This window comes from Dermacentor albipictus, chromosome 1 (assembly GCF_038994185.2).
Source record: "Dermacentor albipictus isolate Rhodes 1998 colony chromosome 1, USDA_Dalb.pri_finalv2, whole genome shotgun sequence".
Lineage (NCBI taxonomy): Eukaryota > Metazoa > Arthropoda > Arachnida > Ixodida > Ixodidae > Dermacentor > Dermacentor albipictus.
Genome location: NC_091821.1, coordinates 247711689 through 247783777, shown reverse-complemented (window position 1 = coordinate 247783777; position 72089 = coordinate 247711689). Strand labels below are relative to the sequence as shown.

Here is a 72089-nt window from a genome sequence, read left to right as displayed (position 1 = left end):
ACCTCGTGCGTAAATTAGAACTGAATCCGCCGTATGCTCTCCAGCGTAGTCGATTGAAACGAGACTATATACTGTGCCTACATTCTGTATATACATACCTCATGTAATGAGATGCGCGACGTGAAGGAATTTGTTTGGCACCGTGCACGCTATGAGGCGTTGCATAAAAACCCGGAAAGGGGATGCCATTCACCACGCAAACTCAACAGCGTGTGTTATTGGGAGTGCCTAAAGCGAACGGAAGAGGAGTTTTACGCTTCCGAGCTGGCAAGCCTCCGCGACGCTGAATTACTCTTGATGGATCGCCAATTGTGTCCGTATCAGAATCACTGGGGCGAAGCAGCTGCCGCTAAATTTTGTTAGACTAAGCACCTCCCGCAGTAATACACCCACCACTATCAGGTGATTAGCGTGAGAACGCCAACGCAACAAGCGTTAAAACGTGTACCTGCACGCGGGCACCATTGCCGTTGTCGTCGTCAGTTAACAAAAAAACGTGACGCCTATTTTGTTTCAGCGGCGCAGCCGTAAATGCAAAGCGAAGAACACAGTAATTTGATCGAGCATTCAGCTGCGTGGCTGATGCGCGGGAAGCAGCCAAAGGACATTCTTGGGTGCGCAAGACACTTTGTGCGGCCGGGGCATAGCAAATGCCACAAGCGAAGCACTCCGCAAAAGCATACGAAACTAACGATGGGTAATCTCCAAAATTCGATCGTGAAGAGAGAATCCTAACATCGAAAATATAGTGAAGCTTGCATTGCCCCAAAAAGAGCGCAGCGAAAGTAAGCCGTCTGACTCATTCGTCAACCTGATGTTTGTGAAGCGTGCGCAGCCTGTGCCCGCAAGGCTGTTTCGGGCACAAGTCTGCGCGCAGAAGTCCCGTGATGTTACCAACGCTTCAACGAGTCTACTGCTATTCGCGTTTCTCATCTGCGAATGACCGTTTTCTTTTTGTTTCATTTTTCATTATGTTTCTCTCTCTCTCTCTCTCTCTCTCTCTCTATATATATATATATATATATATATATATATATATATATATATATATATATATATATATATATATAAAGAACTTAATTGAGTGGTGCTACAAGGTAAACAGAACAAGTATTTAATTTCAACAGTTTCGATCGGTGGACCGATCTTCATCAGCATTTACAAAAAATTGGGATTTACAAAAATCTGGATTTTTTTTTTTTTTTGCAAATCCTGATGATGATCGGTCCACCGATCGAAAATGTTGAAATTAAATACTTGTGCTGTTTACCTTGTAGCAAGCACCACTCAAGTTCTTTACGTTTGAAAGGTAGCCTGAAGAATTCTTCTTTGTATATATATATATATATATATATATATATATATATATATATATATATATATATATATATATATATATATATATATATATATATATATATACTTTTTTTTTCTTTCGTACTGGCAAAGTTTTGTACACACATCGGTCTCTGGCCCTGGCAAGCTGCTCTGGCGCCCCTCGTCTTTTCACGCCGCGGCTTCTGTGCTGCGAAGTGCCAACTGCAGCGGATGGTGCGACTCTCACTTTCACGTCGCGCATTGCTGCACGTTTTTCTCTCGCCCCCACAGAGGGCGAGAGAGGACAAGAGGCCCCCGCAGGGCGCCGAACAAGAAGACCGCTCTGCCCACGCGCCGTACTGCAGCCATCGCGGGATCCCGGGGCCCTGTCGGTCCTCGGGCTGTCGCCAGCGCTGCACGACTCTCGGGTGCGCCAGCCGCCCAATTTAGAGCGGCGAGGGTGAGGACCTCTCCGGCCCAGGTTCCGACGTCAGGATCCGCATTCGGCCCAAGACGGTCCCGGTGACGCAGGAACCCACAGGAAATACCATCAAAAGAGCGCCAACGACTACAATGTGGGTTAAGGGGCTTCTTCACCCGCGTCACTCGGTCGCTGTACCAGCCCGTCAGTGCTTGCTTTCTTTCTTTCTTTCTTTCTTTCTTTCTTTCTTTCTTTGTCTTTTCCCTCCTAACCACTCTTGTCTCCCTCGTCTTGCCTATGCGTGCCCAACGTCGTCTAGGCGCGCCGGCAGCCACGAAACTGAATAGAAAAAAGAAAGGCGGCACGGAACGATATCTCTCTCCTCGAGCCTCGCGCTGCTGCAGCCGCGTGGTCGCGTTGTTGTTCTCCGCGCAATCGTTCGGGAGCTCGCTTGTACTGCGCCCGACTCCGTCCCGCGGCGTCTCCATTGGCCCGCAGTCGCGCCCGGGACACGCTTATCGTGTTGGCCCCAGTGGCTTGGCGCGCGCACGGGGTCAGCTGGCCGCGAGCCGACGCGTTAACGTGCGTGCCTGCGCGTACGGAGGCACGCGTGTCGCGTGATCGCGCGGCGAATTCTCGAGCGCGTTGGCGGACAAATAACCCCGGGCGGCGGCGGCGGCCGGGGCAGAGAAAGCGTCAGTGAAAGCACGAGTCAAAATAGAAAGAAAACAAGCGCGACCCGCTGTCGCCAAACAGAGCCCGCCGCAGCTGTTTTTATTTCTTTCCCGTCGATACGCGGGGTACCTCCGTCGATGTGCGGCCGAGGCGGCGCCCGTTCCTGTCCTCAAGGACGCGACGGCTCCTTGATGGAGGTCGAGGAAAAAACCGCCCCTGACATGTATGCGGAAACGCGCGCGCAACGACACTACTGCGCCTTACGCTGATGCGATGTATTGCTTTTTGTTTTTTGTTTTTGTTTTTGTTGGTTCACTTTCTCTCGCTTTCGTTCTCTCTGTCACCGCGCGTCAAAGCGTCTCCGCAGAAAACCAGGCTGCTCGTTCATTGTTAGGACCTCACCCACCTCCAAAATTAAAGAGACCGCTCGATTGCTCGATCACAAGCTTACACGCTCGTCTAGGAAAGGTCCATAGAATTTCCGTTGTTTACGAACTGCTGGCCGCGCGTAATTTTGCCTATTGCCGCAACGCCCGCGATTGCGACGTCGTCTCACTTGTTGGCGCCAGCGCTCGACCGAGGTGCCCGGACCGTCAATCGGATCGGTCGCCAGCGCAGAGAACGACACGGACAGCTTCGGCAACTTTCTTTCAAGGACACTGATCCTTGGGACACGTAAAAATATTCGTCGAGAATACGTGTCGGACAGGCGTGTCTGACTTGCTTTGGTCTGCGAAGTCTCATGGTACCGGGACTCGACTTAGCAAATAACCAATCAGCGAATGCGACGAGAATAGTTCTTCTCGCAAGGTATCGCTCGGTTGTCTCTGTTTTATCGTCGATCATGATTTCTTTTTTATTTCAGCTTTAAAAATTATTCAACGGCTATTAAATACGCTAGTCAACCAGAACCAATTCCTTCCAAGAGCGTATACAAGTAGGCAATCGAGGTACTCTTGAGAGGGAGCCGTTGAAAAGACGACAACCATGAATGAGTGTGGCAATGGTGGTGTGTTTTCGTTTCGACAATAAAGAGACAAATTGCGAAAGCTACTGGGAAGAAACACTTGACGGAACAGTTATGGACGTCATGCACTTCCGAGAGAAATGAGCTGTTGATAGCGATCCTAATAAGTTTACCATGGATTTTTCTTCCGACACAAGCCGCAGGCGCGATTATTCCCCGCTTCACTACGGCAGCCGTTAAAAGACTTAATTTAAACTCGGTTTTCTGCGTCCTTTCGTCTTTTCTCTTACACTGCCGCCGAGAACGGCGGCCGTCGTCAGTATTGTGTTGTCATCACGTCGCTTTAACCTCGCCATTGGGTGCAGAAAGAAAAAAAAGAAAGCGTCCTCCACCACAGTATTCCTCGCGCTGCAGATAATCCAAGTACAAGAGAACCGACTTGTATAATACAGCACGGCATGTTGAACCACAAAGCAGTGCCAGTGATGACATATATCTGTTCTGCGCAATCAATTCAAGAAAAAATATGTCTGTACGTTATATAATGGCCGCCATAGGTATAAAAAAATAATCCATGGTATCTAACACGTGTTAATCAAATGTTACGTGTTAATCACGTGTTAAAACCCGTGTTAATCAATGTGGAATAGCGCATGACGGTGTCATTATTTATACCCATTATGCGTTAAAGACGGAAAGTTAGGAAAACGCGCAGTGCGTTTCCAAATAAGCACTTGACGCTTAAAACTAAGCTTCGCTCGCCGCAGCCACTCGGTTCGGAACTCGCGTCTCTACGGCGATGCGCACTTCCGGGAGCGGGGCGTGCTTTCCGCGGCGCTGTCGCGCAACATTCGCGCTCGGTGATTATGCGCAAGGTGCTGCGCCGCACACAGACTCTGTGAGCGGCGGCGGTTGTGCGCGGATTTCGGAGGTCACAGCAGGCGGTATACTTGCCTGTAGAATGCGGCATTGTACGAGAAGTACGTGTCGGACAAGCAAGACCGCAACAAGGCGCACAGCTCAGTGATGTCCAACCGCGTGCGATCCTGCAGTATCGGGTCGTTGAGAAGCAAGCGTCTGGAGGTTTCGACGCCAAGTTCAACCGGAACGCTGCATGGTGAAGAGGGAGCACACGTCGAATGACACGAGTACTTCATCTTCATCCACAGTGATACCTTTCACCTTGTTGATGAAGTCACTTGTGTTCCGGAGGTGAGTTTCCGTCTTGCCTGCGAGGGGAGCCAAGATGCCGTGAAGATACCTTGAGAGGCGGAACAGGGGCGACGTTGTGAAATCGACTATGGGCCCGAGAGGCGTCCCACTCTTGTGGATTTTCGGAAAGCGTCGTTTTCGGTACCGCAATGGGAGCATCTGTTTCAGTCACGACTGCAAACCTGACGAGGCCTTGGAGTCATTTCAGCCTAGACCCAAGGTTTTCTTGAGGCACGTGCACGATTGCATCTGTGTCATATACAAGAAGAGCATGCAACGTTTCCTCGACTGCCTAAATGGCGTCGAGCCTTCCATCAAGTTTACTGCGGAAGAAAAAAAAGACGGTTGTCTCCTTCTCTTGGACGCACTGGTCAAGCATGCTCTCAACGGCCTCGCATTCAGCGTGTACCGAAATCCAACGCACTCGGATAGATACCTTGGTTTCGACTCGGTTCATCCGGCAACCCACAAACGCTCAGTGTGGTTCGTTCGTTAGTTGAACGGGCCATCCGCACTTGTTCTGATGCAAGCAGCCCGCAAGAGGAACTTCGGATCATTGAAGAAGACCTAACGAAGAACGGCTACCCCAAGCATTTTATTCGGAAGACAACTAAGGGCCGATTTACGCTCGAGCCGCCCATCGCCGCAAGCCGCACCGCACGCGTGCGCTCGCGCGAAAGATTGCACGTATCAAACACTTGTGCACAAATTTCGGTTTACAATGTGTAAGGTGTACACTGTGCACACACTGTAAATGGTAATTTGCGCACAAGTGCTGGATAAGTGCAATTTTTTCGCGCGACCGCAAGCGTGTGGTGCGGCTTGCGGCGATGGGCGGCTCGAGCGTAAATCGGCCCTAAGTTCCTGATGAATAATCAGCAGACTGACAGACAAGCCATGGCCGCTTCAGCATCGAGACAAGCGCGCTACTGTCCCGCATATTCGAGGTGTTAGCGAAGCCCTAGCTCGTGTTTTTAAGAAACTCGGTGTAGGAATCGCGCATGTGCCAGCAAGCAAGCTTGCAGGTGACTTGATGAACATGAAGAATCATCTCCCTCGGGCACGTTTTCCTGGCGTGGTATACAAGGCTCCATGCGCCGATTACGAATCGGTGTATATTGGCGAAAGCGGAAATTTCTGCAGGCGTCTCAAAGAGCACAAAGAATGATGTCGCCAAAAGCCACACAGTGACAAATGCGCTCGCAGAGCATGCCGAGAAGACGGGTCACGAGATAAACTGGGACAACGCGCATATCGTAGCCCCAGAGAAAAACTTGACAACGAGGCTCGATCTCGAATCGCTAATAATTCAAACGATAAATAACACAATCAATAGACCATCTGGTACTCTAAACCACGTGTACTCCCGAACTTTGCGTGATGTGCTGAACGTTACTTAGAAACCTTGTGCTTAGCCGACATTGCATTGTGAACAAGGGATTCGTACGGATCCCGAAACGTCATTTTACTTTCATTTTGACCTTGGTAAGTGACCTCCTTCACTTTCTAACAAGAGTTGAAATAATACGCGCACATAATATGACAGTCAAAAGTGAGTTTCAGCACAGAATACAAAAGTGCATAACACGTAACATACAAGTGCTAATAATTACAAATAATGAAAGAAAGTTGTAGTTACATTGTGTGTCCATTCAGCGTGATATCTAGTACTTGTTATGGATGCCCGTATCTTCGTCAAAATGTTCGAGTGCATTCAATGCTTTTGGCTGTGTTATTTTCGATGGTCATGGGCCCTGCAATGTCGCGAGAGAAAAGTCTATGAGCATCAATGGAGTGCAGCGCTTGTTCTAGCTGCCGTCTTTGCGTCGCGTGTCTGGGGCACACGAGGAGCAGATGGCGAACATCCTCATCGTCGTTGCGCAGGAGCAAGCCGGGGAAGAAGCCCGTTTTATTCGATATGGAAGATGCTTGGTGTACGCTGTCCCAAGGCGCAGACGATCAATTGGTACTTTTCGAAAGTTCTACATCCAGCCGGTATTTGAGCTGAAGGTCCACTTCGCAAAGAATTGATTCCTTAGTATTTTCATTGAACCATGTTGACATACACAAGTCCTTCTTTAGCACTTTTAATATGAGTTGCGTGTGCATGGGTCATACAGAGATGAGTTGAATTTCTGCACCTTTATGGGCCGATTTTGCCAGCGAGCGCACTAATTCTTTGCCTACAATACTAGCACTTCCCGGCACCGACTGTAATATCACTTCATCTTTTCTTTCAGTAGCCCGAGTTAAACTATTCAGTATATTGCGTATGTTATTCGTGCCTGTGGTTGATTGTCATCAATACGTTCAAGACATGCTAAAGCCGCGGTAAGGAGTGCATACAAATTGCGCACCTTTTTGGTGTCTCATCTGCTTTGATAAAATAAGAGGCTTGGAGAATTGCCACCAGTTCCGCTATTGTTGGTGACGACGTGCTCGTGCTCGTGCATGCAAACCATCACAATGTAAATGTGTAATAAAACCCTCGTTTCCCATCTCTTGGACGTCGCCCCAGAACTCTGGATCGCCCGGCACCTGGCACATCATCAGCCACAAAACCGTAACGGGCGCTCGGACAGTGAGACGCAACAACTGGCTGACAGCGGTGGGATACGCTACTCTGGGTCCCAACAGCGCCCGTTGCTGCGGCGAGCGCCGGCATCGGCGTAACCGAGCGAACGGGCGCAGCGGATGAAAGAGCGAACGCAGAGCGCAGCGGGGGATGAAGAAAGCGGCGGGAACGAAGAGAACGCGATGAGGAAACCGGAGGATGAGGGTGCAGCGAAAGCATGAGGTGGAAAGCGGAGGAGGAAGGCATGGCGAAAGCGTGATAAGAAATGCGTCGAACCGCGTGAAATGCGCTCTGCGGCGACGAGATGGCGCCAGAGTAGCGCGCACGTCTAGGGCGGGGTTTCTGCGCCGCCACCTTCAGCGACGTCACACGTCACGTGTGCGGCAGTTTAAATTTTTGTTCTATTTTTGCTGTTTGTTTGAGTAAGTTTTCCTGGTAACATTGTTGAAAGCACCTCGACTTTTCCCGCGATGCCCGCGACTCTTCGTCCCTGGATCGGACGCTTCGGAAACAGACAAGCACGTTTTTGTGTGTGTGTGTGCTTACCCTCGGATGAGGCGAGGCACCAACTTTCAATTACCCCGCCACGATAGCCGAAACAGGCGCCCATTCCTAGAAGGCACTTGCATGAAGTCATTTGGTGTAGAACGATCGCACTGCTTTATTTTATTATTGTTATTCTTGTGCGCGGCCGCTAAACAGCTTCGGTCTGTATTCATATTGTTGTTGCATGGTTAAGTGCATCCTCTGTAGTGCCCAAATTTAATTATTCTACCCGTTGCAACGTGTACTCAATTGGTTCATCGTCCGTGCAGACTCGGCAGATCTCTGTTCCAGTAATTGATTTTCGAATGTTAACCCAGCCGGAGCGCTAAAAAACAAAAGTTGATAAAACGATTATATGTCGTCGATGTACCCGTCAAGACAGAACCATGCATTCGCTTAAATTAGAATGTGAAGTTCCTTCGTTTCTATAGCAAGAAGATTATAAGCGATAAGCGAATAAATGTACACCACTGTACACGGCATCATTAACACTACCTGTGCCCAAATTATTCGCGCCGTCCGCACAAGCATGGCACAACGTGTCACGCGCAACTAGTGCGAGCGTTGAACCTCTAAAACACCAACGTTCACGGCCTTCAGGCTTGCCTACTTTCATTAGCGATCGAGGTCAATCCGAATCAAACGTTTAGATCATATTTGGGATAAGGATGGTCAAAGTCAAAAATGCGATTGAAAATGAATGTGCAGCAGCGCTCGGTCCGAATTTAGTTGTATCTGGATCGGCGTAGTCCGCGATCAAAAGTGCCCCCTTGACAGCGGTACGAATCACCTTTACCAATTAGTGCACTCGCCCGACTTTCTTCGTGACGAACGAACCGCGAATTGCACGTTGGCAGCAGCCAGTGAACGTTCTAGCTGTTTCAGCTCGTAGTACGATTTTAAGCAGCCAGACCAAATGTCATCGTCTTGTTTTAAGTCCTGCAAGTGCCTTGTAAGAACGGGTGCCGGAACATAAACAGTATCGCTCGCTGTAGACACGCCAATGCCATTCGCACTAATAAACAAACAGATCGCACGTGGATCGAGCAACGCAAACGAGCCTGCGAGCGAAGACGCGCCCGGGTAAAACACTCGTCGCAAGCCAAGCAAACTGGGGAGAAAAAAAAAGAAAACTAGCGCGCACGTAACGTGTGACGTCGCTGACGGTGGCGGCGCAGAAGCTCCGCCCTAGACGGGCGAGTTGTGCAAAACAACGTCTCCCCTGTGAATCGAGCCCACGCGTCAGCCACGCGCTCCTTCTCGCGACCTCCCGCTTAGCGAGGCAGTCGCGCCATGCTTGACTTCGCTTGCAACGCGCCGCACGAGACTGATTATCCCCACCAGCGAATATATCGCGAAATGAAAACACGTGTAGAGCAGCGCTCAAATTTCGCATTAGGGGCATCGTAATCGTCGGTGAATTTTTAATCCATTGGTTACCGGTGATCGGCTATAACACATGACTTTTCCATCTCCAGCACGCAGTGTTGCTGCTGCTGCTGATGTTGTTGTTGTTCCACTACAGTCCTCGGTGTAAGTGGTAGGAGAAATAGCAGTAGGGTGAAGGGTTTGGAGACATAAATAGGCGATAAAGTGCCTCAACCCTAGAAAATCCAAGAGGGAGGTTAAGAGGAAGCACTGCACTGGGCCAACTCCGATTTTTCTAGTCAAATATACGTAAAAGCCAGAAGTGCTTTTATAAGGCAACCGCGGGACTGACTTGAATGAAATTTGTTGTGTTTAAAGAGAGAAAGTTACATTCTATAGTGACTGCAGGAAGCAAGCTTTTGATTTAGGGCCTATATTTTTTTACGATAATTCTAAAAAAAATTGAAGCACCAAAAGTGTACACTCGTAACTCTGCACCGAAAACAGGCATCGCAGTTCTTTAAACTGCATTTGTTAGAGCATATAAAGCGAACAAATTTCATTAATGAATTTATAGCTTACGTGAAACCGCTACAATATTTACGATGGTTTCGCAAAAGTTCCGCTCACAGATTAGAGACAAAATTTCCGTGTGGCGTATAACACATCAATTTTGTTCGCTTTAGATGTCCTAATAATAGGCGCAATTTACAGAAGAATTCCATCTTTATTTATTACTGGGTTGCATAATTGAAAACCTGGTACTTGAGGTTTTTTTTTTTTTCATTTCGCAATTTTAAACAATTTTTGTAATAGAATGACAGCCTAAATTTAAAAATATATACTTTTCACAGGCACTAGATTTTAACTTTCTCTTTAAAATGCAACAAACATCATCAAGATAGGTGCAGTGGTTGCCGATAAAACCGATTTCTCTGATATCGCATTGGAGTCTCGATACGATCGGCTGGACACATCGTCAAGGCCTCAGAGTTGCCCCGGGAGTGCCACAAGCGGTGGCGAGTGTCAATGTGCTCCATGAGCGCCGGATGCCACCGCTTCGTTTTCTCGCCTTTCAACGACTGCTTGCGCACTTAATGTCGAATTCCAATGGCAGATTCGGAACACTTCCAGAATGACATTTTCTGCTCTTTTTTGGAGCAAGACTGCTCCAATGGCAGATCGGGAGTACCAGACGAGTATTCCAATGGCAGATTGAGAGAACTAGCGGAGGTAGCGGAGGTGGGCTCACTCCGCGGTCGGAGCCACAAATGTTGCTCTGCCAAAATCTGCGGAGCAGACCGGAACTCGCCGCTCATGCACTTCCTGCTTCGTCCCGGCTTACCTCTAGACACGCCAATATCAAAGCACATAATGGATGTCGCTATATCGCGTTGTGCGCGTTTTCTCGCGCTGCTTAAGAACGACAGCTTTGAATACGACAGTTCAAGTTCGAATAGCTTAGGGATGCATGTGACTGCGACGCTAAAGCCACCGTTTCAGAGCAGGCCTTCGAAATCACGATTTGCCATTCTTGCCAGGAGACCAAAAGTAGTCGCCTACCTCGGAGACGTCGTCCGCTGCTACTCACTAAGCAGCTGTGTGGTACGGATATAGTGGCTTGAGGATAGTCGACTGTAAGTATGCCAGCACAGCATCCTATAGGAAGCTATGATACAAGTTACTCGATGTGATGTTGGGACAGTATACTACATACGAGAACCAAACATAGGTATAAACATTCAGGAGATATCTGTCGAGTGCTTACTTTTGATTCTATGCGTCGAGGTTTTGGCCAAGAGACCATGCAGTTTACTGGTAGCTTTACCGGGATATTTGAAGGAATAGCTGTACGAAAAGTGTCTGCGCGCTTTTGTGCGCGCCAGTCGAAGTGCCAAAAAACACATATAAGCGCTGATACGCCTCACGCCATCTCACCCCTGATGGAGCCACGGTCGGGTTCCGAAACATCGGGTTTCTAAAAAAAAATGTTGGTTGGAGTTCTCCTTCTCTTTAATTGAGAACCAAACATTAGTCACCGCGATTGGCGTGACTGGCCCCGCTCACCATTGACGATATCGGAAGGCTATAGCTGCTAGTGTCGGTTGTGTTACATCCATCACCAGGAAGATCGTGGAAACGAAGGTTGTTGCGATACGGTCTACTAGGCTACAAATTACTACAACCATAGCGTAACTACAGTGACTGAAGCGTAGACATGGCGACAAGCGACCGGCAAGAATAGCTCCGACTATGGAGTCCGCCGTCTCACTCGGCACACCTCTACCGCGAAGCCGTGCCCCGCCACGTGCTGTCTGCTAGGCGGTTTCGCTTCGTACCGATGTTCGAATTCCACAGTTCCCTGTAGCTCCCTGGAATCCCGGCACTCGACACTTCGCGCACCGGTGCCGTCATCATATGCGCCCCATATAGCTTCGTCTCTTGTTCACATCTGGGCATATCCGCTTGCGCCGTCCCCTTATACATTTCATTAGGCTTTTCTTACTCCGCATTTTCTCTTGTCCCTCGACATGCTATCTTCGAGAGTGTGCTCGTTCCTTCACAGACGCCGACAGCCGTATGTGCAAAGCCGCCGCGCGGAAGTCGCCAATTTGTAAACGCTCTTTTTTTTTTTTCTGAATACATCTTGCTTCTAAGTTTACGTGTACCCTGCCTTTTAGAAAATAAATCTTCCGTTGCTGGTCGGCGCTTGCGTTGTCGCCTGTCTCTACTTCCCTGTAGTGTCGTGCGCGCCACACGATGCATCACGGAGGAGCCGCAGCTGGCAGGAGGGGATGGCAGGCGATACTTCTAAAGGATTTCCACCGACACGCAAGAGACGCTGCCTATAGCTGTATATCCGGTTGCCTGGTGCACACGAGCGCCTCCTTGCTCTGGCGGCAGCGGTTGCGTTCCTGTTGCGGATTTGGAGGCGCCGCTCTACGCCGTATAGTGACGTGCTCGCTCGCGGAGACGGTCGCCCACTCCGACTCTGCCATTGGAATTCCGAGCGCGGGTCGAGCGCTCCTGCATTCGCCTTCGGCGACGTACGGAGCGGCTTGCTTTCATGGCGCGCAATACTCCTCTTGGCCTTTCCAAGTGAAGGCAGCGACCTGAGCCACCACGGTCACACGGAAACCTGGACTGCCAGCTGACAGTCCGTCGGATACGCAACAAACGCGATACACCTGTAGCCGAGGTACATTCGTTGGCACTTGAACAGTTGGAAAGAACTTATGACCAATATCTGAAAGAGTTCACCGACGGTTTGGTTGATACGGAGCGCGGAGCTAGCGCAGCAGCGTTTGTGATTCCGACCCTCAACGTGTCCTGGGCTTCATTTGTTTTTAATCAGCTGAAGTGACTCGCATTTTAGGTCATAGGGATATTTCTCCTCACACAATCACCTGGTTTGCGGCTCACCTCGGACAACATCTGGCCTCCATGGCCAACCTGAACGAGATCGCCCACGTCCGAGCACGCGAACTAACTCACCGCGCTGGGCAGCCGGGGGGATCTTCGGACTCCAATCTGGCGGTCTTCAGGGACGTTCTCCTCACTTTTAATGAGATCATCAAACATTATTAGTTCGGCAGGAGGGTCTTTCCCCTTCCTCATGAGAAGCTCTCTAGAGCACAGGCATCTACCCTCCGCATGCTTCATACCAGGTCATACCCTAGTCTTTATTCCCACATCCATTTCATCGAAGGCCTTGAATCAACATGCCTAGATTGTGGCGCCGCTTGTACGTTAGATCACATGCTCTGGCAGTGCACCTCATTACAGCGTCTTCAACGCACGACCGAAGACGAATGGAGCTCCATGCTCAGGAGCTCAGGCCTTCTACATCAACTCAGGACCGCCCAGAGGGCCCACGACGTGGCGGTGAGGCTCGGCCTACACGTCCCGACGTGGGAGCGGCCCGCTGCTCTACCGCCTTGCGCGGTAGCGTACCTCAGGACCTTAATAAAGTTCTCTGTCAGTCTGTATGGCTGGCTATAAACCCGTTATTGCGCATGAGTAGGAACGGGTCACCCCACTTTTATTTAATTTTCTTTCCAACGATTATGGGGAAAAGGAGCTTAACAAGGGGCTCCCCGACTTGACTGCGTCGCCTCCTCGACAGTATGAGAGAGTGGCCATTGAAGCAGCCTTAAGGAAACAGAGGTGTTGTCGGTCACCACGAGCTGTAGTGCTGCCTGACAGCAAGCCCGCTTTGCAGTACTCGCCGTAACAAGGGCTTGTTTCGGAGTAGTGCACGCAAAGTTCACTGCACCGTCTCAAAGAACTGCGAAGACTCGGATTCACGATAAAATTTCAATGACTTCAGTCGCACATTGGCGTAGCGGGAAATGTGTTGACTGATAGACTTATTCGGAATGGCTTAGAATTTAGGTCAACAAAGAAGGGTTCTAGAGACCCTAAAGGTCTTCTAAAACAAGCCGTGGCCAGTGATTTTCATTCTTTATGGTCGCCATCTCATCAGCCCTGCGTAACAAAGTGGCTGAGCAAGGTCAGAGGCCTCCCCGCTGTATCCCCTCCGCACGGGGTCATCGTGTACTGCACGGCATGGCTGTACAAGATCGGGCTCGCCGCGTTGCCGTTATGCGCGACTAGTAAGACTCTACTTATTTGAGTGCACTGGATTTGTTACTGAGCGCAAATGCTTGTGGCAGACCCATTTCAGGGCGCTGTGTCGCGGGGCCGGTGTGGCACCATGCGTGGCATATATCTCACAGGCTGCGGGTTTGTGTTCTGTTCTGCCTCGCTGTACGCGTCGTCTTGTTCACACGGCTCGCGCTGCGCTTCTGAACGGTGACTGACGACTGCCCCGCCCCCCTCCATTAGAGCGTCTCTCAGAGTCCGCGATTTGCATTGGGGTTTTAAGCTCGCTAATATAACATCACTGTGTGCGAAAATACGGTGGCGGTGCGACGCATGCACACCATGCTCCTTCTTTTTCCTCAAAAACTCGAGCAATTCACGCCAAAGAAGAAATAACAAAAAGCGACCACAGAAACGAATAAACATCCGGCCCTTACACGCATGGTTCATGCATTTCATACTATACCGGCGCGACGGTAGGATGATGGAAAGAAGCGTAAAGGCTGCATGCGGCCACATCTGTGGGAAGGATGAGCTCAATGGCATCTCGGCTGTCGGCACGTGCCGTCGCCGCTTATCTACCTCGCATCTATATTTTCCCCAGTTCGCTGAGGAGCAAAAGTACGAAAGAAAAAAACATTGTTCCCCGCGTTTTGCGAACAGTTCGTGTTATTTACTCTGTAACGTAGATACTGGAGCCCAAGTGGCTCTTTTGCTGTTATCTTTCGTTCGGTCGAGAGAGCGATCCGCGGCGGTGGCGAGTGGCGCCTGGAATAAATAAACGCTTGGAGCGTACGTTTCGCTTCGTGATTGCCATGTGCACAGCACCATGCAATATTTACTCCCCGTCTAGTCGCCAGCGTGCCCAGGCTTTCTCTTTTCGACGCTACATGCGTAGAAGAAACAGCTGCGAAACGGGTTCCCAAAGGCGAACTTGGTAAGTTCATCACACTCAGTTGATGGCTCTCTATCTCGGCAAGCATCCGGAGTGAGCCATTTATGTTACATTTCGATGCTTACAACGGAGTCACAGGCGTTGAGGACCCGTAGTAGAAAGAGAGCCCGCTCGCGTCTACTTTCCTATCGGGGATAGCGAGCAGCCTATACTGCCAAAAGAGTGGAAATGGAGCAGAGAAGGAAGCACGTGACTGCCAAGGGACACTATAACGACAAAAATAAGTTCAACCGTATTAGTAATGAAGGGTAGAGATTTGGGCATGTTGGCAGATCGTGTTTATAATAAGAACAGCGCGAGAGACAGGGAGAAAGGAAGTAAGCAAGCTTTCCTTCTTCAATACAAACAGAAAAAAGAAGCCACTCGGTTACTGTCACCGCGATAGGACAGCATGGTCGGCACGTCACACTGACGTGCCGGCGCGGAGGTTATCGTGCGACATTCAAGAAATGCAACTGTGGCCTTCATTTTCTCTTCTATTATAGTCAATCTACTACCGCGCAAATAACGAAAACAGAGTTTTGAAAGAATGCCTGTCAGTACAGACTGATTTAGTATTTGTCTTTAGTGTCCCATTTAGGCATCGCTTGCGTGGCACGTATAGCCATAGCGCGCGCGTAGTTGGCACCTTGCGGCAGCGGTAAGACAAAAAGGAAGAAACGTTCTCTCAGAATGGGCGAAGCTTCTACAGCACGCTAAAGGTGCGTTCGCCCGACCGTATTTTTTTTTTTTTCTTCTCCGTAGGATACCCGCCTTCCTTCAAGTGACAACGCGCCGCTCGGCAATCGCGCCGGCGACGGAAGAGTGCCTCCGTCTGGCCGCATCTCAATTTTCCGCCTCGCGGGACCCGAGCTAGCCTCGGCTGGCCCGGCCACCCGACCTCCCACCGGCGTCGCGTCCTTCCTGCACGTTTCGCATCCTCGTTCTCCAACCCCTGCCGCACGGTTAAGTGACCGCACGCTGCGCGCGACAGTCGGCGGCCGCTTCTTTGTATTCCACTCGGACGTTCGCTCGGCCCGGGATCTTCGACGCGGCGCTGCCCTCCTCCTCCTCGCCGCAACAGCTCGCCGCGCCTTCGCGCGTCGCACCTCCGCTTCGCACGCGCGCGCCGCCGCTCTCTCCTCCGATAACGCGCTGCAACCGCTGCTGCCGTGCGAGTCACGAGACGCGTCGGTACCACGTCGGGACCGCTCAGCGGAGTTGCGCCAACGGGGCAGCTCACCGAGGCCAGCTCTGGACGACTGCGCTCCAAGCACTCGGCGGGGGCACGCGAAACCGTCGGCTAATAACGTGCGAGTGAAACGTTTTCCCTCGGCGTGCCAGGAAAGCGGCGTCGCAACGACTTGTTGTCACGCGTGCTCATTCTGTCGCGCCGCGCTCCGTTATGTGTGCGCACCTTATCTTAGTGCGGGCACGGGCACGCACGAGTATTGAGCGGTAAAACTGCACTTTTCCCGTATGTATACCGCGACGATGGCCGTACAACGCGCATGTACACGTGCGATGGGGTACGCGGGCTGCCTGTGCCGCGCTGATATGGCCGCGGTGGCATGCCGGCGTCCCGGTCGGCAGCTGGAACCGTTACGATCACACCGTCCGCTGCCCGTCTTAGCTTTTTCCGCTGGTTGATTCCACGAGAGATCGACACGGGTCAAAAAATTCATATTTTAGATTCCATTGAATGTTTTATATTTTATGCGCATATCCCTCGGTAGCACGAAAATGAACGTGGCTTCTTTGCCAAATTAATATTTTAGGAGGAAAAAAAAATTGCGAAATTCTTCAGTGTGGAGGCGCCTATTTCATGCACAGGGCATTCTCGCAAATTCACAGCAATGTGAAATACAATATATTACAGCTACAAAGAATATATTTTTGTCTGTAAAACGTAGACATAGAGAAGGCTCAGCCAGCACTGTTTGAGGCTTCCGCGCATAACGGAAGTGTTTTATAATGCCTGCTTAATTTGCTACAATTTTCATAAGTTTCTATATTTACGATTTTTTATCAACTAAACCAGTTCATGTAGCACCTTGAAATTCGGTGGACTGTGAGCCCTTAACCTATTCAACAATTGAGCTGAATATTGTTGCTGTATCGCAAATTACCATTCTTGCAATTTGCCTCAAATGTGAAGTTTTGACGGAAATGAACGCCATTTAAAAATCAAAATAAAGAAAGAACATCTTAAATTTTTCTCGATATCTCGTAAACAGATGTTCACAGGCACTTGAAAATGAATATTAAAAAACTGCTGCATTATTTTGTTTGTAATGACAATATAGGTGGTAGAAATGAGAGCTTCTCGAGAATGTAGCCAGATGCTAAGGGACATCGGGGGTAAAAAGAACGTGCATAAGGCTCTGACTTGCTTAAACTTGACCATGATTGCGACAGAAAGGCAGTTTTGGTAGTTTTAGGCAGCTGGCATCTGGAACTATCTACCAGCTAACCCTGCCCTAACCAACACCATCACCGCTACCACCACCGCATCTTAGGTTATACATATAATGCCGTTTATATAATAACCAGCACGACATTTTTAGAGGCATTTACCTGCCGTACATTCTGTTACCTGTGTGCATTCACATAGAGTTAACCGTTAATTCTGTAGCACACAAAGAAATACAACCCTTCATTAACAAAAGGAACAAAACATCTACGCTGCAAGCTGCGCACACATGCTGTTAAATAAAATGCGCCATGTAAAGGTTATGTTGATGCTTCTTTATTCCCATTAAAGCGAATGAGTATTGTACTAAACGCACTTTTATGCATAAGTATTAACCATAATGCCAAATAGCTGCCTTTCTGTCGTAATCACGGTCAAGTTTAGGCAAGTCAGCGCCCCATGCACGTTCTTTTTGCCCCGGTGTCCCTTTTTCTTAGCACCTTGCTGCATTTTCGCGACGCTCTCATTTCTACCACCTATATTGTAATTACAAACAAAATAATGCTGCATGTTTTTTTTAATGTTCCTTTTTAAGTGCCTGTGAACAGCTGCTTACGAGATATCGAGAAAAATTTAAGATGTCTTTTTTATCTTAATTTTTAAATGGCCTTCATTTTCGTCAATACTTCACACTTCAGGAGAATTGTAAAAATGGTAATTTGTGATACAGCAACAATATTCAGCTCAATTGTTGAATAGGTTAAGGTCTCACAGTCCACTAAATTTCAAAATGCTACATGAACTGGTTTAGTTAATAAAAAATCGTAAATATAGAAACTTTTGAAAAATGAAGCATATTAAGCAGTTATTCTAAAACACTTCCGTCTTGCGCGGAAGCATCAAACAGTGCTAGCTGAGCCTTCTCTACGTCTACGTTTTACAGACAAAAATATATTGTATTTCACATTGTTGTGAATTTGCGAGAATGCCATGTGCATGAAATAGGCGCCTCCACACTGAAGAATTTGGCTATATTTTTCCTCCTAAAACACTCGTTTGGCAAAAAAGCCACGCTCATTTTTTTGTGCTACCGAGTGATATGCGCATAAAATATAAAATATTCAATGGAATCTAAAATATGATTTTTTTTTTTACCTCTGTTGATCTCTCGTGGAATGACCCCACTATAACGCCACCACACAATCGTCGGCATGGCTTCTTCCCGACTTCCATGCGCACATATGCATGCTTAACCCATTTAAAAAAATAATAATTAAAATTCATGCGTAGACAGGGTCAGAACCAAGACTCACCACCCCCTATGTATCTCCCCCCTCGAACCCCTTTACACGCTGTCCGATTGGTAAACGAGACCCGTTTTAGACGCTTGTAAACACGCACGTCTGTGTTCGCCTCGTCGGCCCATTTGTGCAGAAGGCTTTGAGATAAATGGGCTCCCGTGACTACCTTTAAGAGGCGAGTCCCATGGTCCAAGGCCCTCGGTTCCCTTTCTCCTCGTTAGCGAGGCCTCGAATGCGGCAGCAATGATGTCTTCAGGTAGCATGTGCGGGTTTAGTAACCAGTTGCCTACGCCCAAAAACATCACGTGCACGTGACGCCTTCGACAAAAAAAGGATGTTCCACATCCAACGTCAAGGCCGTGAGGTGTGGCGCTGGCGAACACTCCCAGGCTTAGTTCTAGTAGATAAACGTAAATGCCCCAGAAAAAGGATACGAAAACGGCGCTGCGGTAGCTCACTTGGTGAGTGCATCGCACGCGTAATGCGAAGACGTGGGTTCGTGCGTCACCTGCGGCCAGTTCTTTTTTTTCATCCACTTTCGTTTCCACTAATTCATCATTTGTTTATTTCAATTCATAAGTGCATGTAATTTGCCCTATGCTGTCCTTAGGTGTCTTTGTTTGTTGGCTTCTGATAGTATTCCCGTTAAAAGAAATGCGTGCAATATTCCTTTTAGTCGGTACAAGGACTTTCCAGTCAGCTTACGAAGGACTTGTTTCTCGAGATGGGAATCCAGCACTTTCTCAACTCGGCGCACGCCGAGTTTGCAGAAACGACGTAACAGGTCCGAACCCTACAGCGACGCACTCACCCCAACACGCGCGCACGCCGCGTCGTTATATGGGATCGCGAGCACCGGTCCCACATCAATTTACTGATACCTGCTCAGATTGGCATGCGACTCCATATGCGGCGAAGCGGCCGTTGCGAAAGTTGTGCTGCTCCGCCAATAACAGCCCGACCAAAGAAACAAAGCCAGACAGCACATGCGCCATTGTTCCTTATCGACGAGGTCTCGCTCGCCCGCCACCCAGGGACCGCACTGCAGCTCGGGCGACGTCGCCATTTCGGTCGGTTCTGACACCACGCGCCTCGAGTATCGAAACGGTAACAAGCACAACACGCGGCCCTATATATAGACGAGACAAGGCCCCCGATGGCAGGACACGCACGATTCCCGGTATTTTTGACGAAGCGAGAGATAATCTATCTGTTCATTTTAGCGAAAACTTTCTGCCGGCCGAGTTACAGTGTAACATTTCGCCGGGCATATACATTGAGAATACACGAAAGAGAACGCTTTCACAGCGTGTTGCCCATTGAGAGACCCGTCTTGCACTTTCGAACGCTTCAACGTGAAGTTGGCACACTTTCGTTTTATTTTCTTTTTTTTTTTCATTAGCGTGCGTGCGTTAAAGCACGACAATAGAAAGGAACGCTTGAGCCGCAGGACATGACCTATACTCACAGGACAGGGACTTTTGATAAGACCCCGTCTTGGGGCTGTCGCTTTAGTTCTAGTCTCTTGCGCTTTAAGAGACTCGCAAAGAATTTCACTCAACTGCCCGCTTCATCATCTTGCTGTCGCATCCATCACGAGAGACTTCGTGAATATATTCCCAGGTTGCGAGTACAAACGTCGACTTCCGCCAGTTGGTTCTTTTTTTTTTCTTAACGCGTGTACAATGTCTTACGTTATCGGAAGTCCCCTAGCTTCACGGAAATGTCCTCCCCATGTGCCGACAAGAAGCCGTATTAGAGCGGTTACGTCACGAACGCAGGCGAAAACTGTACGCAGTGCAACGAACTGCACAGAACTCGTGCACAGACACATGCACTCACGCGCTCAGACACGCGGAAATTACCTGTGAAACAGTGCGAACTTTCGCCGTCCTTTCGCTCGAGCATGCAGCGCAAAGAGCGGCTCCCTCTCCTAAGTACACGGTTGCACGCCGGCCGTTACCCAGAACTGCGTTTCAAATCGCATACGGCCTTCGGAAAATTTCAGGCGCTTCCCTTCACGTTGGCCACTTTACTTCAAGCGTCCTAAAGTGACACTAAAGATAACCGCTAAATCAGCCTATACTAATAATGTAGCTTTCCAAAGCCATAGTTTCGTTAATTCGTTGCAATAGAATGATTATTAGAAGAGAAAATAAAGGTCAACGTTCAATCTTTAATTTGGCGCCGAAATCCCAGCGCCGGTAGGTCAGTGTGACTTTCGGTCTAGGTCGCCTCAGGGTGTGGGAAGTTGGGGGGTACGACGAGCTACATCTTATATGCGCACGGTATGATAGCAGCTGTGCGAACGTTTAATGAATACGAAAACAGACAGACGACGTTGAAGTAACGCCACGCTGGATCGGGTAGGACAGCATCGCGCGTAGCTTGCGGACGCGAAAAATAACCGCCAAGCATGCATGCGTATATAGTTCGTAAACCGTCGGCCCGTATCTGTGAATGAAAATATTTAGGTCGCAAAAAGAAATATGCGAGTCACATTCCGTGACGTCACGGCGAGGTTTTGCGGGAACATCGAGGTGGCGTCGCTGCCCGTCCTATCTTCTCGCGTCCTTGCTGGCTTCACCAAGCTTCCTTTCGAGGCGAGAGCGACCTCACTTCTACTTGCGAGGCGTATTACAGCTGAAGTTAAAATTAATCTCTACAGTGTCGTCCCTTTAATTGCTGCACATATGCCAGCCGACCACATCCGGAAACAAAGTATGCGCAGAAATAGTCGCGGATAAACCGGCACGACAGGCCATTCTTTTTAGCAGCCTCCCTCCCCCCCGTTCTCTTCACTATCGCTGACACGCGCCTGACGCGTGCGACCAAAAAGAATGGTTGGCGGCCGAGGCAGCAAGACGAGTGCGGCTGCGCGAGACAAAGGAAGGCGCTTGCCCCGCTACGCACGGAGCTACGCGTCGCAGAAAACAACGACCGCTTGACGTGCAGCCGTGTCAAGGGCCGATTCAGCGGCTCCCGTCTTCCTCGCGCAAAAGAGCAACGCGGAGTTACTCGACTTCCCGGAAACCAGGACGGCGAAAAGAGCCAGTGTGCGCGGATTTATCACCTCCGTTCGCTCGCCTTTCCGCGGCTCTTACTTGGGCCGTAAACAAAGTCAAAGCTGCAAGTTTTTCATCGATTGCCTATACGTAACGCTCATTATCAGGTGAACGCGAGCGCGAGATTGATCGCATACTCGACACTGCCTCGAGAGCTTCCTTATCAGTCCTCCCAACTTAGGTCATTCGTCCCTTGGCTTCTTTGGAGAGATCGACAGAAGAGCGCGGCACTCTGTACGTAAACATTTTCTGCCCGGACGCAACACGTGCACATTCAATACAAGTTTAACTTGCTCCGTTTCTTGCCGTACACTTTTTTCGTCTGGGAGCGCTGAAAGAGTGCGCTATCACGCGCTCGTTATTGTACTTCGCGGCCTGTACAAGAAGCTCCATCAGTGGTACTTATAGTTGCAAAAACTTCAGTCGGCTATTTTTAAATACAACTTTCGTAGTGTCAGCTTCCTGCTGAAGCCAATATTTAAGAAGTTAGGCAATTAGTTTATAGTAAGTGATTGACTCTGCGAAACAAAAACAATACCGCAGACTAGGTCGCTCGATCCGCAACACCACTGAGTTGGCTTCAGCCCCCTAGCACACTCCGTCGTTTTTAAAACATACGCTTTTAGCTGAGACATCCTCTATAGTACTCCAGTGCATTCTCCCGCGTGCACGCAGTGCTCACTCTCTCCCTCTTTCTATTCCCCTTTTCAGCTTACCCCCAGTGTAGGATAGCAAACAGGACGCTCGTCCGGTTAAACTCCCTGCCCTCTCCCAGCTTTATTTTCTCTCTATTTTGTGGTCACTGTGAAACATTGTGGCCTTCTGCATGTGGGTGTTCAACATTTGCAACAGCAAACACGGCATATATGGCTAAGTGCTCATATTCTTCTGTCTCAGTGCTCGGAGACTGTATCGGTATAATTGAACAGCAGCTATCTACATAACGTCAACAACTTAGTAGAGCATTAGTATACCTAATGATATAGCTAGTAGTCTGCGATTTATTTTCTAAATGAAAGACATGATGTTCAATTAGTTGCTCCCCGGCACACTTGAGATGTTATTAATTAAACAATACACTTGAAATGTTTATTGTTTCAAATTTTGGAACATACTAGCGCACCCATACTAGTGAGCTGCGAACGAGCATGATTTCAATGAAAGAGCGACATTTCTTGCAAGCAACTACTTGCACAGGCGACGAACAGAAAAGGTCCTAAGCGTCTCGACAGAGGTTAGGACCTTCGTCTTGCGTTCGTCTAACGTTTAGCCACACATCACGCACGCTGGACTTTTTTATGGTTGGAAACCTGTTCGAAATTGTGGGACAACAAATCATATGGAAATTGTCACAATTTAAAACGAGTCACAGAAGCCAATTAGAAAGAAACTGCTGCGAATGGGCCAACTGCATTTGTTTTATCCTGTTTAAAAACTCAACCTTCAGTTTGGAACACGCAGCGAGTCTCAAAACGACCAAGTTCCCAAAAAGATTGCTGCTATTGTGGTACATCAAAAAAAGAAAATTGAATGCAAAAGTACGCCGCATATAAACCTGCTTGTGAGACGAGGCATCCTCTCCAGCCGTGGCTGAGTTCAGATGTCCATTTATCAGGGCCAATACTCACGCACCATCTTTTACGTCTCTCTTTCTATCTGTGTGCTTCTCTTCTTTATCTCCCTCTCACCCCATACACCCTTGCCCAGCACAGGGTAGCAAATTGGATATTTGTCTTCCGGTTAACCTCCTCGCGTTTCGCATCTCATTTATCTCTCTTTCTTTCTTTCTCTCTTATGATTGTGGATAGCAAAATAATAGCATTGGAATATATTTGTTACATTATCCCGGAGATGCCCAATTCCGATCAATGCTGCTATAAATTTGTTCGCCTAACACCCTAACCTCACGAGCACTATATGATCTAACCGGGTGAGAGAACGGGCGTACGTTAACGAGAAGCTACAGATATTAGCCTTGCAGATGGCCTAGCACCCTATATAATCCATATGTTGGATGAGAAGTGATAAGATATATACCGTGTTTACCGCGAAGAATTATGCACTCCTAATGACGCTTGCTACGGTACCAAGGAGTGTACCCTTTTTTCTACCAGCTGCCCAATGAATTCGCTACTCCAAGGACTATATTCAAACCTACACCCCGACATCGTCGGCCCACAAAGCTGTGAAGACATTTTTGCCTTTCTTGAGGATGACTGGCCTATGTGAACGGCCTTTGACTCGCTCAGGCCCTCCGCGCGCGTGCGCGAGCTCACCGCGGCTTTCCTCCCCCTCCCTTCCCTCCATCTCATCTTTTTATTCCCTCTTTCCCATCCCCCAGAATAGGGTAGCCAACCAGACGCATTTCTGGTTAACATCCTTGTCTTCTCTTTTATTTTCTCCTCCTCCTCCTCCTCCTCCTCCTTCCCTCCGACATGCGCCGTCAGCTGCCAGACGTTGTTGAACAACGGTGCGCACTGTAGAGGCCATCGATGATGCGTTTGCAGGACACAAGCCACAAGCAGGCCCTCTATCTCACATTGAGTCCGCGTGTACGTTGCTCTGTGCGTGCTTATGTGTGTGTGTGTTAACTCTTTATCATGCACATCTGTAACCCCCAACGAACCCTAAATAGCTATAAGTTAACCTCTCCAGTCATCACTAAATAACATCCCTTTTTATTGGCGATGCTATATACTTCTCTAGTATCCGACCGGCACAGAGCTCTGTGTGAGGGCGCTTCACGAGTTGGAACAGTGTTGCGTAGCATTGCGTTCGGCGAGCCATCCGATGCAAGAGAGACTTTTTCAGCGCCGCGCGTGTCAACAAGGCGCCAGCTTGTTCGCGCGAAGACCGACGCCCGAAAGAAGTGCGCGCCCTGTCTCCACAGCGCACACGTTAGGTTCCATTGTGGGAACGCTTTCGCCGCCTGGACGTCCGTCTCCGCGCGTTATAACCCGCGCGGGCGGGGCTAACCACCGGACACGTCGCATCTCGTTCTCGCACACTGCACAAACGAATCAAAGCACGCGAAAGACGCGGGAGGCAGCTGGACGCCGGCTTGTGGAGCAGCGCGGACAAGGTGCCGCATTCTGCGCTTCTTTATTTGTCGAGAAAAAAAAAACAGAAACGTGCGGGCGCTAACTGCTGGCTCCTCTCTATCTCAGTGCACCTCTGCACTTGCGGCCACACAAGAAAGGACTCAAAGCAGTCGTTGACCCGCGTGGTTCGCTTTGCACAGTGAGATCACTCTGTACGCGTATATTTAATGCACGTGCGCTGTCGGGCCAGACGGCTACGCGCCATCAAGGCGAGGCACAGCAGTGGGCAAGAGGGTCAACGAAGACGTCGCACGAGCGTTTGCCGACTGCAGGCGTTGGCTGTTGTACCTAAAACGTAGAGTGAAACAATCGCTTTTGTTTCGCCCGCCGGAGAACGCCTGAAGCGAGCTTGGAGCATTTGGTATACTCGTGTGAGTTGTCAGCCAACGAAAAAGAACAAAATTGGCGCTTATCCGCAGGCTTTGTCCGCTTATTTCGCCCCGCCGTAGCAAGGTCGATATATGCTCTAGTATGCGGGGTGATCATTTTTAGGCTTTATGGAATCTTTAAAAATCGCCTGTTGCACATGCCATAATTCTAGTCCTTGAAGCTGGATTGTTCAGAGAGGCGGACATTTCCTGCACGAAAAATCGAAGCACACAACAAAATATCGTTAATTAACTTCCTAATTTATTACTTTACGGCAAATATTGAAATTTACGAACTGTAGCTGGTGAGATTTTCAGACGTATTCATGAATTTCCAGAATGACACCAATTTGGAGATACGCGCCGTCAAACTCTCCGTAAAATTACACTGTTGGCCCACTTACTTTCTTTTAACAGGACGCTCTTTCATGCATTGAAGCACAAGAGTAACTGGAACGCCCATGTATTTCGTCTCACACTTAGAAAAATAATATCTCGAAACTGGTATAATCGTGGAAATTCATTTCAAGTGGACGCGTCTAGCAAACTCACAGGCTAGAATTCGTAAATTGCAATATGTGTCGTAAAATAATTAAATAAGAATTTAATTTGTCGTTTTTTTCTTTTTTCCAAATTCGCTGAATATGTGTTTCGACTTATCGTGCTATTAATGTTCGCCCCTTCGAATACTCCAGCTCAATGATAAGAATTATGATATCTGTCACAGGCAACCTTGAAAAATTCCGTAAAACTTCAAAGTGATCGTCCTACAAAACTCGTATTTGTAGTACGATGACTAGTCGGCGTATTTCTATCGACAAAAAAGCTACTGTATCACCTCAGATGAAAGCCATGCGCACGCTGATTCGAAATCTGAACATATATCCGCAGAACTGCGGACAGGCATGAAAAAACGCCCGTTCAGTTTGACAGGTCTAACAATAGTCGTAACTTTGCTATCATCATCAGCAGTACTACCACCACCGTTATTTAAAGTTAACAAACGTGTGTAGTGCCTCTCCCACACGCACTCAGTGCTTAGTCTCTCCCTTTTTCCTCTTTCTATTCCCCTTTCCCCCACCCCAAGTGTAGGGTAGCGAACCGGGTGCTCGCCTGGTTGACCTCCCTGCCTTTCCTATCCTTGCTCTCTCTCTCTCTCTCTCTCTCTCTCTCTCTCTCTCTCTCTCTCTCTCTCTCACTGCGGCGCTAATGGAGAATCGAATGAATGAAAGCTGCACAGTCTTTCGCACACAGTTTTCGCTTAATTCTGCTGTATTTACGTATACAGTATGTCAAGAGGGTTGTGGGGGGCTATGGGGCGGGGTGGGGAGGGGGGGGGATGCGAAGGCTGTAGCGGAGGGCCTAGCGTTTTCCAATATTGGTAGCCGCCTCTAACGTAAGATAGTTGACACGAAATATTCTTCGAATTTAAATACACACACGTTTGGAACGACGACAGCCTGGCGAGCAGCCGCCAAGCATTTTTCGATAGCTTGCAGGGGAACGAACAAAGAACGGAGTGCGTTTTTTTTTTCCTTTTTTGCGTCACGGGCACTAACTACATTGATTGCACTCCGACTTGTTTTAACAATGGCATGAGACCAGTGACATCCTTAGGACAGCAGCCTGGGAATAGCAAGTGAACCTGTGAAAAGAAAGACACCTCCGGCTATATACGGTACAGTGAAAGCAGTAGACGGTTAAACGGTGCAGTAACACTTCTAGGCTCTACTCGCCGCGCGAAGTGAAAATTCATCCCCTTGATGGTGCCCATTTCATAGATGACTCCGCGTAAACTGAAATATGGACACTTCTCGAAACTCTGGAATGCGACCAGTAAGTGCCAAGTAACTCCGCTAGGGAAACAAGCAACGCTGGTTTCACGCTTATTGTAGGTTGTATATTCTGCAGTGTTGACCACTTTTACGGCTCACCTAAGGCTGCTGTGTAACTACGTGTAGCATATTCCATGCTATAGTCATCCAGGGCAATGAAGCGGCATGTGGTATCGAAAAGGTTCTGAAGATTGCTACGTGAGCAGTACAGAAAACGAGCGTCGTCTGCTGCAGCGATGACCAACAAGAGCTCCACTTTTTCGCTAAGCAGCAGTCAGGGCTGGAGTCTCTTGTGAAATCCTGAGCTTCTGTCCTTCATGACCACAGTTTCGACTGGTATGGTATTCTTTCAGAACTGCACTACAATATATTTTGTGCGAGACGGCTGATTATTATCAGAAGAAATGAAGGCCAAACAGCGCTTTTTTTTTTGTAATTTGCGCCCAAACTGAGGCGCCGATGATGCCTGATTGACGCCACGGATGTCACCGTATTTTCGCGTCTTTGGCCATTTCCTCAGCCGCTCATCAGAGCGTCAAATCTTCTCTACGCCACGGTACATATGAGCGGATGATATATGAAACCAGAGAGTAACCACCACGCTCAGGAAACAGGGCAAGATGTCATCTTTTGGTGGCTTCCGTGTCATTATGGCATTGTCGGTAACGACCTCGTTGACAAGACTATGGGCTGCCCACGGAGGCGCCCATAGTATTTCAGTTTCACTGGCAATCACTGACGCTGCTAATGAACTTCGTTTGCTTTCTCGCACAACGACACAGGCTTTTTGGAGCTCTCCGAGCGTATCTAATTTCCACCTACATACTCTGAACCCTTTGTTACGGCTCCAAGTGCCAACTAGCCTTTCCCTTGGGGATGCAACCCTGCTCTACCGCCTATGGCATGGTGTGGCATTATTTACGGACACGTATTATTTCCGTCTTGGAATGTCCCATGTACACTAACGTGCGACACCTGTGCTTCTGAAGAAACCATCGAACACCTGTTGTTCACTTGCCCTCAATACGACGTCCAGCGTAGATCTTTACAGGCCGCACTATAAGCCGACTGGACTCTAGCAGAACACTTTCTGAAACAAAAATTATTGGACCCTGGCCACATACGTCGATGGCGCAGGAAAGTATTCGGGCGCTACTGCAGTTTTCTGAGGAACACCCGGCCTGCAGCGACCGACGGTAGTACTGCCGTGTGTCCTGCTGTTGCGCGCGCACTCCTCTTTCTCTCCCTATTTCTATTCCCCCTTTTCCTTGGCCGCAGTGCAGGGTAGCAAACCGGACGTTCGTCCGGTAGACCTCCCTGGCTTTCCACTCTTTGTTTTTTCTCTCTATCTCTCGCTCTCTCTATTGGCCGTTTCTGGGCAGTAAAAGTCGTTAAAATTTACTCGAATGAGTCCTTTGTCCCTTTACAATGCAGTGTAATGCTTCTTTATCAATAAAGTTAGCGCTAAACACACGCTGTAAAAATCCGCGACCTCACATGCGGGGGAACTTCAAGGTGCCATCGCCACCGGTATTTCGTTTTTTCATTCTTTCTGCTTATCGAGCGTCTGCCCATGCCGAGACTGAACTTTTGTGTAATGCACGCGTGTATTTCGCGAATTCGTCTTAGCTTGTAGTGTTCGTTGAAAGAAGAACCGCCCCGGCGGCCCAGTCGCTATGGCGTTGCGCCGCTGAGCTCGAGGTCGCGTGCTGGGTGCCGGCCGCGTTCTACTGATGAAGGCGAAATGCAAAGACGCTCATGTATACTTTGATCTAGGTGCACGTCACGGCATACCGCAGGTGGTCGAAATTATTCTGGAGACCTCCGCTATACGGCGTGCCCCAAAATTATATCGTGGTTTTGGCATGTGAAACCTCAGAATCTAATTTTAAATTAAAGAGGAGAAGGATGTTGAAAAGTCCGTGGGTTCAGTGAGCTTGGTTTGATAGTAGGTAATCTTCCCGTTTCCGACAAGAGTGAACGTACCAGTCGAGGCCAACCGAAAAGTTGACCGTTTCAAAAGGCTGACGAAGGCGACCGTATGCTTCAAATTGCCATATTTCGGAATGAAAAAACACCCTGAGCAGGAGCAAGCCCCTCCCCTCTCTCTCTCTCAAAAAAAAAAAAGATCACAAGCGTCAAGCGATTGAAGAGCCCGACTTCATTCACTATATGCGCATCTGGTCACCCCTATCTCACCAAGGCCGAGAAATGGCAGATAATATAGGCAGGAAAGCGCGCCGTCCCAAACAACGGCCTCGCGTAAATATGGGACTCGGCTCTTGAAGTGTTTCCCGGCGCTCCCTGCCGACTCCACGCCCGTCAAGCACTCGAGTTATAAAAGGTAGCAGTTTCGCCCGAAAAGCGAGGCATCGATTGCGACAGCAAATTAGTGCACGGCTATACGAAGTAAGGATGGTAGCTACCAGTACTCGGCGCACTTTGTACACATCGCAGATCGCTTATAAGATATGGGTGCCCACGCGGCGTATACGCTGCAGCCGCCGCGGTAGTGGCAGGCCAAGTCCCAGTTTGACCTTGGATGAGCTTGAAGGGGATCCTGACGGAACGAGGCGCTTTCTGGGTTTGTACCTGGAGTAGTAGAGCTATCGCTCTAAAAAAAAAAAAAAACGACTCCGGAGCGTACATGCGACGCCGCCGAGGTCCACTAGTGTGGCGCCGGCGATATCAGGTGGCCTCACCTCGATGCGCGTTCCAAGCAAGCGCGCATCGGACACCGTCTGATTACAGCATTCGGCCTCTCCACGGCAATGCTTCTACGCCCCGGGGGCACCAAATAAATAGAGCGCTATCACCGGTGCCTATACGCGGCGATAAGGGGCGCAAACTTGCGCAAATAAGCGCGACGAAAGCTAGGCCACGATGGGGCTCCCGCAGGACGCGCGCTATAGCCGCGCGTGCGTATAGACCTTATCGCGAAACAAGAAAGCGCGCGGCCGGGGGGGGGCACGATAAACGAGCGAGAACACTGGCCACGGACGCCACTCGGCGGGCGAGCGTTATCGAAAAGGAAAGCCGAGATGATGCACGGCTCTAACCGCAGATTACGCAAGTGGCTCGATCGAGCGGTGTCGTGTGTCGCAGTGGGGGCCAGCTCGGTCATCGTGTCGACCTCACTCGAGGCGTGATATGTGAGGGTCACTCAAAATATAAACGACCTTGATCACAGTCCCATCCTCGGCGCCCCCCCACCCCCCTTCGATCGCCGCTTCCCTTCAGCCAGTTTTCTCCACGGCCATCTTTCCAAGCTTGCCGAGCGGTGTGGCATTGAGCCAGCCGCGGTGCAATAGCGGTGGCAAACAAGTCAAGCATCCAAACTGGGCAGAAGTTGGCCCTTGTTATTCTCAGCGAGACCTCGAGCACATTTTCTATGTCGATTTTTTGTTCTTTTTCTTCCAATTACGATGCTCTGCATGCGTGGCACAGCTAAGTGAACGCTTGCGGGTTTTTGACCCGCAAAGGGTGACTTATCAGCGCTTGTTGTGAATTCACTGCGTCGTCTTCTGCACCTGCACCAAGCCTTTGAGCAGCAATGGTGGTGCATTCGGAGCACCTTGCGCATTATAGTAGCTCAAAATTTATCCGTTGTTTCAATCAGCGGCATTTAGGAGCCATTAATAATTTAATTAATTATGGGGTTTTACGTGCCAAAACCACTTTCTGATTATGAGGCACGCCGTAGTGGAGGACTCCGGAAATTTCGTCCACCCGCGGTTTTTTAACGTGCACTTAAATCTAAGCACACGGGTGTTTTCGCATTTCGCCCCCATCGAAATGCGGCCGCCGTGGCCGGGATTCGATCCCGCGACCTTGCGCTCAGCAGCCTAACAGCATAGCCCCTGAGGGGAGCCGTTGCCGTCTACCAATGCCGACACGACGCTTCTGAACATTCAGTGCGGGTGAAATTAAACACGCCAGAACCGCGGCACAATAATGTCCACCTGGCGACCACGTCGTCTATGACGCAAGCACTGCAGCGCATTATGCCCGCACTTATACCCCATACACTTTCAACGTGACGTGATAGGCTTGCACTGTATTTTGCGGGGCTAGTGAATAATTAATTAATAATTATGGGGTTTTACGTGCCAAAACCACTTTCTGATTATGAGGCACGCCGTAGTGGAGGACTCCGGAAATTTCGACCACCTGGGGTTCTTTAACGTGCACTTAAAACTAAGCACACGGGTGTTTTCGCATTTCGCCCCCATCGAAATGCGGCCGCCGTGGCCGGGATTCGATCCCGCGACCTCGTGCTCAGCAGCCCAACACCATAGCCACTGAGCAAGCACGGCGGGTGCGGGGCTAGTTGGTGGTGATAGGTTGGGCCACCATAGCGTCACACAGGGACGACAGAAAAAAACCGATGTCGACTCCTTTCTGTCGTCCCCGTGTAACGTTATGCTGGCCGAACCAGACGATACACTCGCATACTTACCGCTTCAAGAAAAATTAAAGGCCATTTAATTTTGACGTGGAAGTCACGCGAGGGAGCCGCTAGCGCACAGGGCTCATAGCTAGAATTTGTAAAATGAGCACTTCAGTCACGAAGACACTTTCGGTATCCCGTATTATAGTGCGTTAAGTTGGAGGCAGTCACCTAACGTGTGCGCGAACCGCCCACCGATTCCAAGTAACGGAAGAGCGAAACTAACATCGTTTAACTAAAAACGTCGCGTTTCCAGCCGTAATCACCGACTTCAATGTAATTCATCCTTCGCGTCGAGCGCAGGGATATCGCGCTTTAGAAATTACAATTTCTATTGACCAGAGTTTGTTTTTGGACCTGCCCTATTAAAGAAAACCCGTATGCCCGATACACCCTGTATCGATAATTCTATCCGAGATCCCGTTTGAAAACCCGCATGTTTCCGTGTAAACCCATGTGAGCGCGTATGATTGTGTCACGGCGTATACGCGGGTCTCTTTAATGCAGAGACATTGTCGCGAACATGTGCGCCACTTGCATTCGGAGCGGCACAAACGAGGAACGTCCCGCTGAGCGACGGACGCCTCTATCCGGTACGCGTGCGGCCAGAGATCGCGCTGACCCAGTTGCCGAAACACTGCAGCGACGACGTCGCCACCGCGGCTGCGCCGTGGCGAGTGACGGCGAGCCACCCTCGCCGCACGCTATTGATCTGCGCGGCCCAAAAGACGCACATGGCAGCGCAGTGTCCAGATTAGTCCGGCCGGAGATAATGCGCAACAAAGGCTATACATAGGAGGCGGTGTGTTGGGGGGGGACACAGAGAACAACAGTCTTTTTTTACTGGGGCGCCGAAAGAGGAAAAAACAGAAAAACGAGGCGTCCTCGAGAGTGCCCCACCAACCACTCCGTTATCTCTCCTTCGCGCACTTGGGAGTTCGGTGAACTGCGGCCGTACGTACGCCCACACGCTCTCCGCCAACACTGCAGTCGGCCGGGGATCGGCGAAGGGCCCCCAAGAAACCGGAAACGAGAGCGCATTCGTGAAATTGGTTCGGCCGTTCCACGATTGAGCAATAATGAACAGCCGCGCGACCTCAATCGCCGACTCGTCGCGAAGCGCCGCCGCCCTTGCTCGTTCGCGCAGCCTGGAGACGACCGCATCTTCGACGACAGTGGCTCGATTTTCCGAGAATCCAAGATTGAAGAGCTGCCGCGAGTCGCTGCAGGAAAGAGTGTAACGAGAGAGAGATTCTTGTTTGGGAAGGAAGAAACATGGGGCAAAGTGCAGCGCAGTAACTGTCTCTCAGATGAGGACACCTCAACCGCGCTGCACAGGGGGGATGGGGTAGAAAAGAGTGGTGAAAGAGACAGGGAAGCAGCAGCAGCGGTCGAAACACCGTAGGCGTGGGGTGGGGGCTCAGAGGAGGGCGTATCTTACGAGCAACGCGAGAAAGTTGTCAGCTCGTCTTTTCGTTTATTACTACAGTAGTAGTAGTAGTAGTGTCCATTCAGGCTGTCGCGCTCTTTGGGTTTGACTCGTGCGCGAGGCATTTTACACGCATGTATCACCCGCCCTGGTGGCTTGGGCGCTGCTAAGCCCGATGGCGCGGCATCAAATCCCGGCCGCGGCGGCCGCTTTTCTATGGCGCCGAAAGGGAAGAGCGCCCGCGTACCGTGCATTGGGTGCACGTTAAAGAACCGCAGGCGGTCAAAATTAATCCGGAGTGCCCCACTACGGCGCGCCTCATAATCGTATCGCAGTTCTGGCACGTAAATATTTTTGTTTCCTTTTTTTACATATAAATCATGTCCTTTCTCGGCATTCGTAGTACTCCACTTGAGGGGTCAGGAGCTATTTCTCACTTCTACGCTGTTAATAAAAAAGAAAAAAAAAGAAAAGGAACCCGGCGACCGTGAGATACGGTGTTAAACGAATAAGATGACGCATCACGGATTTCTGGCTCTTGAATGCCACGTCCCATTAGCCACCGCGCTTCAAAGGCGTCCACTCTGCTCGTGGCAGTGTCACAGCCTCGAACGCATCGATCGGTCTGGGAAAAGAACATGCATGTTTTGGGGCGCGACTGACTTAGATTTCAAAGCGTCTGCAGTTTAAAGAGCGCGCGCATGAGATTGTGATCCAGATTAGGCAACCTACATTGTGGCACGGCGGCGGTCGTTTAGTGCCATAAATGGTCGGAGTTTATCTTGAGCGCATTGCAGTTGAATAGATAGCGGGGGGAAAAAAGAAACCAAAGCATTTCAAGCCATCGATAAGGTCAGGCACAAACACGAGAAAGAAAGAATTCTCGTAGCCCATTGGCACCACAAAGCGGGACCCGATGCAATGCGTACGCTATTCAAGTACCCTGAAACGCCCCCTTCCCCCTTTTTTTTTCCCCTAAACGACGCCTCAGTATCTTTCTTTCTTTCTATTTTCAGTATGGATAAGCCGAAAACCGATATCAGGACGTCAGGCCATTTTCTCTCTCATTCATTTCGCTGCTGTACGTGTTTGTGCTGCGATCGTTGTTGTCGAGCGAACGCAGTTGAGCAACAAGGTCCGCCCCTTTCGCCAGTTTTGGCGGGGCTCAAACTTTCGAGACGCCGGCACAAAGGGCAGGCCGCTCTCGCGCGCTGCGACCGATCTGCGAGTTGCCTTCGTCGCCGGAACGCCAACAGTAAATATACTATTATTTTTAAAAAATACAAGAATAAAAGAAGAAGCTTCGATGCGAACATGTAGCTCCCGTAAAATTATGAGCTCTACCGATATGACATTTGCTACGGTAAAGTACATATTTCGCCAGATTTCATTACATATTCAGGGAAAACGGGAGATGGAAATTCAAGACGATGCGCAAAACGAGAACAAGGTAAAAAGCGGGAATCTCGAGCGGCTAGTCGCGCGGCAATTTTGTGTGTATCAGGAAGGGGGAAGGAGGGGCTTCTTCTACACTTGAAAAAAAAAACACTTTTATCTAGACCGGATATTTAGCAACACAAAGCTGTATCGGGAGTGTTTTCATATTGCTTTACAGTTCTCTCATCGCCACTTTTCATCTCATTATAGTAATAGACAAGTTGATCAATAAATTAATACAAATTATGAAATTAGACGGGAATGCAAAAATAATAATAATCCGAGTATCTGCAAGCGACGGCAGACAACGGTGCCTTGGTTCGGCCCTGCTACGTGGCATTTGCACATTTTGATGGAGGCGAAATGCGAAAACACCCGTGTACTTAGATTTAGGTGCACGTTAAAGAACCCCTGATGGTCGAAATTCCCGGAGTCCTCCACCACGGCGTGCCTCATAATCAGAAAGTGGTTTTGGCACGTAAAACCCCACAATTTAATTTAATTTTTAATTTTTAAAGTTTGGCTCGAATTACGCGAAACACCCTGTATGTGAAACCATTAACACGAACCGCAGATGTGCTAATTAACGGCTCTGTTCCCTACGGAATTCCGCAATGAAACAACAAATGCCGCCTAAATATCCTCCACTGCAACAAATGTACGCCTTCAAGCGCATCATTATATTGTTACGTGTAGCTGAAGCGCAATGCTATATACAATTTATTTACAGGGAAGATCACGGAAGGCCAAAATGGCGATGCTATATCAAGCCGGCACACACGTCGTCTTCTTCTTCCTCCTCAGTGCAGCCACACTGTGGCGGCTGTTCCGTAGCAATATCAATAAGTGAACAGATTTTAGAGGCGTTCGGCTATTCTCGTGCTTTGAGAATTATCGTTGATGGTTCCTGCACAATTTTTTCCTGTCCCCCCAGATTAGGGTAGCCAACCAGACGCATTTCTGGTTAACATCCCTGCCTGCTCTCTCTGTTTCCTCCTCCTCCTACTCCTCCTCCTCCTCCTCGGAAACATATTGTTTAATTACAAATGATTTATCATTTAATTATTAAATGATTTATCCGCATGGTTGCAACAAAACAAACTTCAGTTGAATGCAGTAAAAACAAAGTACATGATATTTAAGCCAATCAATAAGCATAAAAAAATGATTAACTTACAGTACAGAGGACATAACTTAGAACAAGTAAGTGTACAAAAGTTCCTTGGGGTATGGTTTAGTGAAGAGTTGTCTTGGACCCCCCATGTCAACCATCTGCTCTCCGAACTCGCGAAGTCTGTTGGATGTATTAGAAAAATAGCTCCTCTTCTGCCCCTTTGGCTAAAGCAATCACTATATTACTCCCTGTTCTATTCTAAACTTTTGTATGGCATTCTGGTCTGGGGGACAACGACAAAAAGGAACTACGATAGGCTACAGCTGCTGCAAAAACGTGTCCTCCGGATTTTTGTGAACCACACCGGCCCTATTAGTTTGTTGCCGACACAACCACTTTTTCCTAGATTTGATGTTTTACCTGCAAATAAAGTCTATTTATGGATACTGGCACAGCGAATTTATAAACAGAAACTCCACAGTATTTACACACCTGTCTTGGCGCAATATGATATCCGTAACCCCAAACGCAGAAATAAAAAAGTCAGAACAAATTATGGAAAACAAGATCTGGAATATCAGGTAATAGACATGTTAAATAACTGTGCTTCTATTTTGGATTTCTGCCTACCCAGAAAAACGTTCAAACGTGAACTGCGGTTCATTTTGTTTTCCGTCGATTCCGTTTTTGGTTGAAAGTGTTAAGTTACAATGACAAATGTAAATTTCCGTTTCAATTGTTGACTTCCTTTTAAGTATTTTTGTGATATGAGCGAATCTTCAATGTGTTTAAAAAAAATAATAAACTGTCCATAGTGTTTAAGTACACCCATATTGATAGAATGTATGATGTAGGCTGTATGCGTGTACTCTTTGTAACGCCGCTTCTCTTTTGTTACCAGCTCTCTGCTGTACTGCTGCAGACTGCTCCTTTTGTTACGGGGGCAGAGACCTCGTCAGGCAATCATGCCTTTAGTCTCTGCCACCCGCAGGATGATGTGATTTTCCTGCAAATAAAAACTAACTGACTGACTGACTGACTGACTGACTGACTGACTGACTGACTGACTGACTGACTGACTGGCTGGCTGACTGGCTGACTGACTGACTGACTGACTGACTGACTGACTGACTGACTGACTGACTGACTGACTGACTGACTGACTGACTGACTGACTGACTGACTGACTGACTGACTGACTGACTGACTGACTGACTGACTGACTGACTGACTGACTGACTGACTGACTGACTGACTGACTGACTGACTGACTGACTGACTGACTGACTGACTGACTGACTGACTGACTGACTGACTGACTGACTGACTGACTGACTGACTGACTGACTGACTGACTGACTGACTGACTGACTGACTGACTGACTGACTGACTGACTGACTGACTGACTGACTGACTGACTGACTGACTGACTGACTGACTGACTGACTGACTGACTGACTGACTGACTGACTGACTGACTGACTGACTGACTGACTGACTGACTGACTGACTGACTGACTGACTGACTGACTGACTGACTGACTGACTGACTGACTGACTGACTGACTGACTGACTGACTGACTGACTGACTGACTGACTGACTGACTGACTGACTGACTGACTGACTGACTGACTGACTGACTGACTGACTGACTGACTGACTGACTGACTGACTGACTGACTGACTGACTGACTGACTGACTGACTGACTGACTGACTGACTGACTGACTGACTGACTGACTGACTGACTGACTGACTGACTGACTGACTGACTGACTGACTGACTGACTGACTGACTGACTGACTGACTGACTGACTGACTGACTGACTGACTGACTGACTGACTGACTGACTGACTGACTGACTGACTGACTGACTGACTGACTGACTGACTGACTGACTGACTGACTGACTGACTGACTGACTGACTGACTGACTGACTGACTGACTGACTGACTGACTGACTGACTGACTGACTGACTGACTGACTGACTGACTGACTGACTGACTGACTGACTGACTGACTGACTGACTGACTGACTGACTGACTGACTGACTGACTGACTGACTGACTGACTGACTGACTGACTGACTGACTGACTGACTGACTGACTGACTGACTGACTGACTGACTGACTGACTGACTGACTGACTGACTGACTGACTGACTGACTGACTGACTGACTGACTGACTGACTGACTGACTGACTGACTGACTGACTGACTGACTGACTGACTGACTGACTGACTGACTGACTGACTGACTGACTGACTGACTGACTGACTGACTGACTGACTGACTGACTGACTGACTGACTGACTGACTGACTGACTGACTGACTGACTGACTGACTGACTGACTGACTGACTGACTGACTGACTGACTGACTGACTGACTGACTGACTGACTGACTGACTGACTGACTGACTGACTGACTGACTGACTGACTGACTGACTGACTGACTGACTGACTGACTGACTGACTGACTGACTGACTGACTGACTGACTGACTGACTGACTGACTGACTGACTGACTGACTGACTGACTGACTGACTGACTGACTGACTGACTGACTGACTGACTGACTGACTGACTGACTGACTGACTGACTGACTGACTGACTGACTGACTGACTGACTGACTGACTGACTGACTGACTGACTGACTGACTGACTGACTGACTGACTGACTGACTGACTGACTGACTGACTGACTGACTGACTGACTGACTGACTGACTGACTGACTGACTGACTGACTGACTGACTGACTGACTGACTGACTGACTGACTGACTGACTGACTGACTGACTGACTGACTGACTGACTGACTGACTGACTGACTGACTGACTGACTGACTGACTGACTGACTGACTGACTGACTGACTGACTGACTGACTGACTGACTGACTGACTGACTGACTGACTGACTGACTGACTGACTGACTGACTGACTGACTGACTGACTGACTGACTGACTGACTGACTGACTGACTGACTGACTGACTGACTGACTGACTGACTGACTGACTGACTGACTGACTGACTGACTGACTGACTGACTGACTGACTGACTGACTGACTGACTGACTGACTGACTGACTGACTGACTGACTGACTGACTGACTGACTGACTGACTGACTGACTGACTGACTGACTGACTGACTGACTGACTGACTGACTGACTGACTGACTGACTGACTGACTGACTGACTGACTGACTGACTGACTGACTGACTGACTGACTGACTGACTGACTGACATAGAAATCGCACCTGCAAGCATCCTAATGTGGCACTGCCGCCTCATTGTGTTTCTGGAAACCGCTTCGTTAGCTGTGCAATTTGTAAAGGGTACTGTCTTTTTGCGACTTCCTTAAACATGAATACAAGTGCCCATCGCCGTACGTATACTGTGAAACTAAAATTATGTGTCACTTCACGTTCCCTGCATGCTCCGTCTACTTAGAGTTGTTGATGTGTTTGCGTGCGAAGCATTCTTGACCGAGTCAACCCAGTGCAAGTCGTCAGGTCTCGGTGACCGTTTATAGACTTGGTAGGCACATTCAATGTGCGCCGCGCGCAATGTGTGCTCTCTCTTTGCCTTTCTTTCTCCATTTCTCGTCCCTTTATACGCTCGCCCAGTGCAGGGTGACAAACCTCGATGTCTTTCCTTGGCTTTCTTTCGAGACGTTACGCTCCACAATTTAAGGAGTGGAAACAGAAACGGGAGTAGAATAAATTTTATCGGCGTCTTCAGGGCAGGGCACTGTCGGCAAGCCTCCTTGAAAGGGCCTAACTACTGGCTACTTCCGATAGCCAGAAGGCGCAAAGGTCTGAAAGTGGTGCTTGCGTTTCGACGCCATATTTCGAGTCGCAATAGGAACAGACCGATTTCATGACGAGTTTCACTATGTACGCCACCCCTGCCGCTAGACGTGCCGCTGGTCTTCATGTGTTGTACGAGGACAAACTCGCCTGGCACTCCATATCAAAAGATAGGGGGTGAGAATGAGGAGATCCTAAGATAGCAGGGGGGTTGAGGAGGCGAACCTCCAACTTTCCCTTAAAATTATATGGAGAGAGGGGAGGGCGAGAAAAATGAAAGGCATGGAGGTCAACAAGACTCGCATCCGGTTTGCTACCCTACACAGGGGGGAGGACTTTAAGGGACGAAAAGTGGGCAAGGAATGGGAGAGCTAGAACACTGAAGTTGCGGTTTCATTCTGCGATGCACATCGACACCACAGTTGGCCACTGAAGTCTGTGTAGAGGTCGGTTTCTGAGCTTCAGGTATTGGTTCTTAGCATGGGGTCTGCACCACATGGGGAAGAACATATGCGATGTCCGCGCAGACATAAATGAACGCTTTACTGTGGTCACCGCACGCTGTAGAAACCCCAGATGAGGGTGGTCAGTGCAGGTATAAATGACAGCTGCTGTGTTCGACGGATGTTGAAGAGTCAATGATTTCGCAGTAGCCAGAAAGTGTAATGGACCTCGATATAGCTTAGGGTGGAAGCCAATTTGTGAAAAACGTACCAACCTAAGGATGAAATACCAGACTCGATGCACCTGGAAGAATACCCCAGTGGCCTTCTCCTGGGCATTCCCTCCAATGTTACCTTCAGCTCAAGGACAGAAGGAAAGCGGCGAGGGCTACACTGTCATCGTGGTGCCGAGTGAGCCGCTGAACTCATGGGCTTTGCTTTGAGCGCGGTGAAATCGGTCACTCTGCTGGCTGCAATAAAGGCTGCAATAAGCTCATCGATCAAATCAACCGAGGGCCTGTTTTCGTGCAGTATAATGAGAAGAGCGACGAAACTGGTTGTGCGTAGCATCCTGCCGTTTCGGAAATCAAACAAAAAGATGTCTTCTCCCTCCTGAACCCCTCCTCTTTTTATTTGTTGAATATTCGCGAGGGGAGCACGAGGTTTTGAATTTTGTGTGACTTGTAAGGTATAAGGCGATCATTACATGCCCTCCGGGCATTGTGGATAATTTGTGTCCCTGCACACGTTGCGAATTGCGGCCGATGAAAATCCAAACCGATGGATGGTCGCAAACTTCGAGGCCCCTACGAACAGCGGGTGATTCCGTATACGCGTTGATGAGTGGAAACTCGCTTCGTATCAAGTGGAATGCGACTAATTATAACTCCGAAGGAAATTTAATCCCAGGGACGAGAGAAAGCCGGCTTTAATTTAGTGGAGATGCAGCATCACGGTTACAGCAGTGCGTAACTGAAGAAAGCAATCCTTTGAGAGGCAAATAACGCACCTTACACATATGTGAATGGTAACACGAAGGTGTACTATTAGTCGAGTTGCTGAAGCCAAACAGGGTTAATTTTCTTGTTGTCTCTTGTTGTTGACGTTAAAAATATATATAAAGGCAAAGAAAAAGTGCGAGACCCACTCGATTCAATTTGTTCTGAGACTTCTCCGTGCGCTGGAGCGTGCACCTTCAGTTCAAGGTTGAAGGCACGCAGTGGCTGCGTAATGAGGTGGCGCCTGCGTATCATCCGTCAGACGACTTCTGTTCGCTTTCGCCGGCGTCGATCTCGCGGCAGCGCTGCGACCCGCCGAGCGGCGAGGCGCGTGCGTGCGCGTTTCCGCGGCCTTGAGGCTGATAAGTGGGGCTTCCGGAAAGAGCGCATACTTGGGCAAAGGGTCCTGACCCCCCCAACAAACAAGCTTCCGCCACAACTTCCCCGGGACGGGCCGGCCGAGCCCGCGTCGACGCCCACACTAACGACCCGCCGATTTCGGGCCCCTTCGAGCGCGCGACGCCCGGTAGCTGCTGGCAATCGGCCCTGGCGAAATGGCAGCGCAGTCGGCGCGCGTAAATCACATCTGCGGCTGCAGCGCGCCCCGCGAAGGAGACGTCCGCCTCCTTCGGGGCGAGCGGTCGTTCAACTTCCTCCGCCGAGCGCGGCAGGCGGCGGCGGCGGGCGCACCACAGCGAGAGCGTCCGCGGCTCGGATTGGATTGGGATGGCAAATGGGGCGGGGAGGATCGAGGGGATATGCGAACATTTGCACCATTCGCGGCAGCCACGACAGGTGCGCCAAGCCGGATTAATTTAGGCCACCGAAGCAGCGGCACTGTCATCTCTGCCCCGAAAGTTCTCTCTCTCTCTCTCTCGACAACAGCGAGACAACGCGGGCGAGAAGGAGGCTGAGGAAAACGACTCGATGGGCTCCATCTCCGGCGTTTGCCATCCCCCCACCTTTCCCTCATTTTCCCCGCTTACTCGGCCCGTCTTCGCGTAGCCCATCTCATCGCGCACAGACCCGCCTCCAGTTTCGCTCCATCCGCGCAGCCGTTGCAGCGCGATCCATGGAAGGTTCGGCTGGAAGCGAGACACGTGTGAACGGCGCGTGGAAACAAGAGCGTTCGATCGTCACGAGGTTTGCGGTTCGATTCCCACCGAGGAATGATAACGCTTGCACTAGGTGCAGGAGCGGATGTGCGGTATGTGACTGCGCGGTGCACGTTGGAGTCATTAAAGAATGCCACGCGAATGCAGTAAAACAAACAAAGCTGGCAAAGCTTATAGCTACGCGAACCTGTCAACTCGCTATACCAGTATCTCGACAACACGCTGGTATATTTATTGCGCGCGTTCTTACCGTAACAGAGTATTCAGCCTGGCGCGCTTATTTCCCGCCACTCTGCCAAAAATGAACGGAGGAATTGGGAACAGGGTGGTTACGGGATATCGCCATTTCGCCCGCGTTTTCATAAAATGCCAAACTTTTCCCGGAGACATAGCAGCCGCGGCCGTAGGACAAAAACAAGGTGACTTTGTATGTGATCATTTATATGCAAACACTTGCCATGCGTGCACAAAAGCTCTTATCTGCATACCCGTACGTAATCACGACATATTTTGCGTCGACCTGTTTTTTGGGGCTCTGAATGTGCCATGCACTCCCACGATTCGTTTTTGCCTGCCTCTCCTTTTAGAATTTCACAGTATCCCTCCCTTCATTTCGTTAATCCCCTGTTTAGGAAAAAAGAAAAAAGGAAAGGGGAAAAAAAAGAAGTACCGTTGACTTACTTTTCTGTTAAAACAAGGGGGCTTTCGGCTGAAAAGCAATCATCAGAGTTCATTGCGGCTGCGGCCCGGAAGAAGATCTCATTATCTTATACGTTTCGGCACGTCTTTATGCAGGGCGTAATTTTTTGTACTAGTTCGTTTGTCAGGGCAGACTAAGCAGCACTAAAGAGATAGGGTCACAAGCACGACAGCAGACGGCGCTAACACGTAGCCACATGTGTCGTCGCACTCTACCATCTTTTTTTCCAGCAATATTTTTTTTAAATGTCGTCTGCTACAGGAAACACTGTTCCGCCATTTTGGGTGGATTCCTGTAAGAGGCGTAATATATCTGCATGATAAAGTGCATTGTCAAGGTAACTAATTAAAATGATTGCCGAATTAACTGTTTAGTTATTCGCCTTTAGGACACACGTTGAAATTGAAGTGTGTGTCATTTTTATTATTCGTTCTTTTTAGTTTAATTTCTACATATATTTAGGTAAATTTATATTTTCCATCTCAGTGACATTTATGGGATAGCCGGAGGCGTACTGTTCACATCTGCAGTTGGATACTACTTAAACCTATACCTACTTCCTTCGTGATGCGTAGTCAGCGGAAACCCTAAGAGTAGCACTACATTTTAGATATCTGCGGCCTCGAAATAAGCTGGAAAATTTTGCGTTTTGCATTGGCATTTGCGTTACAGTTAATATCGTCCGCAACTGCTAGAGGGACGCTTTGGAAAACTGTTGAGTGCATGGAATGCCAATGTATATTGTAGCACATTTTAAGGAGGAATGTCTCAAAAGTAGCTGTATAGTCCTCGGATTTCTGCTAAGCTTACATGACTTGAGTACTACTCGGTTTCAATTTCGCACTTCTAACATGTACCCAAAAGTGAATAATTAGCAGTGTAATTAGTGACTATTTAATTAGTTACCTGGACATTCGGATTCTGTTGTGTGAGTAATGTCCGGTTCTTTGGATAATGTCCCCGGTAAACGCGTAAAATTTTGATGAGCGATTTTCTTTCTTTTTTTTTTCACAAAACGTGTTCGCACATTTAAGTGCGGTATACCACCTATGTGTATCTTTGACATTTCAGCTAGCACTATTCCGTTTTCTCAGTACAGTATGTGGCTGACCACAACGGCAGTGCAAGGATGCATGTAGATGCTTGTCGCTTCTTGACCTAACGAGCAATGTTGAAGGAGAAAAATGGGGAAAAAAATTCATAGGAAAACGATTATACGACATATGCCCACCCGATGAAACGTAAACAACTTAGGAATTAGGAATCACGCTCGTGTGATAGCATAGAAACGGAAAAGAAACGACAAATCAAAAGACGGGCAATCAGCTAGTATACACTGTAAAGTAATTTACACCGTTAAAACTGAATAAGGGTGTAAATTACTTCACCAGCGTACCACGCGATTGCTTATGCGCAGCATAATGCAAACCTCCCGGTTCTCGCGACAGGAACTAAACAAGAACAGTAAGTTAAAGCGTAACAATAAATCGCGTTCCTAGAATGCGTAAAAGGTGCCGTGAGCGGAAACCTGCATGGCAAGCTATAGAAGACGCGCAAAACACGAAAGACCGCGCCGGCGACGCCCCTCCGAAGTGCCCGCATACCAGCTGCCCGTGACGTTCTGGATTCTGACAGCGTCTCCTCCAGTTCGAGTTAATTGCTTATCAGTGCGGTATGGATACATTAACTTCGAAGTGAACAGAATACTCAACGAACGAAGATTTGCATTTTTCTTTTTTTCTGGTGCGAAAACGGCCCAAGTATACGCTGAAGTAGTAGCTAAGCGTGAATAAAACCATGGACACAAGGAAGACAGATAAGTACAAGCGCTTGTCCTTGTCTGTCTTCCTTGTGTCCGTGGTTTTATTCGCACTTAGCTACTACTTCAAATATGGACCACCAACTAGCCCCACAGTCAATTCTTCTATACGCTGAACGCTGCGATGCCGCACTGACTTTAATAGCACTACAATATATATATATATATATATATATATATATATATATATATATATATATATATATATATATATATATATATATATATATATATATATATATATATATATATATATATATCGGAGAGCCATCGACCAAGATTACTCTATGGAGCCTCAATTACCAGAAACCACAACAAATAATTATTTACGTTACCTTTTTATGAAAACCGCCACAGTAGTCCAGTGTCTATGGTGTCGCGCTGTTGAGCTCAATGTCGTGGGTTCGATCGCGGCCGCATTCCTATTGGGAGCAGGATGCAAAAACGTCCGCGTACCTTGCATTGTGTGCGCGTTGTATGAAAAAGAAAAACCCAGGTGGTCAAAATTTATAGTCACCCACTGCGGCGCGCCTCATAATGATATCGTGGTTTTGGCACGTGAAACCCAAGGATTTAATTTAATTGACTTTACAGTGCGGACTCTTCAATACGGGCGCCGATGCAGCGCGGCTTCGGACGTTAAAAAAAATGAAAAAAAAAATGAGAGACTCGTCAAGTCACCGAAACTGGCTGCGGTGATTCCGAAGTAGCCGTGCTACGAAAGGCTTTCAGCACTCGACGGGACACTCGTGCAGAGAGTGTCTCCCCCCCCCCCTCTCCTCCATTTCCCAGAGAAGATTTCGGCGACACGTTGATTGTATGGCCATCAACTATTTCAGTCGCCGCACCGGCCTGACTGGCGGGCATTTTAAGTTGTTTGGGATAACACGTGACAGCCACCTCCGCTTTCGGTGACGAGTCTCCTTTTTTCACGACCGAAGCCGCGCTATATCCTCGACGCGCGTTTTGAGCTTGTCGTATAAAAGGTGTTGTAATTAATTATCTCCGCTATCTCGAAGAATGGAGACTCTGTACGGTAATTGTGGAGTCGATGGCGACTTAACAAAAGATCAAGAAAAGGGAATAACAGCGGGTCATATCGTTTCGGTGCTCCGTTAAAGGGCCCTTCACCAGGCCACATAGCGAAATTTGGTTATACGCTGGAAGTTATTGCGTGCCCTCTAGGCAGCGTTCTACCGCAAGAATCTTTTTTCAAATTTATTCTTTAATAGCCGAGATTGAAATGTTTCAGTGCCGTGAACCCACCAGTTCAGGAGGCGAGCGTCACCGCCAACAGACACTCTCTTCACTTGCCCCCCTCTAACTTCCGCAAACGAAATTCCTTCCCTGCGTTCTCCCATACCATAGCTCGAGGATCGCGTGACGCATACCTCACGTTACATACGTCACTTTTCTTACTTTTTTTCTTCTCGCTTTCTTTTGTGGTCTCGGTCTCGCGCGCGAGCTGTCGCGTTTGTCTCGTTTCGCGCAGCGCATGATTTTGCGCGCTGTGCACGAGGTGGTGGAAAGAGTAAAGTAGAAGGCAGGGAGGTTAACCAGAATAACGTCCGGTTGGCTACCCTACACCGGGCGAATGGGAAAGGGGAAAACAAAGATCACAGGGAGAGAGAGGAGGGAAGGAAAGAAGGAAATTGCGGCGAGTTATCTGACGCGTGTGGTCTTACAGAAATTGCATTAAAAGTCACAGATGGTCGCACAAACCCGTCGTCCTTAAGAAACACAAAAGCGCCTTCACCGCTTTACGAGCCGACGGGCGATGGGGGCGCTGTTCCAGCAGCACTTGCACAGAAAGTGTCCGATTGTCCAGTTTTTCGGAAAGCTTGCGCGCTGTCCACGAGAAAAGCTGACTAGCGGTATAAGCCAGTGCTACGCGAACACTGAGGCAGACGCAAGCAGATCACAGAGCATGATCGCGCGCTGGAACCCGGTAGAAAAATAACATAGTTTCGCTCTCTGCGCGCGCGACTGCACGACATGGGAACGAGCAGACGAAACGGAAGTACATCTTTGTTGTTACGTCACGAAGTAAAACAATTTGACACGCAGACACTCGGTTTGTAGGTTTTGATTATTTCTCTATTCGTCTATTGAATCAACAGATCAGACAAATAACCGCTGTTGCCTTGAATAATTCGCAGTCACATGCCAGTGTTAGTGACGTCACAGCACGCCGAACTACGTAGGCACACTTGCGCGATAATCTCCCCCTTCCACTCTCTTTCTCTTTTTATCCCCCTTAAAGGCCAACTCCGGCGTTTTTTTAGCCATATTCAGATAGTTTCATTTTCAAATGGCATTGATAGTCCTGTCAGCGGTACGGTGGTTTAATGTGCTTAGAAATTCATCAATAATTTTAAGTAACCAATAAACTAGATGCCGAAACCGCAACGGGTAGCTGCTTCGCGTGACGTCACGATGAGTCGATGACGTCAGATCCTAAGCTACCATAATGAAAACAAGCAGAATGCGCGCTAAACACGCAGTACACGTGGCGCTAACGCCAAAGAAGCGAAGCTGATTGTGTCTCCTGACGACACAGGGAGCTTTTGCAGATCTTCCCGACTAAACAGCGGTGATTTCAGCGACGATTTCAGCGACAGTGGCGGTGTAGTCTCTGACCGTCGGGAACGCAACCAGTCTTTAAAATTCATTTTCAGGAAAACTAAATGACTTGCAGCCATATTGTTTGGCTCAAATAATCAGAGTGCAAAAGAGAACGTATATTCAAAATTTTATGAAGATCAGTGGACATCACAAAATCGCTGGAGTTGGCCTTTAACCGTTCCCCCCGTGCAGGGTAGCCAACCGGAACTAGCTCTGGTTAGCGCCCTTTCCTCTCTATGCATAATTTATCTCTCTCTGTTAATGTCGACTCTCCGGCTGGGTGTGGGGCGCCCGCGAGGAGAAGGTCGCAGGGCGTTTGATCGGAAATTGGCGCGTATAGTGGTGTAACACTTTGCAGGCACGATCGTTAGCGCGCGTTGTATGCACTGCGCTTGTCGGTTCCAAATGGTTAGACCTGATGAGGGGCCCTTTAACGGGATACTTTCTTCTGGAGGGGGCGGCGGGTTTTTCTGTAGTTTTCAGGTCACGTTAGCTACTTTTCTGACAACAAAGCGATCTATCTTTTTTTTTTTCTTGCACACGTGGCGATTAGGATGTCGCAAGCAAACTATTTTACCACGTTCCCTTGAAATTGACAAGTGAGAACATTACCATCATCTTTAAACGACATCGAGGTTCAGACGTCTGTTCGTGTCCTTCAACTCGAGCTCGAGCCTCGGAAGGTTAAGATGCGAGCAACTTCACTCGTCGCTATCCTTGCGCAGACGCTCATGTCATCACGTGGAATGATCCCACCGAAGCACGCGCTGAATTGCGGAAAGAACGGCTACGGCACCACGTACCTCGTGACTTGTTTCTCACACTTCCCGAGAGACGTGTGGACGGCAGCTAGGCTCCATGCCAAGGGACGCATCGCCTCGCCGGCCTGCAGAAGGTGCGGTGACGCCGAGAACCTCGAGCACCTACTCTGCACCTGTCCTGCATTAGCCCAGGAGCGCGCTCCAGTCACTGCCACCTACCGACGGTATGGACTCCCGGCTACCTCAGAGACACACCTGCTTTTCCCGGTCCGCTGGCACTTGCACTGGCAAGCCTGCTTGAATATGTGTACTCAAACGGGCTCCTAGGTCGCCAATAGACTTCGGCCTCGCACGGCCTCTGCCTCGAGCGCCGGCCATCGCCCCTGGATGATGCTGACGTCTGCTGCCTGAAACCTACTCTCCCTACCCCTATATCCTCTCATCTTTCATTCCCCGCCCCCATCCCCATTACGCTGCGCCGTGCTCCTATATGGGCTGCAGAATTGAGCGTATTTTCCTTCTCCCAAATCACGAAGAAGAAGAAGACAAGCGGCGTTTCTGTCTTGCAAAGCAGAACGTATGGTTGTACAGAAAGAACGCTCGCTGACATTCATTACGCATGTCGCTTATTACATTATGTTTAAAGAGGATTTGAGTTTATCTCCCTGCTATTTTCATTTGATAATTACATTCTATGAAGACAAAACAAAATGAATATATTTCTTATCGTAGCTTGAGCCTAGCTGGCTTTTTTTTTTTCAGTCTTGAACGGTTTTTGAAGGGTCCTCTTGCTGGGTTTCCTAACCTTGAGTAGGCGACAGTGCTCACAAGCAATCAGTTATCCTTCTATTGCATTGTCCCTCCACAAATACATATATTTGTCAGTTTGCGCTTCACAGTGCGTACGTGTGTGTGCGCGGCTTCTCACCGCGGACTGCCACAGTTATATCGCGCATCACCTCCTACGTGCTGATTCCAATCCGTCAGTCAACTCTTCCTGCACAATGTAATCGAATGACTGCGGAAAGATGCCATATATATATATATATATATATATATATATATATATATATATATATATATATATATATATATATATATATATATATATATATATATATATATATATATATATATATATATATATATATATATATATATGCGTCAATAATCCGCTGCCTCCTCAGATACCTGCAGTTGGGAAACGACCCCACGACCTCGGTATCCCAATCGGAAAACCACCGCAGCCTCTCGCGTGCTTGGCACAAGCCCGGCAGGCCGATGATGAATTAACCGCCGTTGGATCATCGCGTTGTTACGCCGGGGCGGTCTCTGCTCGCGCTCCCTTTTTTTTTCCTCTTCGATCAAACCCGCCTCGCAGGCAACAACACAACACGGTGGCTGCATGAAGCGAGAAAGAAAGAAAGGAAAAAAAAAAACGAAATCGCGGCGCCCAACTGATTTATGGCAGCGCTAAAAATTGGTCACGCTGCGTTCCGGCCGCGCGGCGAACAAATGGTGCCTTCTGTGCAGCAGTCGTGTTTCGAGCGGCGTTATAAAACCAGAAATGAATGGCCCGTCTGCCGTAAACCCTCGGCACAGCACGCCGACTTCGCCCCCCACCCCTCCCTGCCCGGTGTATGCGCATTGTTTCTTCTTTCGCCCCCCTCGCATTCGAGAACGCGCGCCGACCAGGCAGCGATATTTCCTCCGCTCCGGGGTGACGTAAAAGGGCGACTACAGCGCGCTGCGCCGCTTAAACGCGCACACATTCCCATATTGCTGTTTAAAATCGGCGCGATTGCGTATCCCTTTCAGAAATGACGCGTGCTCCTCCTTTGGCCAGGTGAAACTTTGAGAGAACCTGCCTAACTCACGTCGCAACAGTCCCTTGTGTGTGTGTGGTCGCGCATAAATAGGTCTCACAACTGACCCGCTGTTGTTCTTACCAAGAAGCTGTAGCTCTCTCGTTACATTTCTCAAAGTATTATCTTCTTTTTGCCTTTACTTTCGCTAGTGCACGAAATAAAATAGTAAAGGAAAAAAGAAAGAAATAAAACAGAAAAGCCGACAGAATTTCCATACATTATGCCTCTATTTGGCTACACGTGCGTGACACACTAATTGCCGAAATTGTACAACACTTCTCAGTTTTCAATTTGAATCAAACGCAGTCACGTAATATGCAATACTAGCTTCATTTATATCGTAGGAGATATAACCGTCAAGCCTTTGACGGGGCGCCAGACGATTGGCCGCTATCAAATGCTCCGCGTCATCACGTCTCGTGAAGCGACTTATCGCGCGTTCGCGCACAATTTCGAACATCTAGTTAGAGAAAAGCAAATTAACCGCGACGTCTCAAGTGCTGAATCTGCCTCCGGCTGTTCGAAATACGTACTCGCACTTGTGCGCGAACCAGCGCGTTGTCGTACGCATTGCGATTGCTTCCGTGTACCTGGATTCAGAAAGACTACCTGGGACCTCAGTACCTTTTTCGTGGTTATCAATGTGCAAAAGGGAATAAGAACATGGAGTGTTCTGTAACGTTCCATTTAACATTCCGTTCTCATCATCCATCGTACTGAGCTGCCGGCCGATCCCGGCGATAAACGTCGGCGCGGCGCCAAGTCCGCGCCGCGTAACTCGGCGCAACTGTCCAGCACAAGGCGGGCACCTGGAAATCATTGACCAGCAGCGGCGCACAAGCCTGCCGAGCTGTGCGGATGGCTCTGCTGCCGCGCGGTGTCGGTTCAGGCGTCGGCCTTGGAGCGAGAAAGTGTGTTCACCCCGATGTATGCGGCCTCCGCGCGCCAGCACTTAAGTGGTCGCACACGACCCGCCTTGTACGAAAATTCCCCACGTTGCCGTGTGTTCTGCACCGCAAATGACGCAGCCAGTCCATCACGGCCGGTGCTGCGAGTCATGTCCGTTGGCAGGAACGAAGCAGCGTTTTTTTCGTCTGCTGAACCTCGCACTATCGGCCCGGCCTCTCACCTTTCCCGCAAAGCTCATTGTCCTAGGGGCATGAGCTCCCTCCACTGGGTGTATTTCTGGCTACGCCACCGTGCCGCGCGCACCTACAGACGCCGGGAATGTGGTCATCAGTAACTCAGAGAAATTAGCCAACTCCTGAATCTGCTGGGGCCCCACAAAGCCGGCACATAGTGCATACAGATGCACGGCCGAATTGGCTGAATGGAACAAGAAACACCACTGGATACTAAGAGCGACTTTAGCCTCTATGACAGTCCAAAAGAAAAATGCTCGGATGCAACACGCCGTTCACTACTCACGTGCCTCCGAGCTGGCTGCCCCGAATATAAAGCCAAGCCATATGGGAGCAAAACATCAAGCGCCATCATCTCTCGGATATGTCCTGTAGCGTACTTTAGTTTTTATATTTTCCATTTGTCTTCGCGGGGAAGCAGTCCATTCCGCAGCTTAAATTGCATAGCGAAATCAACAACTGTATGCATAATCTGTGCGAGCAGGTAGCGACGCTGTGTCATGCGCACTAATGAAATACAGAGCTCTCCAGCAAATTGACCCCCCCCCCCCCCCTCTTGTGCAGCTGACAGAGAACAAAAATATTTGTTTACGTCTCCACCCGCGTCGCGATACTCTAACTATGAGATTCTTATTTTTCGTCGATCAAACTCTGTCCCACTTTTATAGAGTCGCCATTTTTAGAGAATTTCTTCGACTTCTTCGCCTTATCAATCACGCAGCATCTCAGTGTGAAAATATCCTTCAGTACGCTCGTGCCACCTCCTCGAAGGCCGCGGCTTAATTTCTCCTTGTCGCTATATATACCGGGTGTTCCAACGAAGACTTTACGTAATATTTAAGAATAACTGTTTTGAAATAAAAGGCCACCACTGACAGATCATACCTGATAATTAGTCACTAATTCACAAGAATGTATTCATTAAAATTTAAAGCTTTAATTTCACCGGGCTTATATCGTAATTGGGAAATTGAAGCGAACTCTCCGTACAAGACATATCAACTTTCGGACTAAAAAAAAATCGATTACCCGCGGAACTATGGTATGGTATCGTAAAACTTTATTGAAGTCCTGCAGATCGTGAGTCTTCACGAAGCGGGCCACTCCCACGTGGGAACCGGAAGGCCGAGCCCCTCGGCCTCATCGTGGGCCTGCTGGACAGCCCAGAGTTGGTCAGCCAGAAGAGGGCTGCGGAGAACGGCTTCCCATCTGGCCGAGCTGTTATCGATGAACTATGTTGTCGGAACTGTGGCACGACGAATTTCGGCTGTCAGAGCGCGCGAAAACGAAACTGGGAGACATGCAGCGAACGCAAAGCCGCGCCCCTCGAAGCGACGTTCTCTTTACGTCTCCCAGCGGCGGGCAGCCAGCGCGCTGCGACCACGAGGAGCCACAGAACGCCTACATAGAGGAGCACGGAGCCACAGCGCGCTGGCTGCCCACTGCTGGCTGGCATAAGCAGCCTGGGACGCATCCTGCGACGATCCACTAGGGCGATACTATCGCCTTGGCCATCAGGAGCGCACTGACTGGTTGGTTGAGCACTAGGTCATCCGATTTTGCTCACCCAGCCAATCAGCGCGCGCCTGGCGGTAAGACTACCTCCGAGGCGACAGTGTCGCCGAAAGTGATCGTCGCAAAATACGTCCCTTGGCAGAACGTTACCTCGAGGAACGCGGCTTTGAGCCCGCAGCAAGTCTGCGAAGGAACCGTTGTTTTATTTCACAGCGGCTACTTTTAAATATTACTTCAAGTCTTCGGAGGCACACCCTCTATAGTCAACCGCAGTCGACTTCCCGTTATGTTTGAAGTTCATTAATTGCATGCGGAGGGTCAGGGCAGTTTTACGAATCCGTCGTATGGAAGACTTGGGACAAGCATGCTGCAGTGCCAAGTTGCACGAATTGGCCGGAACAAATGGCGGGCGTGGGGGTGTACATTGTGCGTGAGAGAGAGAGAGAGAGAGAGACGCAACCAGGCGTGCACTCTAAGACTCGCCATACCACGGCGCCATTTATCTGGAGCAAATAAATGCCAGCTGCTGTAGTACAAAGTTAGAGCCGCCTGTCCGGAGCAACCCACTCGCACATCCAGCTCGCAGGAATGCCTGCATACGTTTACTTCTTATTTCTTTAATAGGTTGTTGGCGTTCCGTAATACATGTGTTTTCGTTTGACACTTAACACACATTTGTGACATTTGTGGCTTTGACGGCTCAACGACACTCTGTGAATGCTTGTCTTCGTCGTCGTCGTAGTTGCTGTTTGTTTGCCACTTTTCAGGAAACAAGTCCTGTACAAATCCAAGGAAAGCACGGGGAAGGCGGGAGATGGAAATTGAAGACGATGAGGAAAACGAGAACAACGTATTTTGTTGTCGTTTTGCTCAAAGTCCTGCACAAAGTGTTTATGTAGAACCGAATCTGCAAACGTATTATGTCAGTCTCATATATTTTTTAAAGGTGCATGCCAATGCAGAACATCCTTGTTATCGAACTGTGAATGAACTGACATGTGCCACACTTTTCCAAAACCGACCTGCATGTGACCGACCGACCTGCATGTGTGGGGGAAGGGGAAAGGGATGCGATAAACCAGAGAAAAAAAATACGAAAAGAAAAAAACATACGCACGCACGCACGCACGCACGCACGCACGCACGCACGCACGCACACACACACACACACACACACACACACACACACACACACACACACACACACACACACACACACACACACACACACACACACACACACACACACACACACACACACACACACACACACACACACACACACACACACACACACACACACACACACACACACACACACACACACAATACAGGAATGTTTCTGTGGGCGCTGTCACACAGTCTGCCAAGGCGTTACATAGTGTCATACAGTGCCATAGTCCCACTAATACATTCTACGTCGCACAATGAGCCGTCACAACTTGTCACACAGTCCGGTGGCTTATAAAAAAACGCAGCAGTTCCTCGTCAGCTGTCCGCGCTGATGTTCGTGTAGGCCAGTTTCCAATAACGTTGTTTTCCGTGAGTGGGCTCTTGTCCAGTTGGTCTAGCGTTGCTGAGAGGGCTGCTCTTTGAGGGTTGAAACGAGGGCGCTCGCAAAGAAGGTGCACGATCGTTTCGCTGCACCCGCAGAAGTCACAAAGTGGGCTATTGGCCATTCCGATCAGAAATCAGTACGCCTTTGAATACGTTAGTCCAAGCCATAGGCTGACTAGAAGGGTGCAGTGACTTCGTGGAAGGTCAGACGTTATACGGAGCCGTAAGTTAAGGTCCAGGGTATGAAGGCGTGCATTTGTTAGGTCGTATGAATTCCACTGAAGAAATGGTAGGTTACACGCAAGCGTGCATAGTTATTTCGCTGCGTCGGCTCACGTAAGATGAAATGCCAACGCAGTTGACGGCGTAATGGGCAGCTCGGGCAGCTTCATCCGCTTGAACATTGCCATGTATGCCATGTATGCCACCATAAAGGTGCGGACGGTATTACTACAGGTATGTAGTTCGATGGTAACGAGATGCGATTGCCAGCAATTACACGACTGAAAGATAAAAATGCTTATGCGATCTATACAGTAGGAGTATAAAAGTATACTGGGTGGAGGGGGGTATTTTGCGAGTGTCCACGTAGTGGACATGTCAATTTAGTCTTCTGCTGAAGTGCTCATTAACTGAAGCGCCTGTCTCCTCCTTACGCAGCGTGGACAACGATTCTTAACGGGTCCCACAAGAGGCCCTCACCCCGCCCTTTACCTGGTAGCCTGAGCGAAGGATGAAAAGGTGGGGAACAACGACGACAATACGGGAGTCACAGTTAATTAATTAGACGTTTAACTCGAATCAAACCACCACCCATCCATCAGCGCCTATCCAGAAGTCAACGCAGCGTGGACAACGATTCTTAACGGGTCCCACAGAAGGCCCTCACCCCGCCCTTTACCTGGCGGCCTGAGCGAAGGATGAAGAGGTGGGGAACAACGTCGACGACCTGAGAGGCGCAGGTTGCTTTCTTGCCACGTATTCCAAACCAGCCTCTTCGGGGGCGGAGTTACTGCGGGTTATTGCGTGGTATCGCAACGGAGTCGACGATGCTGAATTGCTGCAGGACAGTCTTCAGATTCCCTAGTCGACTCGCCTAGAGAAGACGACGGGATTGAAATCGGATACTTCGAGAGTGAGGACAGAGGGTCTTGATGTGAACTCGGACGTTTAACATGCTCCTGCATGGAGTGGGCTTCCGTACTGGAGCCGTGTAACTAAGCCAATAAATCATTTTCCTTCATTTTCTACAACCTGACGCAGCAGTCTATGGGTTTGGTGGATTCCATGCCCTGAACGCCACCATAGCCGCAACATTACACATACAGATCCCAAAAAGGTTCCGGTTTCGTTCTCTGGAAAATTCCGCTAAATTTAGCAGGTGACAAACAGAAAGCATTCTGTAATAAATACGTACATGCAGTAGTGAACAAAAAGATTTATGATATTTGGCATTTGGGTCCTATGAGCTATAAACTGCTTAGTATGTTTGTCCTGTCTTATGCCAGAACGCCATAGGGCAGCAGTCTCTAGAACATGCATTGCCACCTTGCTTTATTCATACCGCATGCATAGGCCTACCCATCGTACACGTAATTTGCATATTCGAAGAATGCACGTATCCTAAGGATACCAAATATGTCAACCAGTAGTCAAAATACGCGCGCACTGGTGAGAGAAAATTTAATGATATGGGAGATTAGCCGAGCAAGAGGCTTGGCATGCCACTACAGGTTTAATAAACAGATGTTTCAGCGAACTCTTTCAAAACATCTTAAAGATTGCCTGCAGCAGATAGCCCAATTCTAGTTCATGAAGTGGTCTACTCGAAGCGGTGGACAATACTAGCATAAAAATTTTAAATGCACAGTCAACTAATTAACAAACATCGCTAATTAACTTTTGAACTAATTACCTTAATTATGGCCCATATTGCAATTTGCAAATTCTAGCCGTGGAGTTCGCAGTGCGGATCCACTTGGAACGAAAATCCACTCAGGATGACACCAGTTTAGATATATTAATTCCCGAACTTTGTGGAAAAATGCATTGGCGTTCCAGTTATTTTCTTAAAGAACGTCGTTTTATGCACTGAAGCACAAAAGTAACTGGAATGCCAGTGCGTTTCTCCGAAACGTTCGGGAATTAATACCTCGAAACTGGTGTCATCCTGAGCATTCGTTCCAAGTGGATCGCATTGCAAACTCCACGGCTAGAATATGTAAATTGCAATATGAGCCGTAAGGCAATCAGCTTGAAGGTTAATTAGTCGATTTTGCATTTCAACTTTTTGGGCAAGTAGTGTCCGCCGCTTCGAGTAGACCACCTCACGAACTAGAATTGTGCTATCTTGTGCCACAGGCAATTGTGCCACAGGCTAATTGTGCCACAGGCAACCTTTAAAAAAATTTGAACGTGTTCGCTGAAACACGAGGTCTAACAAAAGGCCAAAGGACGAGATCAAAGAAAAAAGAAGCACACACACACACGACATCCAATCGCGCGCAAAACCTGAAAGGGGCAGCAGTGCAGCACCATGAAATTTAAAAAGTGAAAAGTGGAATTTCATGGCACCGCCAAGAAACAAAATCTTATCGATCTCTGCGGTGCTGCCAAAGGCACAGAGACGGACAACATTTTGTTTGTGTACCATGTAGTACCTACAACTGTGCCGCCAATAACCCACGATCGGAAGTTTTCTGGGGTCACAAACACACTGCAGCCACACCACGGCGAAAAGGTTCTATAGAGCAGCGGCAGTATACGTATATAGATGAAGACATCGAGCGTAGCTCCCAAAGTCCTGCCACTCGCGATGTCGACTTTGCAGCGAACCAGTGCACGCAAAGGGCTCGTTTGCGTGAACGCGCTTGAGCACGCGATCTTAAGTACGCACGCACTGCACCAATCTACGCGTGCTTTTCGCCCATCGGGCTGCCCGTCGGTACCAAACGTGACCAATAAAGAGAATAGAGAAAAATGCGGAAGGCCTTTTACGAGCGAAAAAAAAAAAGAAAAAGAAAGAACGAAAAAAAAAGGGGGGGGGGACTTGTTAGCAGTTTGTGTGCACAGTCGCTACCTCAAACTGTCTTTAACCAATCAATCAAACCTAACTCGAAATTTTTTATCATTGAGTTAATTAGGAAGCGTCGATGACAATGTCGTAGGGAGAGCTGATGAACGATGCAATTAAATGCTTCATGCGTAGGCTGTAGGCTTTTGTGTCGTTAGCAGCGAGGCATCAGTGAAGAGACAGCGAAGACAATGATAATGACGATACGTCTACGCGTCTCGACCGTCTTATTAGGCTGGCCGGAAAGAAAGACTAACATGAAATAGGTTTGACTAAACTTAAAATAAAAAAAGAAAGAAAGAAAGAAAGAAAGAAAGAAAGAAAGAAAGAAAGAAAGAAAGAAAGAAAGAAAGAAAGAAAGAAAGAAAGAAAGAAAGAAAGAAAGAAAGTGCTGTCTGCGCCACAAGGACGAAGGTTTCGAGGCATGAACGCTGGTGAGATGTGTGTGCACAGAGAAGTACGCACATATCTATACACATTTAAGGCGTCACAGTGGTACATCCATTCTGGGGGATTGGCAAAAAATAGGCTCATACTCAGTGACTCATGTTGAACCTGTAAATAAGATGCACAAATTACGGTTACTAGGACTGCAGGTCCAAGCCAACGCGAAGGCGATATATGCCGTGACGCTGCGGAAGAAACAAATTAATCAGGTGGTCCACATGATCCGTAGGGTCACCAACCGCCCCCACGGCCTAAAAGAATCCGACGTCATGTGCATCATACACGCCTTAATCGTAAGCCGCATTACCTATCACGCACCTTACCACCGACTTACCCAAAAACAAACAAACCAGCTAGACATCCTCATACGCACAGCGATGAAAACGGCGACAGGCCTTCCTATAATAGCTGTAATAGTCTGACCCCAACAGTCAGACTATTACAGCTTGATCTGCGCAACATCATGGCCGAATTAATCGAAGCTCAGAAAGTCAATCAGATCGAACGACTGAAACGTACATCGACCGGAAGACACGTACTAAGACAATTACGATACCCACCGTCAAAGTTTGTCCCACGCGAGCCCCTGTCAATCGCACCAAACATCAGAGGAAACATTACAGTGGCCCCCGTACGTCGGAATATGCACCCCGAACACCATAAAGGCAGGCGCGCTGCACGTGCGATGGCACTGCACCGAGCATACGGCAACGACCGCGACACCCTCTATACAGACGCCGCGTCCTACCCCGACATTGCAGCTAAAGTGGTAGCGGTGGTGGCCGACTGGAGGGGCAAAACGGTATTATCAGCCACAATACGGACCGACAACTGCACGGAAGCGGAAGAATGTAACATAGCTCTCGCCATCAGCGCTCAACCTCGGGATTATATATGTTCTTACAGACTCGCAGCAAGCATGTCGAAACTACGCACAGTGCCGGATTCCCCCTATGGCTCATAAATTGCTACACAAGAACCAAAATATCCCACCAGTTCACCTAGTTTGTACATCTGCAGGCATGGGTCTCTCCCTGGCAATGAGTGCGTTCATGCGACAGTCCGAGGCCTCGCCCTCCGGGCTCCGGCGGAAGGTCAGTCCAACCCAGACAAGGTGGAAAAGTTACCATTTACATACACTTATATACTACAACACTACAGAATATCCCGTAGAACGTTCCCTCCACCACACGTGAAACTAAACCGTGAAGATGCAGCCGCTTGGAGCCAGCTCCAAACTAATATACGTTCCCCAGCCTTGCTCTCCGCAACACTTTTTACCCTACCCAGTATACCGACAAATGTCCTTTTTGTAGAGGACACCCTAACCTCTACCATTCTACGTGGGAATGCTCCAAACCACCCTGCCGTCCTAGAATACCCAACGCCTCCCCATCCCAGTGGGAAGTCGCTCCTACCAGCACAGCCTTGGACGACCAGCGATACCTAATTGACCGGGCCAGCCGGATAGCAGCAGCAAATGGGGCCCTGGATTGAGGGCTCCACGCTCTGGGACTTCATTACAAAATAACAAATAAAGTTTTCTACTTCTTCTACTATTACTACTATATACTACTACTACTAGTAGTAGTAGGCTATGCAGCATACAGCATCAGTTTGGAGATTTTCGTCCTGAAACGCTGTCACAAAATCAATTGCTGTTTCACTTAGCTTTGTCTCACTTTGCGCGAGCATGTTTTTTTTTTTTTGGGGGGGGGGGGGGATATATTAACTGGAACGCAAATGCGCTACTCGGAAAGTTTCACAAACGATATTTAGAAACTGGCTGTGGACTGCAAAATAATTTACACCCTCATTCACTTTTAAGGGCGTAGATTACCCGCCGCGGTGGCTTAGCGGCTACAGTGTTGCGCTGCGAAGCACGAGACCGCGGGTTCAAATCCCGGCCGCAGCGGCCACATTTCGACGGGGGCCAAATGCGAAAACGCCCGGGTCCCGTGCATTATGGGCGCGTTGAAGATCCCCTGGTGGTCAAAATTAACTCGGAGTCCCCTACTACGGCGTGCCTCGTAATCAAATCGTGGTTTTGGCGCGTAAAATTGCAAAATGCAATTCAAGGGTGTAAATTATCTTACAGTGCAAATAAAGTCGCAGAATTTCTGCTAAGTATACATGCCTCCAGTATAGAGAGCACTGACCGGGTTCCCTTCTGCAATTGTAATATTTGCCATAAAGTGACCAATTAGCAAAAACGTAGCGAGCGAATTACTTAATCAGCGATTATTACACATTTACTGATGTCAACCGCCGCCAGCAATACTTTTGAGAGAGAGGCGTTATCTCCAACTAACTTTCTTCGTAATTCTGACTCTTCTATTTTGAAGCACACCAAATAATCATTCAATCAACTAACCAATCAATAATTTATTTTATCTACGTAGAAAGGAAGAATAAACTGTTACTTGAACGAAACTAAAATTATGGTACATGCTCTCGTTCCTCCCGGCAGCATTGGAACAGCGTGCGGAAGTTTGAACAGAAAATAATTGTTGATCTCGATTGATAAAGCGCAGTTGACGCCACTATTGCATCGCGTGTATATATGCAGGCGCCATGTAACAAACTTACAGGCTTTCACCGCTGCCCGTTAATAAAAGAAAGCCGTTCACAGTTTATGAAACTGCATTCACAGGGTCTATTTGCGAAAGCATTTCGCGTTCATTACATTTACGCGAATGTCTCGCATATTTAACCAAAATATATTCAATTAAATTCGCAGTTTGTGTCACAACTGTCTTTGCACTAAGGAGACGGGAGCCTGGCCCTTATTATAGCAGCCACGCCAATCTAGCCAGACTGTGATATCAGTTGCGTATTGCTGCACTAAATATGGCGCTTGTTTTCAACAGCCCCCAGACATTCTTCTCTTGCTTTCGTTTTACAAGAGCTTTCGCGCAGTGAGTTCTCGAAAAAAACGAAAATGCCTTAGGTGCGTTTTCGAATATGTCAATATAACGACGGATATATCAAAGAAAATTTCGTGCATCATTAGTGTATATACATGTAAGGCCGTTTGACTGTACTAAATCGGTTCACGCTCTTTAGAGCATCGATATGAATGAAACAATAAAGGAAGATTGTAAACGTTGCGTCTGTCGTCCTTTTTTGCTTTGTATTTTCCTTCTTTGAATGTATTTGTCATTTAATTTCTCACTATCTAAGCAGTACGCATCGAATCTCGCACATGGACGCGCGATGTTCCTGCCGGCGTCAACCCCGTAGCTCTGGTCCCCAAATCGCACGGTATTACACCGAATCTGTGAAAGGAAAAAAAAAACGGCACTAAAAAAAAAGAGTTATCCCAGTCACGAGCTAGCTCGAGCCTCGGACACACGGTAGCCGCGTATACTATTTGAGTTACGCCGCGCGGACAATTTGCATACGGGACGGGACGCGCGCGGCGCCAGCAGGCGACTGCCCCCCTCGCTGCTTACGTCAGGACCGCGGCGACACATCACGAGCTCGCGCGTGCGCCCACTTGTCGCGGCGGCGACCGCCGGGGACGACGAAGACGCCGTCTCAAGGCTGTGCGCGAGCGGCGCCGCGGCGTCCCCGCCTCCCTCGCCGGGTGCGGGAGAGGGTCCGAGCCCGTCTGACCACGCGCGATCAATACGCAAGTATGTGTATATACAGACACGCGTCTCGGGCCCCGTATCCGCCTTGCGAGAATTAAAGGCTTGGCTTGGTTCCCGCTGGTCGGCTCGCCCGGCCTATACACGCGCCAAACCAGCCTGCGAGCCGAGATAGATTTAGAAAAACTCGGAAAGAAATAGCAAAATCGAAACAATGCGCGTTGAAGCTAAATAGACTGGCCTCGTTCTTTTGAGAATCAACAATTCCTCGCCCCTCCCCCCCCCCCTTTCTTCGCCTCTCTTCGGATTTTTATTTTCCTTTTTCAAATGCCTCGGCACCCAATGCGGCGAATGGCGACTCGGAAGCGCGAGGCCCATGGCTTCTCCGACGACGGCCTTGTACAAGGTGAATCTGGTGACGCATTCTCGGACCATCACTTTCGGCGATACTATCGCCTTCGCGCGACGCAGTGATCGCGTAACCAGCCAATAAGCGCGCGCTGAAAGTGATATCGCCGAAAGCGATCGTCCGAGAACACATGCCCTGGACACTCATCGACATACGGCCTGCATCGCCGGCTCATTTCGCGGACCGACCACGACGCAGCGGCACCAAATCGCGGAGTTGGATCCGGGGCGCTGCAGACTACACGGAGCTGCTGGTAGCGCGCTTCGCGGAATGAACCACGTCACGCTCGGTCTGCGGAATGAATCGCCGAATCGCTCCGTCGTGTGAACCAGCCTCTAATTGAACCTGGGCTTGTATAACGCGACCAATTTTTTTTTTTCGCTCGATTGTATTGTTCCCCAGATCGCCCACCCACCCCCAACTGGCTAATCATGGCGATAACGCAGGCTGAGCGGTGCTAGCACCACGAACGAAGCGCGAAAAGTAAGATAATTCTAACAGAGTGGTATCAGTGGTATGTCTCTCATGATGGCGGTGAAGATTGCGTATACCAGCCTGGTACCTTTTTTCTTTTGTTGCAATATTCCTTTGGCCAGCGAAGCAGAATATTTATTTATTTACTCAATTAGGTGGGTGGAAAATTATACATCGTGGTGCTGTCACGCACTCGCAAGAATTATTTTTCGTGGCTGCTTCTTTGGAGTAAACAGAGCTATTAAACGTCGCTGCGTGACACCGCAATAGATAGAGAGCAAGCACGACGCACGTGACGCATCACATAATCGCGATCACTACGAACGTAAGTTTTAATACCGGGTAACATTTCTTTCCCGTTTTTCTGATCAGGAAAAGACGAGGGTCCGATGGAGCAACGCTATAGTTATATACGCGTTTCTTTGTTTGCTTTTTCCCTGCCAGTGATGGAACAGCCGCAGCTACAATACCTGGGCCGCTATTTTGTAGCGATGCCTTATGCCTTATTCTATGCTATTCTTATCATCCACAGCACACGGCCGCCTGATCGCGTTGATATTGTGGGCAGACCGTCGCTCTGACCAGTGGCCAAGCGCGAAAAGCCTGAAAAAGCATAGAATCGGAAAAGGCATCGCTACAAAATACCGACCCTGGTGCCACGCGCTGCGACGCTATTCAGTTATGCCTCACCGTTAGCCTAAGTTTGGACGGAAACAATTTCCGAACGACGCGCAGTTGTCACAGTGCCGCGCGACCAACGGGATGTTATCGTTTCTTTTAGCGCGTAAGGTTACAGCGTGCGCCTCTCGATAGCCCGCTTCACGAGCCTCTCGTCGAGACGCTTCTGGAAAACACTAGAAAGACCCGACGGCGCTCGCCTCTCCCGAGATGAGCCACACCGACAGCATGCAAAGTATTAATGCGAACAGCGTTCTTGGCATTGCCAGAGCAGTTTTCTTTCCGACCACTACCATAGTCAATTATATAACCACCAAAAAATATGGAGCTGATTCCTAAAATAATGCATTCTAACAATGCGGGCCGATCCCGAAGGTAGTTAAATCTTTAGAAAAATGTGTGCCGTTCCCGCGGGGGTGTGCCGCTCTTCGACGAACCTCTTTGACGGCAACTTGGGTAGCTGGGTGTGTGCCACTGGGAATGCGCGGGCTGCGCTGCGCGTGTTCACAGGGAAGCGCAAGAGAGGGGCCCGGCTGGCTGCCTCTTACGCGACGCGCTTGGGCTACCCGCATACACGGACGGTCATCGTAGATGAGTTCGAATTTTTTTTTCCCCCGACGCGTTTTAGCGAACTTTTAATTGCCTTTCTTTGCAAAGCGACAACGCTTCAATTATACGAGACCATAGCATGGCACAATACAGTATAAGCTTGGCCTATACTTTGAAAAGAACATTCGATGGCTCTTGCACAGGCCTTTCTCTTTTTTTTGTCACATCAGGGTCGCGACGCACACGACAACCACGAAGTTGTAAAAACCCGGAATGCGTACAGCGGATTATCCCTGTTAGGTAATAACCACACAGGGCACATTGCCTTGCTGGGATTACAAGCGCGCTCAACTCACAGCCGGGCCGGGCAACGCCTCGCCCGAATGAGTTCGTAAATATTTCCCCATCAGATTGCCGTTTTTTTCTCTTGGTGACAATCATGCTGCGCTTCGCGCGTGCTGTGGCCACCCGCAAACGAAGCGCCGCATTAGATTCGCCTGCTGCGCCGTCTGATGTGATGACAAAGCTCGGCACCCGGCGCGACAGAACCACGTCAAAAGCAACATCGTCACACTTCCCCGCGTGAGAATCTAGAACAAATCTACGTCTGCATTCTCGTTTCCGCGGCCTTCAAGCAGTTTTCATCTTCCCAATTCCTTCCATCAGAGGCTAGCATACATAGGCGAGACGGCGAGATAACAACCGTCGACGGCAGTTTGTCGAGACCGCCAACCGTACCCTAACCTTTCACGCGCAAAAATATGCCGTTGTGTACTACGCAAGCGTAGCTGCGGAATTATAGACATCGGCCTTACGCCGCTCTTGTGTTAATATATTTGCGATGCATTGCGCATATATGTATATACAATACACGCAAATAATAAATTATAATTACCGTATGCTAATGCGTGTGTCTAGTTGCACCGGGTCGGGAGCACAGCGCGATCTGCGCTGGAATACAGCGCAGCGTACGACAGCCAGCAGATAAGCACTCGATCGCGTGCAGCGTCACAGTGCAGCGAGAGAGGCTCCGAAGAGCCGCCAGCGTTCCTGTACAGAAACGCGTCTCACGAGCGCACGGGCAAAGTCATGCATACACACTGCCATTTCGAAAACACGCTACTTGCAGCACAATACTTTCGGAAATCTTGAGTTGCGCGTGACGAATTTTCCAACATCTTGAAGGGGCAGCGCAAAAAGACGATGACAGAAGGCAGGAACAGGTGTTCCTGCCTTCTGTCATCGTCTTTTTGCGCTGCCACTTCAAGATGTTCAACCAGTACCAACTCGCCCAAATGTCGATCCTTCTATAGAATTTTCCAAGTTTTATCGCTCCTAGTAGCCGTTCTCACAACGTTAGGTGTTACAGTGGGCCACGTATAAAGTTGCGCCATACGGTTGGGGGCGCGAGGGGAAACAAACAAAGGCGAATCAAAGATTGAGATCAGGAAACTTATTCCACAACAGGAACTTGAAAGAACGCAAGTAGCCACATGTTTCACAACGTCAATTGAGAAATACGTATTAATTAGCTGCTAACCCGCCGTGGTGGCTAAACATGTGATGCTCTGTTGTACGGCACGAGGTCGGGGGCTCGCTTCCCAGCTGAATTCCGACGGGGGCGCAATACGACCGTGTCCTTCGATTCAGGTGAACGCTATGAAGACACTCAGGTGGTCGAAATCAATCCCGTACCCTCTACTATAACGCCCCTCTTGGGCCAGTACGCAACTTTGGGACGTAAAATATAAACAATGATTAATGGTAGCGGCCTATATAACGGTCACCATCTCACTCCAGTAAGCGTAGCACATATACTCGCGGACAATGCTTTGTGGCAATGAAGGGAAAGCATGGGAAAGCTACGGGGTCGGAGCTTTTACACATGTGTTACGGCGCCAAGTAGTCCGCCAGCGTTTGACAGTGCGTTTGGTTGCTCGGAACAGACGCTGAATCGACGCAGCTTCATGTGCGACTGTTTCGCGCTGGCCCATATGCGGAAGGGAAAAGCCGCAAAATAAGTAAACGTTTACATTCAGTGATCTATTTTATCTTATTTAACTGTTGCCAATAGGGTGCTTACGTTTTCTCTTCCGCAGCTTAAACGAACGTGGATGAAAACACGGGACTCTTTTGAGAAGCGCTCTCACTCGTGCGCGCTTTGCCTCCCTAGCTTTCCCTTCATTGCCACAGAAAGTTGACCGCGAGTGTAGTACGACGCATGTACAGGTGCGACCGCTATGGCTCGAAAAATTCGTCCGGAAAATGCGGTGTGCAGCGGCAACTATTACAGCGTTGCCTGCGTGCCGCCCTAACATAAGCGGCACGGGCATGGGCGTTGACTTCCAGTATTGACCGGCAAGCACCGACCTGAAGAATATATCAGGGCTACATTCGCCCCAATTTCAACAACGCCTGGATAATACTGAGGTAAACATCGATATCGGCTCCGGAACCCATCAACTTAATTCCGCCCTTTGACGCTCCTGCGGTTGAACGAACACCCGGGACACCGAACCAGACGCTGGCATACGTGACAGATACGGAGCGAGCAAGGCAAATTGGTTTCCCAGCGAGGTGCGGAAACAAAGTAGCCCTACCAAGCTGGGCGACATATCGGTTAATCTTATGTTCCGGATACAGGCGCTACCGGCATGATACAGTGCAACAGAAAAACCTTAGCACACCAGATAGCAGCCTTCCTCTGATACGTTTGGCCTGAAATACCGGCTTACATGAGATACACCAAGACTACAACTCGCTCCGAAATCCACGTATGCTGCGACACTCGGTGTCTCCAGCGATTCGTGAACGCGACTCAGGAACACAGTCACTACTTGATGCGATCGCCACCAAAAGCAAGTTTTTTATTGTTCAACAATTCGTTGCGATTGTGCTAAAAATGTCCTGGAGTAAAATACCATGGCACGGGTTATCAGAGAGCAGGAAAAACCAACAAAGTTCGTATGTACAAAGAAAAAGGCTGGCAACAACTTCTGAAAGACAGAACAAATTGTCCTGAGACACACATCTACCCTAATCACGCATACAGGAACCCTATACACTACGCAAGGAATTTAAGACACTGCTCACAGTGGATTGCCTCAAGCAACGTTTGCTTATATCATGGCTTAAATAGCCCTGAGCATCGTGTGGCCCGCACTAGGAATGCAGCCACGCCTCTGAAGTGCCAACCAGTGCACAACATTTGCAATGTACACGAAGAACCTAACTCGCTAAGCTTTACTAAATATCTAGGCAAGGTGTAAATAGGGCACCCAAAAATATGAGTATGTACAAAACTCTGCATGGCATTCAGCCAACCCCCAGTGTTCACTTGTAAAGCACTCCAAATGTCCCCAAGTTGCTTGGCACACGAGACAGGTACACTCGGACAGGTCTGCACTTCATTTAAAAAAAAAAGCCCCCTCTAAGCAGCACATTTTTACAGCGCACTCGAGCAAGGACTAGACGAGCAGTCCTCAGCACTTTCGAATGTCCCAAGCTGCAGACGCACGTGAACTCAGACTAGAAACTCATTTCGTGGACAAGCTCAAGCAGTGGTGCTTTCTTGTAAGTGCATCTCGTACAGTCATGCAAAATGCAAACACCGCTACTTCACTAACAGTTTGCACAACCATGATGTGACCAGTGCTGTTGCCTAACCGTATACTGTCCACCTTCTCTCTTTCAGTAGTAAGCTGACAGGAACAATTAATTAAACCTATCACTTGGAAGCTAATTAAAACAGCACAATAAGCGAGAATGGTTCGTTAAGGGAGGGTGCAGGTAGCCTACAGGGTGCCTCCAGTCACCAGTAGGGCCCTTCTGTGGCCAGGTTCTTCCAACTGGCAAACTCTGTCCAAGAGTCCACGTCCGCCTTGAGGGCGTCTGTAAAGCGTCGCAACACAGTTGGGCTGGGAGCCTTTTTGGTTAGCGCCACCAGCTTGTAGTTCTTTCCTTTGTTATTGTCCCAGTGTTCTTCCTGCTCGTGCTTGAAGCAAACGCAGAACTCTATCACGCCTAAATTGCTCGACGCCGACGACGGGATGGGAATCGAGAAGCAGAACGTGTCGTACATGTTGCTTAAGTGGCCGCTGGCCACGTACTCAGCCGCATAGTCTTGCATAGTCTTCCAACCATCGAAGCTGGCGCGCACAAAGACGCGCTTCTCGAAGGTGACGTTCTTTACCTTGATGGTGCCCGTGATGAGCTCGTCGCTCTTGACAATGACGTTCTCGAGCGAGACGAAGTTGGTGTCGAGCGTCTGTCGGAACTCTACGTAATCCGAGGCCGGCTGCGTGAAGGCAGTCTCCCACAGAGGCGCGTCGAGCCGCATGTCGCGCGTTATCCGAGCCACAAACTCGTCCGTCCACCGCGGCGGGCTGTCCGACGGCTCCTTCATGACGCGCACCTGGGTGAGCGAGTAGCCCCGGTCATCGGCAAACGACACCCGCCGCTTGATGCGGTTCGACGACGTCGGACTCGTTGGTTCGCTCTGAATTTGTTCGTCGCGCGGAGACATACACGGCTTGATGGGCGGCACATTGGTGGAGGCTCGTCGGTAGCTGCGTTTGACCGAGCACGTCTGGAAGAGCGGGTTACTCTGCTGCAGGGCGCAGACGCTGAGCCGGCACTCGCTGCCCACAAAGAGCGGCGGGTTGGCCGACAACACCAGTTCCAGGTCCATGGGCATGGCGACGCTCGCGTGTCCTGTGCAGAGGGACGACGAGTCAGCGCTAATGAAGATGACACTGGGCGCTAGCGGCATATGCCATGACCGTGAAATCTCTCCAAGGCCAACTAGTGCTGGCAGATTGTCACCGATCAATACGTTCTGCATTCACTTGCCGCTCAGATGCACTGAGCTTGTGTGACGCGATACTGTAAATGCAGGCCATTGCTCCTACATCGACTCCCAGAAAGGGCTCGAGCGCCGGCGAGGCAACCTGACGGCGGTCGAGCCCTTCCAGGCCGCTCCTCTTTCTCATCCGGCACCGCACGTCCCACCAGGAAGCCCATGCGTGCCCGACGCGACACTCCTGAGTACTACTGACAAAACGCGACACAGCTATACTGAAATTCAAGGGTACGCGCAACGGCCATTACGATTTCGCCATGATGCAAGCTCGCAAGCAGTCAAAGCCCGACCGAGGGCTCCAAACCCTCCCGGAAGGTGAGAACACAACCTCCGAGATGATGAGGATCGTCAGTCGCCGAGCAGCCGCAAATGCTACAAATACGCGCGCAGTATACCATGGCAAAGCAAGAGCACGGAATTGTAGTCAGAGTGCACTACTCACCCAAACTTTGTTCCTAAGTACGCGGCATGTCAACGTCACTACGACAGAGAATTTGGACTGCGCTACGCGTGCGCGTACGGAGGCGCTCTGCGCCGCCGGCGACTGGCAGCATGAGAAAAACTCGGCGTCGCCGGCTGCCGCACGGAGGCGCTCCAATGCGTCAGGTACTGTTCACGTGCCGCGCGCCGGCCCGCCAATAGGACGCGAGTGATACAGGCAGTGCCGCCAGTGCCGGCGAATCCTGCTACGCGCCGATGCGAGTGATCCAGCGCAGATAGACCGCTCGAAATAGGGCCAACCGCAAGCGCCGCCAAGCCGCGAGTACGACGACGCGCGCGTCATGACGGCAAAACAAACCACACCTGCGAAGAAGCCGGCACACGCTCCGTGCGCCCACGAAAAGTATCAACACACTTGCTCAAATACGGGCATACGTAAGCACGCTTATAGGCAATACATATAAACGCGCTACCACTTACGCTTGCAAGTTCAGCCAGGAGTACGAGGAGATGCACCAAACGGACTTGAACACTTCCGTGTTACTCGCAGCGATGCACTAGGGGCGCGTATACTGCAGCGTTCGGGCACCATCGAGGTTCCCAAATTCACTTCGCGCTACTCGATTTCATTCACAGACCGTATGAACATTCACCGGCGAACCAAGGCCGCGACCTTCAGCGTTAGTTTACGTCCCCGAGCCTCACGCCACCCGGCATCTCCATACCCTATGGCGTCTCTGTGGCGGTGGCGCCACCTCTGATGCTACGACGCAAGCATGTGTGCAACGCCTGTTTGCTCGCTATTTTTAACGCTGCAGCAGGTTTACGATCGTTTCACGAGGAGGAGGCGTCTTGTTTTCAAGCGCTGGTTGAGGAGCGCAGCGTAGCGCTTGGTGCGCTGCTGTGTTTCCTCGCACGATAGGCACATTCATGCTCCTTGTCTTGGGAAGGCCGAGGCAAGGACTGATAAGCCGTTGATATCGCCCGCTTTCTAGGGTAGCGCATTAGCTGGCAGTGCCCACTATAAAACATGATAAAGCCGCGAAACGCCACATTATGAGGGGCAGCAATAAATATCGCCGTGCAGCGACGCATTAAATACGTCAAGCACAAATTAAATGTGTCAATCAATCATTTATTATATACCGAAGAAAAAAAAAGAAGCATAGCTTTCGCAATTGTTTCAGGACCTCTGTTGAGGATTCAGCATATAAGGTCGAATTTTCAGTCAGTGCTATAGAGTAGTTGCGTGCTTGGTGACACCAGAGGCCCTACAGAAGCTTTTGTAATAGTCAGAACTTATTTTGGAGATAAAACATTTATTGTCCTCACTTCCAGACCAAACGAGTCGCACAAATTTATGTACTATTTGGTACTTATTGATGAATGGCTTTTCTGAAAAGAAAAAAAAATTCTTAACAGCCCAGTGTAAACACATCGTCCGCGGGACATCCAGATTACGTCCCCACATCCACGCGCGGCTGTCGGGTGTCCAATTTTGAATATCCTATCAAAGACGTCCCAATGATATAGCAACTGGACAAAAGTGTTTATTTTTATTTTTATTTTATTTTTTTGCCCACCAATGAATAGACACTGTACCAGAGGCTTGACCTTAATTCCACCTTCCTCGCAAAAGAAATAGGTTTTCGGATATGTCCACAATATAGCCGACCCGCCGTGGTGGCTTAGTGGCTATGGCGTTGCCCTGCTATATAAGCACGAGGTCAAGGAATCTAATTTCGGCCGCGGCAGCCGCATTTCGATGGGAGCGAAATGCAAAAGCACCAGGATGCTGTGCATTGATTGCGTGTTAAGGAAGCCGAGGTGGTCAAAATTAAACCGGAGTCTCTCACTAAGGCGTGCCTGATAATCAGATCATGATTTTGGCGCGTATGAAACCACAGAATTTAATTAAATGTTTTAGCAGTCCACTGCGCTTCCTCGCGCGCGTGGTCATGTAGATACAGAAACTATGTATCTGGACCACAGCTGTCACATATAACAGCGCAAAAGTGCAGCTTTTATCTAAGACCTTACCAGGCCTTGCTTTCGCATTTGTACGCGTACGAAAATGCAGGAAATATGTCATACCAAGGCGAATTAGCCTGAGAAATGAGACAATTCCATTTCCAGTGGTACACTGTAAAAAATAAATGTGAAAGAAAAAAAAACTGAAATTTTCTATTTTTACCACAGAAAGTTTCTTTCAATTGAAGAAAGACGCTACATATTTAGAAAATTGTTGTTTCTTATGTTTATAGTCAGACAGAGCTTTTCTTGATTTTAGCAGAATTGATTCCCCATACAGCAAATCGAAAAAAATTTCATCAATTAAATTATGGGGTTTTACGTACGAAAACCATTTCCTGATTATGAGGCACGCCGTAGTGATAGAATCCGGAATAATTTTGACCAATTGGGGTTCATTAACGTGCACCTAAACCTAAGTACACGGGTGTTTTCGCACCCATCGAAATGCAGCCGCCGTGGCCGGGGCTCGATCCCGCGACCTCGTGCTTAGCAGCCAACCTCATAGCTTCTACCGCGGCGGGTAATTTGTCATCAGTATACCGTGAAAGAACTGAGATTCGTTCGTCTCGTTGCTTTCCTCAATTAACATTTGCGTGTATCTTCACCAGCCAGGCAAATATATAGGCAGATCTCGTATGCGCGAGCCAATTGGTAAGATAGAGCTACAATAGGGTCGAGTAAATGTCGCTCAGATCATGACCCCATAAACTCGTAGAGTGGATGCTTGCATTGTGTCGGGTAGTGCAAGGTGTTTTGGGGGTGTCTTGTCAGTGGTCACATCTCATCTGTTCTACGTAGCGTGTTCATCTGTACATGCATGATCTGTTACAACAACATCCCAGCATTTGACTATTTCGTACTACACTCTTAAAGAAGTTTGCACCCTCTGGGGCGTATATCTCGTCCCACAACGATAATCGACATCTGCCTTGCCCGCATTTCCTTTCTTTAACGCTGCGAAACCGGTACATCCAAGTCACGAACGGCATGCGCGTTATCAGCGTGACATAGCATTCCCGACAGGAAAGTAGCGAGCGCAGCGTTTCGAAGAAAGGAAACTCAAGCAAGCCAGATGACGGCTGTATTGTTGTGAGACAAATATACACCCAAAAGGTGAGCTGCTCATGTGATCCATGGCGCAGTGCTGAGATCAGAGATCAGTGCCGCAGAGATCAGAGAAGTCCACCATCGACTAGTTGACGAAGGACACGATATAATATATCAGTGGTTGCCTAGTCACTGTGGCATACATGGCAATGATCGAGCTGACGCAGCTGCCCGATCTGCCCATGACGGCGTCAACTGCGTTGCCATTCCTCTTTCGAGAGCCGACGCAGCGAAAAAACTTGCCACACTTGCGCGTGACCTGACATTAGCCCAGTGGAATTCATCCGATTTCACAAGTGCACGCCTCCATACTCTGGACCCTAATTTACAACTCCATGTTCCGTCCGAGCTTCCACGACGTGACTGCACCCTTCTTATGCGTCTATGGCTTGGAGTAGCATTTTCAAATGCCTACTCTTTCCTTATCGGAATGGCCAACAGCCCACTGTGTGACTTCTGCGGGTGCAACGAAACGATCGAGCATCTTCTTTGTCAGTGCTCTCGTTTTAACCCACAAAGAACTGTCCTCTCAGCCACCTTAGACAAACTGGACAAGCGCCCTATGACAGAAGACAAGATCCTCGGAACCTGGCCTACGCGAACATCAGCGCGATCCGCTATGAAGGCGCTGCTGCGATACTTGAAAGACACGGGACTTTCTGACAAATTGTGACAGTACACTGTGTGGCGCAGGACTGTACGGTGACACTGCGTAAGACTAGGAATGCCTTTGCGGGTTGCGTGACAGTGCCCACAGAAATAATTCGTGTGTACGTGCGTGTGTGTGCTTAGGTTTTTTTTTCCTTTTTTTATCCTTCTTTCTTTGTCACCTATTGCATCCCCTTTCCCTTCCCCCAGAACAGGGTAGCCAACCGGAGATAATCTCTGGTTAACCTCCCTGTCTTTCCTTTGCC

At 49.0% G+C, this 72089-nt stretch overlaps 1 protein-coding gene and 1 long non-coding RNA gene across 3 annotated transcripts; one reads left to right on the top strand and one right to left on the bottom strand.

Annotated features, from left to right (window-relative positions):
* The first annotated feature begins 14473 nt into the window (after positions 1-14473).
* On the top strand, positions 14474-54762 carry LOC135900171 (uncharacterized). Its single transcript, XR_010563814.1, has 2 exons — positions 14474-14623; positions 54170-54762. It is a non-coding gene; the product is annotated as an uncharacterized lncRNA (long non-coding RNA).
* Positions 54763-65573: 10811 nt separating this feature from the next.
* Positions 65574-68806, bottom strand: LOC135900429 (protein phosphatase 1 regulatory subunit 3B-B-like). 2 transcript variants are annotated; one of them, XM_065429939.1, is made up of 2 exons: positions 68515-68806; positions 65574-67445 (listed from the first exon to the last, which is right to left on the bottom strand). In XM_065429939.1, the coding sequence occupies exon 2, from the start codon at positions 67426-67428 to the stop codon at positions 66544-66546; it is 885 nt and encodes a 294-aa protein (XP_065286011.1). In that variant the 5' UTR covers positions 67429-67445; positions 68515-68806; the 3' UTR covers positions 65574-66543. The 2 variants fall into 2 exon arrangements, with proteins under 2 accessions (XP_065286011.1, XP_065286003.1); XM_065429931.1 differs by lacking the exon at positions 68515-68806 and adding an exon at positions 68036-68239.
* Positions 68807-72089: the final 3283 nt, after the last annotated feature.

Coding starts and splice junctions, on each gene's coding strand:
- LOC135900429 (XM_065429939.1), bottom strand. CDS start 67,428: ATGCCCATGGACCTGGAACTGGTGTTGTCGGCCAACCCGCCGCTCTTT.